General features: G+C 47.3%; 3 protein-coding genes across 9 annotated transcripts; 2 read left to right on the top strand and 1 right to left on the bottom strand.

Moving 5' to 3' along the window:
• The first annotated feature begins 25036 nt into the window (after positions 1-25036).
• LOC146756137 (man(5)GlcNAc(2)-PP-dolichol translocation protein RFT1-like) lies at positions 25037-41757 on the top strand. Of its 7 annotated transcripts, none has more exons than XR_014937573.1 (13): positions 25038-25158; positions 25277-25362; positions 25472-25588; positions 25976-26165; positions 26791-26892; positions 27337-27471; positions 28165-28564; positions 29302-29432; positions 30555-30699; positions 31312-31417; positions 32493-32742; positions 34441-35420; positions 41155-41757. XR_014937573.1 is itself a non-coding variant. In XM_085524858.1 (13 exons), exons 1-13 carry the CDS (start codon positions 25096-25098, stop codon positions 33356-33358), a joined length of 1620 nt encoding a protein of 539 aa, XP_085380984.1. In that variant the 5' UTR covers positions 25038-25095; the 3' UTR covers positions 33359-34439. The 7 variants fall into 7 exon arrangements, 6 of the variants coding, with proteins under 6 accessions (XP_085380983.1, XP_085380985.1, XP_085380986.1 ...); XM_085524858.1 differs by lacking the exons at positions 34441-35420; positions 41155-41757 and adding an exon at positions 33194-34439 and having other exon boundaries at positions 28165-28243; positions 28514-28564; XM_085524857.1 differs by lacking the exons at positions 34441-35420; positions 41155-41757 and adding an exon at positions 33194-34439 and having other exon boundaries at positions 25037-25158; positions 32622-32742.
• Positions 35427-41452, bottom strand: LOC146756138 (maestro heat-like repeat-containing protein family member 7). The gene is made up of 22 exons (XM_085524809.1): positions 41360-41452; positions 41234-41284; positions 41019-41131; positions 40698-40928; positions 40454-40571; positions 40252-40338; positions 39877-39981; positions 39556-39745; positions 39382-39488; positions 39012-39161; positions 38712-38866; positions 38462-38609; positions 38062-38240; positions 37841-37978; positions 37565-37679; positions 37284-37421; positions 36893-37069; positions 36432-36587; positions 36150-36251; positions 35953-36061; positions 35801-35860; positions 35427-35686 (listed from the first exon to the last, which is right to left on the bottom strand). The coding sequence occupies exons 1-22, from the start codon at positions 41450-41452 to the stop codon at positions 35517-35519; spliced, it is 2892 nt and encodes a 963-aa protein (XP_085380935.1). The 3' UTR covers positions 35427-35516.
• LOC146756139 (obscurin-like) lies at positions 41476-45122 on the top strand. Its single transcript, XM_085524810.1, has 3 exons — positions 41476-41521; positions 44027-44329; positions 44722-45122. The coding sequence occupies exons 1-3, from the start codon at positions 41476-41478 to the stop codon at positions 45120-45122; spliced, it is 750 nt and encodes a 249-aa protein (XP_085380936.1).
• The last annotated feature ends 24636 nt before the right edge of the window (positions 45123-69758 follow it).

Raw genomic sequence — 69758 nt, forward strand, 5'->3', positions numbered from 1 at the left:
CTATTTAGGAAAGCACCTTACAGAACAGCAGCTGGTCACGAGTGGAAGGCTAGGACGCATAAATCAGGCCTCAAGTGCAAGGACAGATGAACTGCTTTAACCTCTGCTGTGCACCATGGAAAAAAATCCCACAGACATTTAAACTATTATTGTGGACTCACTCATGGAAAATATTCCACCTGATACCTGAAAACCTTAAACAACAACAGCAGAGAAAGGAATCAGACAGTAACAGAAGCACATGAGCCCTAGAAAGAACAAAAGACAAGGAAACAAAATAATATGGATGCAGAAAAAACACCAAAAGACCCCACTGACATTTAAATGAGATGCAATATTCTGATCTATCAAGTATAATGTACTTCAAGATGTCTAATTACCTTGATGGCCCTTAACTGGGAAACGAGCACAGTTCCTCGTACTTCATTCCTGGCATCAAAGAAAGACTTGATCTACTTTCTCCTGCAGCTACACTTGCAAAATACAAAATACAAGACCGTTTTCCCTATGTGGAAATGAGGACTGTGAGCCTCAGCCTTCCTGTGAGACTGGGACGAACAGATTCTGCTTCAGGAGGGAAATCATCCTGATAGTGATGAAACTGACACCCTGAGCAATCAGATCTTGCCTGAAAAATAACAAACTTCAAGACCATTGGAAGTGAACTCTGCACTATGTTTCCATCTGATTTGATTGTGTTTACAAGTACTAAGAGCACTTTAATACATGCCTGTGCACCACTGCCTGGGTATAATTCTCCTCTGGGAGTGTCATTTTAGATGTTTCACTTACAATGCAAGCAAACAACAAGAAAAGGTCTCTGATGCGTGGCCTTCTGCCTACAGATGCTGTTTGCCTTCACCGAGACCTGCATTCCTTCATGTCCCCTGGGGATTATTAATGTGAGTGGTTTTGTATTTGAAGATCCTTACCTGTACTTTACATATGTCTGAGCTGACACCGCACAGTAACTTAGTGAATTCTTCCAGACTTCAACACTTTGGAATGAAGCCTGCAGCAGATGCAGCTCAGGGTTCTGTGCTCTAATTGCTCTTTATAGTGTTTTTCCCACAGCGAAAAACCCTTCTGTTTCTCATTATGAGGAACACTGACCCTTGAAGGTAAAGCCTGATCAAGTACCTCAGCCATTTCACTGCAGTGCTCTGCAGTGTTGTGCAGTGCTGCATTAAGGTCCTGACAGAACAGTAAGAGCCTTTCCACAAAGCTGTGCCTTTCAGATGCTGCTCCTTTGTCTTGCACCTCCTCCAATCAAAGCCTGGGAAGCCAAGAATTTGAGGACTTATGCAAACAAGAAGGAAAATATCAATTTACTTCATGTTCTACAAAAGTCCTTCAAACATAACAGGCTATTCTGAAACAAACTGAACAAGCAATTAGGCATCATATCCTGCAAGCCTGTGCTCTATGGGTGATGCCTCCTGAGCAGCAGCAGCTGGGAACCTCCACTAATTCAGCTCCTGCAGACCCAGGTGTGGTTTCTTTGTCTTTGCCGTTCTTTCTACTGCCCTGCAGATGAACTTAATCTATTAATATATAACAGTAAGGAAAGATTTCCCCTAGAGACAGCAGTGAACTTAAAAAAACAGGTAACTGGTTTTATTTTCATCTTACAGAGAAAGAAGTTGAAGTAGTACTTCTAAAATCAAGACCTGAATGTTTCTGAATAGCAACAGCGCTTTGATATCTTTTGTTCCTCCCATCTCCACATCACTGGAATCAGAACTCAAGCAAGCTTGATCTGTAAGATGTTACTATTGACAGTATGTCTGATCAGCTTCAGGACCTACACACAGGGACACACAGACATGTTTACCTTCAAAAGAGCAACTGCAGTGTCCTTCATCGTACACTTACATACATTATGCTGAAATATTTCAAACTTAATTGCACGTGGTCCAGAAAAGACACAGACAAAATGCAAACTGCAACTCTTGAACTCCAAATGTGACTGCAATCACAATTAATTAAATCGCTGCACATCAGGCCATTTCATGCATGTTGGAATTATCACAGCTCCAGCTGCCAAAAGGCAGACCTTGTGCTGTTGTGCTCTTATCCTGCATCTCTCTCAAGCACAGAAACCCTTCACTGAGCTTATGTAATCTGAAGAAAAGAGGAAGAAAATTCATTGTGTTTATAGCAGATCGGGGGAGGAGGCCTACAAAGATAATCAGGTCTAACTGCATGACAGCTTCAGGGCTGAGCACAAGTCAGTTCACGTTGAGGACACTGTCCTAACGCCTCCTGGACACTGCTGGAGAGAAATTTCTCCCCAAATCCAGTGTGAACCTGCTCTGGTGCAGCACTGTGCTGCTTGTGCAGCTCTTCCTTCCACTTCACAAAAGCACCCCATTAGTTAAGTTCTGCTCAGCTGTCCACATCAAGGATCCACGTCAGAAATCAGCACCTACACAAACACATGGTCTCACCTTCAGCTGTGGCAGTCCTGCATACAGAGTGCTTGTCTACATAGCAGTGGCCCTGCTCAGACTTTCTGGCTGCTCCCAGTCAGTCCAATGAAACTGACATTACAGACATTTGGTAACAAACAGCTCAGGTGTGGTCGGGGTGGCGCTGGTTGGTTTTTCTCCCTATGGCAGCCATGAGGTCTTCTCACCATTTGCTTTTGGGTCCCTCTACAAAGTGCAAAGAAACACAGTCCGCTACAGATGAGTCAAAAGAGAAGTCTTGGTCAAGTGCTCTAAATTGCTAGTAAAGAAGCCCTGCTTTCTAAAGAAGCCTATGAAATTACTCATCAAAAGGAACCTGAAACTGAATATATCCCTACATCCCACTTCCCAACATGAAAGGCATTTAAACACCGATACATGTACGTGACATCACTGTATTAAAAATAAAGGAGAGAGCGCTGAATGCTTTTTTTCAGAGCTGCTAGGGAACATCAACACAACTGTCAGCATCATCCCTCAGGGCACCTCCAACAGCACTGACAACTTTGTACTTTACAGGCAGACATGAAGTGAGAACTGGGAGTGCTGTTACAGTCCCAGTACAAAGCAATTGCTTTCTAATTGTGCAGCAGCACGCTTTAAGCTTCACAACCAGATGAAACTTTGTTTTGTGTATGACTCTACGATGACTAAGACGAGCAATTCCCTCCTGGTCTTCTAGAAAACAGACTGAAAACCTGTAATTTATTGATACTAAAAAAAATGCAAAACAAATTCACATCACAAAAAACAAGATGCAAAAATGCCCAAGCCTCTTACCTGTCAAGATAGCAGAACAAATGAAACCTTGCAAAGGGAGTATAGATTTTAGCCAGATTTCAGCTGTGACAATTCAAGAAAACATCTTCCATCTCTTTCTGCTTATCCTGAGGCTGTAATTTTTCTTGTCAGTGAAAACACCCCCCGGAGAGCACGCCATGCTCAGGGCTCCCACATGCCACCTTTACCAGATTATCCTCAGGATGTCAACTCAGGGGGGACCCTCAGCTCAACTGCCTACAAGCAACTTTGTTAAGGGACAACTCTGCTATGAGCACAAGCAGGAGTTTGGTCCACTTATTATTTGGCAAGATCAACGTAGAAGTGCTATTCCCACCAAACACTCTCTCAGCATGACACAGTTGGGAAGGAGAAGCATTTTGCCATCTCTCTGTGAAGCTGCATGGCTCAACAACTATGTTGTGACACTGTAAAGCCATCCAGGACATGGAACTTTCCCTCTGTGCTTCAGCGTAACCATGATGTGCCTGGGGAGGGCAACTCCAGTCTGCCACTCCACCCTCGTCCTGTGCAAACACACACAAGCTATAGTTTAATTATGGGTATTTACTTTCATTTTAAAGGTTTACTGGGAGTTATCTCACATGCTACCTTGTTTCAACGATACTGTGCTCAACTTTTGATACCAGCAGTTGCTGTACCAATAAAAATAAATCCAACTAAGCAATTATCACAACACAATTATGGTCTAACTAGTACTTGCCAGAGTAAAGGCAAATAGAAGGATGAAGGAGTACAGCCTAGAAGAACGTGAAAACCTACGAACAACATTGTTAAGTATCCATATAGCAGGGAAAAATACCCAAGCAGACAAGAACCGATACACGAGAATTAAATGTTAGAGGCACCAGCTGCCAAGAGTGAGCTGTCTGTTCACAGTGGTCAAACTACACTTCAAAATGACGCCAGCAGACAACGAAACCAGGAATCAGGTGCTCCCACGTCCTCACACCAGGCTGCAGTAGGGCACATTTCTTCTTTCTGCAAACAAAGCCTTGTTCCAGTCACACCGTGAGACTGATTCATGTTATTGTTTGCACAGTCTGACAGTGGTTAAAGCACATTTAATAGAACAAATAATACTAATACCCTCGTGGTTCGCACATTTTACCAATAGAAGAAATTCTAGTTAATAACTTATGTCTGCATTAATCTGAAAATGATTGCAAAGAAAACCTATCATAAAGGAAAGCAGAACCTCCTTAGGTTGTTCAGAATGAACACTGACAGCCAGAGTGTTGGACCTGGGTGTTAAGGGGATGTGTGCAAAGTCATTCTTAACATAAATACTTCTGAAAGAACAGGTTTATGTGACAGCCTCACATGTTCAAGAATCAGTTATGAGCCTGATATCTGCAGCACAAGGAGGCAGGAGGAATACTGATAAAAGTCTTCAGAGACTCCCTGGTTCCTTTCATTTGCAGCCCAATTTTGGGGGAAATGTAGGTCACATTTGCAAGTTTGCTATAAAAGCGTGTGAAATAGGTTTTTTTTTAAGAGGGAAAAAGCACCCAAGATTGTCACATAGTTTAAATCTACCTCAAGCACACAGGCCTTAAAAAACAAACATAAGCAAAGCTCTCTAGGCAGGAATCTCAGAGTGCCAGGAAGGCACTCTGAGATTAAGACTTCTGCTTCTTCCCTCTCATTCAAAGTAGTTTCAGGTTTGCTGTTGTAAACTCAGCATTCACGAGCTGCTTCTGCACATCAAGTTCCTCAAATTTCAGAAGCAAGGTGTGCAATTTAAAGTTTGGTTCCATTGCAGTTCATTCAGTGCTGTTCTGTTCCAACACATACAAACCTTACTCTTATTTTCGGGCAAAAACCAAAATTGGAATAAAAACCCAACCACTAAAATTGGTATTTCCATTTCTATGACATGCAGAACAGAAAACAATCATGGCACTCATTGCCAACTTCTTTTTCATAGAGCAGTGCTTATCAGAGGACTTCACTTGTCTCTCCTTCCTGAGCCTTGTTTCATCTGCAGACCAACCCAATAGGTTGTGTCTGCAACTTACAGCAGAGTGGTTTTGGTTATCAGATGTTAGTCTTAAAAACTGAGATTAAATCTGAGATATACGTTATGTCCCAACTGCTCTGCAGCTTTACTTATCTGAACAAACTTTTGTATTTGGCTTGATAACAAATGAGGCAAGAAAACGCCTTTCTGGCACTCTGAGATTCCTGCCTAGAGAGCTTTGCTTATGTTTGTTTTTTAAGGCCTGTGTGCTTGAGGTAGATTTAAACTATGTGACAATCTTGGGTGCTTTTTCCCTCTTAAAAAAAAAACCTATTTCACACGCTTTTATAGCAAACTTGCAAATGTGACCTACATTTCCCCCAAAATTGGGCTGCAAATGAAAGGAACCAGGGAGTCTCTGAAGACTTTTATCAGTATTCCTCCTGCCTCCTTGTGCTGCGGATAGCAGGCTCATAACTGATTCTTGAACATGTGAGGCTGTCACATAAACCTGTTCTTTCAGAAGTATTTATGTTAAGAATGACTTTGCACACATCCCCTTAACACCCAGGTCCAACACTCTGGCTGTCAGTGTTCATTCTGAACAACCTAAGGAGGTTCTGCTTTCCTTTATGATAGGTTTTCTTTGCAATCATTTTCAGATTAATGCAGACATAAGTTATTAACTAGAATTTCTTCTATTGGTAAAATGTGCGAACCACGAGGGTATTAGTATTATTTGTTCTATTAAATGTGCTTTAACCACTGTCAGACTGTGCAAACAATAACATGAATCAGTCTCACGGTGTGACTGGAACAAGGCTTTGTTTGCAGAAAGAAGAAATGTGCCCTACTGCAGCCTGGTGTGAGGACGTGGGAGCACCTGATTCCTGGTTTCGTTGTCTGCTGGCGTCATTTTGAAGTGTAGTTTGACCACTGTGAACAGACAGCTCACTCTTGGCAGCTGGTGCCTCTAACATTTAATTCTCGTGTATCGGTTCTTTTCTGCTTGGGTATTTTTCCCTGCTATATGGATACTTAACAATGTTGTTCGTAGGTTTTCACGTTCTTCTAGGCTGTACTCCTTCATCCTTCTATTTGCCTTTACTCTGGCAAGTACTAGTTAGACCATAATTGTGTTGTGATAATTGCTTAGTTGGATTTATTTTTATTGGTACAGCAACTGCTGGTATCAAAAGTTGAGCACAGTATCGTTGAAACAAGGTAGCATGTGAGATAACTCCCAGTAAACCTTTAAAATGAAAGTAAATACCCATAATTAAACTATAGCTTGTGTGTGTTTGCACAGGACGAGGGTGGAGTGGCAGACTGGAGTTGCCCTCCCCAGGCACGTCATGGTTACGCTGAAGCACAGAGGGAAAGTTCCATGTCCTGGATGGCTTTACAGTGTCACAACATAGTTGTTGAGCCATGCAGCTTCACAGAGAGATGGCAAAATGCTTCTCCTTCCCAACTGTGTCATGCTGAGAGAGCGTTTGGTGGGAATAGCACTTCTACGTTGATCTTGCCAAATAATAAGTGGACCAAACTCCTGCTTGTGCTCATAGCAGAGTTGTCCCTTAACAAAGTTGCTTGTAGGCAGTTGAGCTGAGGGTCCCCCCTGAGTTGACATCCTGAGGATAATCTGGTAAAGGTGGCATGTGGGAGCCCTGAGCATGGCGTGCTCTCCGGGGGGTGTTTTCACTGACAAGAAAAATTACAGCCTCAGGATAAGCAGAAAGAGATGGAAGATGTTTTCTTGAATTGTCACAGCTGAAATCTGGCTAAAATCTATACTCCCTTTGCAAGGTTTCATTTGTTCTGCTATCTTGACAGGTAAGAGGCTTGGGCATTTTTGCATCTTGTTTTTTGTGATGTGAATTTGTTTTGCATTTTTTTTAGTATCAATAAATTACAGGTTTTCAGTCTGTTTTCTAGAAGACCAGGAGGGAATTGCTCGTCTTAGTCATCGTAGAGTCATACACAAAACAAAGTTTCATCTGGTTGTGAAGCTTAAAGCGTGCCGCTGCACAATTAGAAAGCAATTGCTTTGTACTGGGACTGTAACAGCACTCCCAGTTCTCACTTCATGTCTGCCTGTAAAGTACAAAGTTGTCAGTGCTGTTGGAGGTGCCCTGAGAGATGATGCTGACAGTTGTGTTGATGTTCCCTAGCAGCTCTGAAAAAAAGCATTCAGCGCTCTCTCCTTTATTTTTAATACAGTGATGTCACGTACATGTATCGGTGTTTAAATGCCTTTCATGTTGGGAAGTGGGATGTAGGGATATATTCAGTTTCAGGTTCCTTTTGATGAGTAATTTCATAGGCTTCTTTAGAAAGCAGGGCTTCTTTACTAGCAATTTAGAGCACTTGACCAAGACTTCTCTTTTGACTCATCTGTAGCGGACTGTGTTTCTTTGCACTTTGTAGAGGGACCCAAAAGCAAATGGTGAGAAGACCTCATGGCTGCCATAGGGAGAAAAACCAACCAGCGCCACCCCGACCACACCTGAGCTGTTTGTTACCAAATGTCTGTAATGTCAGTTTCATTGGACTGACTGGGAGCAGCCAGAAAGTCTGAGCAGGGCCACTGCTATGTAGACAAGCACTCTGTATGCAGGACTGCCACAGCTGAAGGTGAGACCATGTGTTTGTGTAGGTGCTGATTTCTGACGTGGATCCTTGATGTGGACAGCTGAGCAGAACTTAACTAATGGGGTGCTTTTGTGAAGTGGAAGGAAGAGCTGCACAAGCAGCACAGTGCTGCACCAGAGCAGGTTCACACTGGATTTGGGGAGAAATTTCTCTCCAGCAGTGTCCAGGAGGCGTTAGGACAGTGTCCTCAACGTGAACTGACTTGTGCTCAGCCCTGAAGCTGTCATGCAGTTAGACCTGATTATCTTTGTAGGCCTCCTCCCCTGATCTGCTATAAACACAATGAATTTTCTTCCTCTTTTCTTCAGATTACATAAGCTCAGTGAAGGGTTTCTGTGCTTGAGAGAGATGCAGGATAAGAGCACAACAGCACAAGGTCTGCCTTTTGGCAGCTGGAGCTGTGATAATTCCAACATGCATGAAATGGCCTGATGTGCAGCGATTTAATTAATTGTGATTGCAGTCACATTTGGAGTTCAAGAGTTGCAGTTTGCATTTTGTCTGTGTCTTTTCTGGACCACGTGCAATTAAGTTTGAAATATTTCAGCATAATGTATGTAAGTGTACGATGAAGGACACTGCAGTTGCTCTTTTGAAGGTAAACATGTCTGTGTGTCCCTGTGTGTAGGTCCTGAAGCTGATCAGACATACTGTCAATAGTAACATCTTACAGATCAAGCTTGCTTGAGTTCTGATTCCAGTGATGTGGAGATGGGAGGAACAAAAGATATCAAAGCGCTGTTGCTATTCAGAAACATTCAGGTCTTGATTTTAGAAGTACTACTTCAACTTCTTTCTCTGTAAGATGAAAATAAAACCAGTTACCTGTTTTTTTAAGTTCACTGCTGTCTCTAGGGGAAATCTTTCCTTACTGTTATATATTAATAGATTAAGTTCATCTGCAGGGCAAGTAGAAAGAACGGCAAAGACAAAGAAACCACACCTGGGTCTGCAGGAGCTGAATTAGTGGAGGTTCCCAGCTGCTGCTGCTCAGGAGGCATCACCCATAGAGCACAGGCTTGCAGGATATGATGCCTAATTGCTTGTTCAGTTTGTTTCAGAATAGCCTGTTATGTTTGAAGGACTTTTGTAGAACATGAAGTAAATTGATATTTTCCTTCTTGTTTGCATAAGTCCTCAAATTCTTGGCTTCCCAGGCTTTGATTGGAGGAGGTGCAAGACAAAGGAGCAGCATCTGAAAGGCACAGCTTTGTGGAAAGGCTCTTACTGTTCTGTCAGGACCTTAATGCAGCACTGCACAACACTGCAGAGCACTGCAGTGAAATGGCTGAGGTACTTGATCAGGCTTTACCTTCAAGGGTCAGTGTTCCTCATAATGAGAAACAGAAGGGTTTTTCGCTGTGGGAAAAACACTATAAAGAGCAATTAGAGCACAGAACCCTGAGCTGCATCTGCTGCAGGCTTCATTCCAAAGTGTTGAAGTCTGGAAGAATTCACTAAGTTACTGTGCGGTGTCAGCTCAGACATATGTAAAGTACAGGTAAGGATCTTCAAATACAAAACCACTCACATTAATAATCCCCAGGGGACATGAAGGAATGCAGGTCTCGGTGAAGGCAAACAGCATCTGTAGGCAGAAGGCCACGCATCAGAGACCTTTTCTTGTTGTTTGCTTGCATTGTAAGTGAAACATCTAAAATGACACTCCCAGAGGAGAATTATACCCAGGCAGTGGTGCACAGGCATGTATTAAAGTGCTCTTAGTACTTGTAAACACAATCAAATCAGATGGAAACATAGTGCAGAGTTCACTTCCAAAGGTCTTGAAGTTTGTTATTTTTCAGGCAAGATCTGATTGCTCAGGGTGTCAGTTTCATCACTATCAGGATGATTTCCCTCCTGAAGCAGAATCTGTTCGTCCCAGTCTCACAGGAAGGCTGAGGCTCACAGTCCTCATTTCCACATAGGGAAAACGGTCTTGTATTTTGTATTTTGCAAGTGTAGCTGCAGGAGAAAGTAGATCAAGTCTGTCTTTGATGCCAGGAATGAAGTACGAGGAACTGTGCTCGTTTCCCAGTTAAGGGCCATCAAGGTAATTAGACATCTTGAAGTACATTATACTTGATAGATCAGAATATTGCATCTCATTTAAATGTCAGTGGGGTCTTTTGGTGTTTTTTCTGCATCCATATTATTTTGTTTCCTTGTCTTTTGTTCTTTCTAGGGCTCAAGTGCTTCTGTTACTGTCTGATTCCTTTCTCTGCTGTTGTTGTTTAAGGTTTTCAGGTATCAGGTGGAATATTTTCCATGAGTGAGTCCACAATAATAGTTTAAATGTCTGTGGGATTTTTTTCCATGGTGCACAGCAGAGGTTAAAGCAGTTCATCTGTCCTTGCACTTGAGGCCTGATTTATGCGTCCTAGCCTTCCACTCGTGACCAGCTGCTGTTCTGTAAGGTGCTTTCCTAAATAGCTCAAGTAAAATCTGAGCTTCATAAATAGGGAGCAAGACGATTGTTTAACAAGGAATGCTACTGTTTTCCGAATCCTATTATGTTCTTTATCAAGTACACTTGTCATGTGAGCCCTTTTACTTTCTCTTGGTGCTTTACTGTAAACAGAAGAAGTAGATTTGAGAGACCAGAGGAGGAAAAACATCAGGATGTTGTGTTCTCACTGGGTGAAACTTTGCAGAAGTGTGGAAGAACACATTGTTCATCATGTGATTCTTCCCTGTTGTGTTTGCTCTCATGCTCACATCGAATGACCGTCAAATTCCAGCTTCAAACCGGCACAGCATCACAGCTGATGGTTTTGCTGTTCAAGTTATTGGAAGTCTTATCTGAACTATGAAAAGTAGGGATTCTTTGCTTTCTGAACATATGGAGTGTGTTTGAGTCACAGCTCGATGCTTTTGTCCCTCAGCTGTGGCAGCTAGAAACTTCTCTTACGTGATAGCTGCCATTCTTATGCAGGCATCTGAATTTGACACCTCAGTTTTCAGGAGAAAAGTCTTCAGTTATTAATATTGCTTACTATGATTATAGCTGATAAGGAGCCCTTGTCACCAACCCTGCGTGGATTCAGAAAATGAATGATCTGAAAAAAAACAAACATGACAGCCATAAGGGGGAAAGAAGAAGTAGAATGTATGACTGAATAATGTAGGCAGTGGCACAGAGTAGGTGGCTTATTACTGTAATTTCTTAAATGTTGGTTGTGAGCTTATTTTGGGAGAGGCTTACGTAAATCAAAAGGGAAGGATGGTCTTTGATCAATCAACAGGTGAGCAACTGTGGGTGAGGGATGCTGGTGAGGAGTCAAGCTGATTGAAGAGATTGATGAGGGTGTAGGAGATATTTAGCATAAAGAAATCTTTGGACTAGGACAGAAAGTCCAGCCCAAGTTAGAATGATCGCAGTCTGTAAGTTCCTTCCTTAGTGGATTTTGCTGGCTAGAGATTTCAGATGTTTTCTTCCTGGCAATAAAATAGTTTCCTTCTAGGGGAAAAAAAAACCCAAAACATAACTGTAAACCCCACAGGATTATGATATCACAGATGTGAGAACTACTGACAGAGACTGCTGGATCTCCTTCATGGAATGGCTTTTAAACAGAACCAGGCGCAACCTTTTGTTTCTTTACGCTGCCCGTGGTTTGTCCTTTTACTCTGGGCTCCTTAGTACTGAATGTGCAGCTCCAGGGTTCTTCAGGAATGAATCAAGTGAAATGATGGATAATTCTCATGTTCTCTTTAAACGGCGAATAACAGAATTTTCATTTCTCCTAAATATTTCTGAGACAAAATAGTTAAGGACAGTGGAAGTGGTATTTCAAGTTACACTGCCAAAACATATCACAGTACAGTGCTACTGGCCTGGTTTTCCATTCTGGTCACCATTCCAATCACCAACATGCTGATCCTGTCTCCAGTGTCAGTCTTTGTGCAGTGCTGTTTTGCGCACTAAACAGGCAGTGTGCTGCCCTCCACACCACCCACGAAGGAGCTATGTGTGTGCATCAATGTGCTTCTGACACATTCTGTGATGGAAGTCACTATGCCTTAGGCCATTAAATAGATATGGTCTGAATTTGATTTTTTGTACTGATAAAGTTAGTGTTTCTGTCACTCTATGCCAGTAGTCCGGTGACTGGACTTAGAAAGCATGTCAGTTTGCTCCTGTAGTTGCACCTAACTTTGAAGAATAATTGATTTTCAATACCATTGTTCCATAGTGCTCCTCAAATATTTCACAAATTAAATTCCATTTGAAATGCTTCAGGCAATCTGAAAGAGGAAACTCCCCTTAAAAATACCTGTTATGCAGAGTTTTCTAACTTCCTTGTTTGTCTGGCAGTGATTCAGCCTGGTTGATGCTGACTCAGTTATAACTCTTGTATGTGACTCTTTATGTTCCTGTTTTCATGCTTTTGTTTTATTGAGGGACTGGTTCTTCTGGTCATGGGTTTACATACTGTGACTCAGGTGCAATGCAGACAACACAGCAGTTACAGGAGAAAGCCTGTTAATATCAGGTATGTTAGTACTTACGTTTTCCTTGTGCCTTTAGCTGAGAAATTCATACAGTCATAGAATGCTTTGGGTTGAAAGGGGCCTTAAATTTCCAACTCCCTCCAACAGCTGGTTGTCTCCCACAAGGACAGGCTGCCCTCATCCAGCCTGGCCTTGGCCATCTCTAGGGTTGGGCACCCACAGCTTCTCCAGACAACAGTGCCAGGGCCTCACTGCCCTCTGAATAAAAAGACACACGAGGGTTGAGCAGGTGATCCAAGACAGCTGGCACAGCTTCACCAAGGGTAGATTGTGCCTGACCAACCTGGTGACCTGGTGACCTATGATGGAGTGTTGGCATCACTGCACAAAGGGACAGCAACTAATGGCATCTACCTGGGATCCTGCACGGCCCCTTATGCTCTGCTCTTGTATGGCCCCAGCTGGGGTAGTGCGTCCAGGTTTGGGGTCTTTAACGCAGGAAAACTGTGAACTTCTAGCGATGGTCCAGAGGAAGCCATGAGGATGCTCGAGGGCTGGAGTGCTGCTGCTATGATGACAGGCTGAGGGAGCTGGGCTTTTCAGTCCGGCTTCAAGGAGACCTCGCTATGGCTTTACAATACTTAAACATAAGTAGGAGGGGAATAACATTTTTACACAAGTGATAGGACAAGGAGGAACTTCCTTTGTATGCCCAGCAGAGGCAACGCTTCGCCCGCCCGGTGCCAGCCCTTGGTGCTCCTTGTGCCCCACTCCGCTCGCTCAGAGCTGCGTGCCGCTGCCGACTTGGAGCGGTGTCAGACGCGCCGCGGATGCTTTGTAATTTTAATGCTAAAACGGAGCTGTGCCCGAGGGCTTGCACGCACGTGCCAGGAGGTGGAAAAACAGCAAGCAAACAAACGCGGCCTTTCCAGCGGTGTCGGGGCTCCCTCAACTCTGCCGCAGGCAGGAGCCGCCTTCTTTGTTTTACTCCGTGTTTGGCTTTTCAGATGTTGGAGCGCTCTGCCTTTCATTAGTCTTGGATACGGTGAGGACAGGCCGTATCTGTTGGCTCCCAAGGGCTAAGAACCAAATGTTTAGCTGCTCTGGATAAACCTGGCATTGAAAGTATGTTTGTACAGCTGTCACCTTTGTCCCTATGGCTATTTATTGTCTCCTGTGGTCAGTGGGTGTTTCTCGTGCATCTTTCGGAGGACAGCCCGGGAAGGGACACACCTTGTGGGAAAGGTTCTTGAAGTCTGTGCCCTTTTGACACTGTCCCGAGTGGAGCAATGTCCTGAAAACCTGCATTTTCCTCAGCCAGCATCTAAAGTTCAAAAGTACAGTTGAAAGTTAAGGACAGAGAAGTCGGGTTTTTTGAATTCCTTCTTATAAATGCATCAGTGTAGGTGTGTGCTGGAAGGGATTCAGAACGAATGCTGTCTTTCTCAGAGCTCTGTGCACAGCACAGATTCAGTGCAGCCGCCTCAGGTACCTTCCAGCATTCTGTCAGTCCTGCTTTCTTTCTGAACAGCAGCTGTTTAACACTGACCTGTTTGCCTTGGGGATTTCTGCAGAGGTGCTTTTCACATCCAGTGAGTTCACTTTTGCTTTGAAGACTGCAAAGCCATGTTTTGCTGTTGACGCTGGGTGAGTGTACAGTAAGAATGAAGTGACACAAAAGGCTCAGCTGACCTCACCTCTGCCTTATAAGAACGTGTTCTGCTCGTTGGGGGTGCCAGGAAAGCAGTTCTGTCAAGTGCATTTGTCAGCAAGAGTTACCAGCCCTCGTTTAGAATCAAGGGTTGCGCAGATTAATTGCGTAGTAGTTTAGCTGTGCTCAGTGCAAGGAGTGCAGGAGTTGAATATCACTGAGTAACCGCAGGGGAACCCCGAGTTAATCAGTGTTCCTGCTGATGGTGAGCAGTACTGCATCACTCAGCAGAGCTGCTGCAGGAGTCCTTTGCAGCCTCCTATTTTTAGACCTCGGAGGAGGGCTGTGTCCATCGTCACACACGGTGACTAACCCTCCTGGAGTGCTCTGTGGGCCTATAAATACTGGGTGTGCTATTTCAGTCTCAGTACCTGTGAGGCAGATCGGTGCGTGAGGGCAGCTCTGTGCTGCTGAGGGCAATGTTCCGTCCCACACCTGCCCTCAGGTTACAGCTGGGCTGTGCTGCTGGGCTGTGCTCACACACAGAACCAACCCAGGCGGCTCTCGTTTCTGAGCCCTTGTAAGACAAATCTTGGCCAGTGAGAGTTTCTAAGGGAGATCTGCCCAGTCTGGAGGCGGAATGCTTCCAGCTGTTCATTGCAAACAGCAGACCTGCACTGAAGGATGTTACTGTTCTTAGCACTGTATATTGTGTGCGGTCTCATTGCTGTAAAATAACATATATGTACATATGTTTTAAGATATTGGAGTATCCCTACTGTTGTGGAAGTGTGTACTTAGGCAAGCATTATAAGTGCGAATGCAGCTATTTAACATGCACATGTAGCACTTCATCACTATTGTGATCCTATAATACAGCTGGCTGGTCTTTTTAATTCAGCTGGAGTACTTATCAGGAAAAGAGCTGAACTGGACTTGTATCTCACTTGCTGCTGTCTTGTAATATTGGCCCTTCTGCTTAAATTTAGCCCATCTGTATTCATATTCTCAACCAGTGACCAGCCTCTTCCTTTTGCTGTGTATGCGGCAGTGCCCAGCTACAGGCAAGGTAAGTGAACTTATAGGGCTGCTCTGTCTTTCTGTTCTTATTAAAGTACAAGCTGGATGAAGATTTCAGGGCTGTTTTGTGAGCTCTGACAACTTAAATGTGCTTAATGTTGCCAGGGAGAGCAAAGGAAAACTGTTCTTTTTATGTAGGTGTTGAGATGAAGATTTGCTGTGATGCTCTCAGCTTTGCGGAGGAACTTCTAAAAGTTCCTAATGTAGATTGCACCAGGTGAGCAACCTGGAAATTAAAAAGCCTTTGTTCCCATCTGCAGCTTTGGACAGATCACGTGCACTGCAGCAACTTACAGATCCTGAAACAGGCAAAGAAATAGAAAAAAAAAAAAAGTTCAGTCTTTTGCTGTAGTCACTGAGCTGCATTGGATTCCTTCTGGCAATGCTGTATAGCAGCTGCTCTGTCAACTGCAAGACAGCAAAGTTGTGTCTTTTTAAAGATGGGGCTGTGTCTGTATGTCGGGTCTGCACGACGAGGGTTTGATGGCAGCTGCAGCAGTGACCTCTGGTGGTCTCCAGCAGCTGCCCCAGCTCAGCTCAGAGCCAGATCCACCCAGGACTAGAAGGGTGGTGCTGGTGGCCTGAGCTGAGCCTGAGCAGTGCTGTCTATGCTCTGGGGATGTGGGGAAGGTGTTTGCATTTGCTTTAGCTCTCACTGCTCTGATTTGTTACCAGCCGGTAATAAATTACAGCAATCAGTCTATGCTGAGTGTTTTGACGGTGACAGTAACTGGTGATTGACCTCCCTGTCCTTACCTCAACCTGTGAGATTCCTTTTCCTCCATCCTATTTCCCCCCTGTTCTGTTGAGGAGTGGAGCATGGTGCGGTGGAGCTGAGCTACCTGTTGCTGGATCACAACAGTGTGTGTGTGCTGCTGGGAACCTGTGTGAGGATTCCACCATCATTTTAAAAGAAATCTGAGCAGTGGGAGGACGTTTAAGGAGGGAGCTGAGGGGCTGCTGGGAGCGGCATTCTGACCAGCACAGCTGCAAAAACATGAAACTTTTTCCCTGAAGATTTGGAGGAAAATGTTGGTGTTTCCTGTTGCAGCAAGTCCTGGGAATGTGTAAATGGAGCAGAGAAAGAGAAGGGAGCCTTCATCCTGCCCAGCCGTATTTCTGAAGGTGGTTTGCAAAGCCTCTGAGTCATACAGTATTATCACAGAGTCCCCCCTCCTCCTTTTTTTTCCCTCCATTCTGACAGCTTAGATTTGGGTGGGAGAATTTTGCCCTCTTGCTCTCACCCTTCTTAATATTCTGCAGTAACTGGAATAAAAACATATAAAACTCATCATGCTCTTCTAATACAGAACAATGTGGCCTACAGCCTGCTGGAAGGAAAACTTGCATCGGCTTAGAGTATAAATGAAGAAGCTTGAGGCAGAAATTAAGAAGTAACACAAATCATCGGCATTTCTGATGGTACAGAAATGTGAATAGAAGGGCCGTGTTTCACTTGGAGATCATAAGCTCAGTCAGTGTGTCAGCGGGGTGACACGTTAGTGTGCAAGGTGTGCTCAGGACAAACGGGGGCTTCCATGTGCTTTCTTTTGTTGCATCTTTTGAGCGAGCTTTCTGCTTCAGGAGCTCCGTGAGGGGGCTTAATGGCTTTCTGCTGGTTCTCTGTTATATAGTCACGTAGCTCTTCCCTTTCTATCTTTTCCCTTGGCATTAGGGAGCAGCTTCTTGCTGTTTGCAGAGGTAATAACCAGCGGGTTACTTAGCACAGCACTTTCTATATAGTGAGAACATTCCACAGTGGGTAGGTGTTCTGCTTCACCAGGCAGAGTGCATCACAGAGCATCTGTTTAACGTGCGATTAAGAACCTATGAAGCTTGATAGATCAACTGCCCGGGGAAATAAAGTTCACTTTGTTTGGAAGCAAAGACAGAAGTGGAGCACTGTGTTCACAGTAAGGTTTGTACTTCTTTCCCCTTTTTAAGAAGAATAAGAAAAACAACTGAGCACCTGCCTGGCAGAATAGTTGTTCTCAGTCATATGAATGGTAGTAACTACTTTTGGGATGTTGTCTTAGATCTTCAGCACTTCAGTAGTGTTTAGCATCTGATTTAGGCCTTAAAAGGTATGCAAATCAGTATTGGTACTCCCCAGAACCTCTTCTCTAGGCTGAACAAGCCCAGCATCCTCAGCCTGTCTTTACCCGGGAGGTGCTCCAGCCCCCTGAGCATCCCAATGGCCCTGCTCTGGGCCGGCCCCATCAGCTCAGGGTGCAGAAAATGAAATCCTTCTGGGCAAACGTAAGCCGTGGTATTACTGCACTGATTTCATTTGCCCTACATGTTTGCTTTGGATTTTATGCGGGGTCTCATACGGGTTTTATGCTAATCATGCTAATGGTTTTGCAGAAGAAAACGTCTTAGAAGCACAATTTCCTTGTAGTATCTAAATCTCCGTCATGTAGAACAGTCCCAGGTTGTACATTACCTACAGACAAGGCCGCATTTAAATGCAGAATAACTGGGGGAAGAACCTGTCTTTACAGTGGGGTTGGGAGCACGTGATTAATGAGCTGGAAGACTTGCTGGAGCTGAGCCCTGACAGTGACCGTTCTTATTCCTGCTCCAGATAACATTATGCTTGCTCCATTTTATTGGCACACATGAAACACCTAAGCATGGTGCCGTTGCATCCCTCCTACTATACTAGGATAGTTGCCACCACAAATTACTGGGTCATGACTGACCGAGAAGGGCAGGGCTTGGTCTCTTGTACCTTTTTATGGTATTGCAAATAGCTATGCAGTCATCCTGGAGGAACAGTGCAAGAAAACAAATTACAGGCTAAGCCAGTCTGCCGGTGTCTCGGTGCAAGAGTTTGTTTATGTTAGTTTCACTCTGCCAGTTCTTCCAGAAAAAGGAAATACAGGGAATGCTGCCGTATCAACAAGATCTTCAGCAGGTGTAAGGTTACCAGTGAAATAAGCCACCTGGGAGTGCGCCCTGGGTGCTGCACTGGGGTAGAACAGTTAAAGACACTCGATGGTTCCTTCCTTGGATAGGAACGGGGAAGTGGACTAAATGAATGTGAAGTTCAGTTGGGACAAACACGCTTCTCCAGAAAATCATAGAATGACCCAGGTTGGAAAAGACCTTGAAGACCATCAAGTCCAACCGCAGCCTAACCAGTACCCTAACTCTAAAAACCCTCCGCTAAATCATATCCCTGAGCACCACATCCAGACGGCTCTTAAACACATCCAGGTGCAAACAAAGAATCCTCCATAGAAACGCAGTCCAGCAGAGAGAGATTTGAGAGATGCAGTGACTTATAGCCTTACTAAAACAGAACCATGTGAGCTGTGATCCTCAGGAACAGCACAAGTGCTGTCCTGGCCTGCAGCGTCACTGTCCTTTATGTCTCATGGTACCCGTTTTCTCTGTAAAATGTGTGTATTGTCAGCAGTTCTTAGTCTGTTCTTGTTACAGTTAATAAAAGATAGGATAGAATATTTTAGCTAACCATTGCCATGGGGTGTGGTTTATTTTAGCTCTCTGCTGAGTTATTTCTGAGAATGGCCATCCTTCTTTCAAACATGTTTTACGTTTTGTTCCTATTCTCAGATACCGGCTTCTGCTGAAGTCTTTGCAGGGCTATGCAAATGCTAGTTTTAGCTCTAAATAGCTTCTCTATTTATTCAGAACTAAAGATTTGTGGCAAGACAAGCTTTTTTAAGAGCAAGTCTGTATCTTAGAACCAGTGATTTGGCTGCTGTGCAAGAGTTGAACTGACCCTAACCGATGCAGGTGAGGATTGGCCTCTGCACGTCCCACATCTCTGCCTCATCTCTGGAGGCGAATGGTGCCTTCAAGGCCAGGTTGGATAGGCAGCCTGAACTAAGGGGTGGAGACCAACCCAGCCCATGGCAGGAGGTTTGGAGCGAGATGATCTTTAAGGTCCTTTCCAATCCAAGCCTTTCTATGTGTCTGGGACAAATAGGCACAAATAAGCAGTTAGATGAATGATTACAGTCAAAACCGTGGTCATTCCTGAACAGGCTGTTTGCTCTGGGGAAAAAAGGGGTGATGAAAAATATATGGTATGAAGTTCCATGACTGCTGACGTTCTCAACCCCCATAAATAGTCCGTGACTGCAAACACAAATTCAGATTTGTTAATCAGCCCAATCCCTGGAGAGAAATGGGAGAAAACTGTATCGCAGATACTGCATCCATCATTGGTGTCATTACTGTCGCTTCCTATTTGCTCTAATAAAGAGACAGAGACCTAGAAAAGGAGTCTAAGGCTGTGATTGGCAGCACAGGGAGGAACCTTTGCAAAATGGAGCCAGCTTGTTTCCAAGTCACTTCAAAACTAACAAGCTTTCTGCTACTTTTAGACTGCAAAATATGTAATGTCTCCTGTGCTCACCCTGATACACGGGGTGCTTTTATCGTCATTCTCATCACAGTCATGCTTTAAGAAACCTCAGAAATATTGTCTTATCTGTCATAAAATCTAACCTTTTATAATAGCTACCAAAACTCTTAATTCGTGGCTGCTCTGCTTCATAGCAGGATTATGGTTTCCATTTAAGAAGAAAGAAAAAAAAAGCAGTTTGCCCAAGATTAGTGACAAGAGGCAGCAGTTTCAGTAGCAGCTATAGCCATTAAGAGTGCTTTCTTGCTAAGCCCTGTCACCTTTCTTTTAAGACAAGTGTTTCTGCATCTTTTTGATCCTGTAGTCTATAAAACAGTACCATATTTATTTGGCACACTTGTGTTTTTCTTGTTAGTCAGATTTTTCTCCTTTCTAACTTGAAGGCTGTAAACTGTTTCCAGTCAGTCTGATGCTTAAGGGCCAGGAGCCTAATGAGAACAAACGAGAGGCTAAATTTTGCTTTTGCTTACAGTGGGTTTGTGCCAGAAAAACTCAGCTGAAGTTACTGGAGTAGAGTTACCCTTGTGCAAAGCCAGAGTAATAGAGTGACCTGGATTAATTCCACTCCATTAATTACAACTTTCCCTCTAGTCTGATTTTCTCATTTCAGCAGTAATAAAGGCTGGTAGTGAGAGGGACTATCAGAATGAAGACTATGGTTTTTCATTTCCACCTTACAAACGATGCTGACTTTCTGTGTGCTTTAGTGACCCGTTACCTTTCCTGTTCACAGCTGACTGTAACGTTCAGTCACCTTCAAATCACAAAACAGACACTGGACACTCAGCAGTGGAAAGGAATCAGAACAGATGGACATTTACATAGGTTAATAGCTGCTAAAAACAATTCACTGCAGCAGTTCTGGAATTAACTTTCCAGTAATTGTAGAGCTGCTTGAGAACCTGCATAATTTCAGAGTGCCACGTTTGGACCAGCAGCTGAGTGTCCATGTAGTAGAGCTATAGAACAGGGACTTCTCATTGTCAAGATTTAGTTGGACTGTGGATGGATTTGGAAGTCGAAAGCTGCTTGATTTCGGTCATCCTAGCACAGAAAACAGGCAGCTTTCCTAAAGACATCCAACCCAAGAACGTCAGTAAGGAAGAGTACAGAGCACTTTCTGCAGGCGGTGCTGCACAGACTTGGAGTAGTTGCTGGCACTCACTTGGCAGTTCTCTTCTGCAGGGATGAACCTGTCCACTGCCACGGACTGAGCCTGTTTATTAATACTGGGTGTGGGCACAGATTTTAACCATATTCAACCCAAACAACAAAAGCTAACTGTCGTTAACCTTCTTGGCCTGTATCCCTAAAACAGTTCTATCTAAAGCTGGAATACTCACGCCAGTAGGCAAGAGCAGCAAGGCAGGAGCAAGACTGTGGGTGGTGAGAACAGATGCAGCACGCAGAAATATTTTAATGCTGCAGTTTTACTTTAGCATGGAGGCGGGCTGTGTGTGTTTGGGCAATGCTGTGAGCCAGGAGAAGAGCCCCAGGCTGCCACCCACATTTGTCAGTATTCTCACAAGGGGAAAAAAGAGAATATTTTCTGTGGGGGGTGGGCTGAGGCCAAACACCCCATGGTGAGGCTGGGAGGAGTCTTTATAAAGTCTCAAATAGGTTGTGGATTTTTGGAGGGTTTCCTCCCCTGCCCCAAGTTTTTATGTGCATGTTTGTTTCACGGTTTGTGGTGGGTTGGCTTTTGTCAGATCTGCAGCATGGCTATTTCTGTACAAGTTATTAAACAGTAAAAAGGGAGAGAAAAGGAAGGCTGTTTGCAGTCTTGGAGGACTTTGTTACAAAAGCAAACATTAGAGTTTAATAGATTTTCACGGATGTGAAAACAGCTCCAGCAGGGGAGCTGAAGAGAGGATGGTGGATAAGATTCTGAAAGAGTTTTTGACTGCTCAGCCTCTGATCAAACCTGGCTGCTAACAGCATCAGTGGGGCCAAGCAATCACAGGTGTGTGTCTGTACACCACTTCCTTGTCTTCGAAGTACACAGTGCTTTGTGGGTATGTAAAAGGACCAGGAATCTCTGAATGCTGCGTGCATCCTGGATGACTTCAATGAACGTTGGGTACTTTCCACTGTGCAGGTGTACGTGTGAGCTCTGATGCTCATCGTTTTATAATGCAACAGGAAAGATCTCAAGAACCCCTCTGTGAGTGAAGATCAGTCAGTCAAGACTGCTGTGATCTTTGTGACCTGACTGTCCTGGCTGCTTTCAAAAAGCACCGTAAGGATACTGGCTGTTAAACCCCTGTGCTGTATGACATGTGTGTGCTCCCTGCTTCTATACACAAGTCACTAAGCAGCGCGTCCCTCATTCCAGTGAGTGGCCATGTGAATTACTAGCAAAACTGCTCGTAGTTGTGGACAGCTCATCCTTGCTGTTTAGCTGAGAAGTTAAAGCAGTAAACTGAAAACATCATTTGTCCTTTCAGCCTCAGCTTTTTCAGTCTGTTTCCCAGAGAGGTGAAAGTAGCTGCGTTGGCTGCCTCAGTACATGTCTTCCCATGCATCTCCTGGGAGCACTGTGCAGAGTTCTACTTGTGCTTACTCTTTGCTTGGAGGGGGGAGCAGCCTTAATGAGTCCTGTGAGAGTCATTCTTAGGTTTTTGCCTTGGAAAACGAGAGGATCAGAGGCATGCTATGAAGGAGCTGGCGTGCTCCTTCAGTGACAGAAAGGGAGACAGATTGTGAGCTTTGGTTCTTGAAACCTCCATCCATTTCTGCAAGGAGAGGACATTCATTCTTTTAGGCTTTCTGCATTATTTCAGTCTCTAAATGCAGTTAACAGTTTCACTTAGTGAAGTGTGCTTTAATTCCTGTCCTGTGCCTTCCAGCTGTAATGCTTGAGCAGTGGAAATGCTGTGTTTTCCCCAGGGGGGGAAGACGGTCTTGTGAAGGACAAAGTGTTTGGGAACCATTGGGATGAAAAGGAAGTTCAGGAACCGCATGGCATAAGTTTCAAAGAAAATCCCCAGGATGGTTTTTTAATCTTATAAAGGAATGATCTGCTCCACTTCTCCCTTATTTGTGACTTGTGTTTAGTTATGTCGGTGTGTGCTGTAAGGTGTGCTGCTTCAGTTGACGTTACCCAGGCTGAAAACACCAGAGGAGAGCAACAAGGATGAGACAGTATCGTGGAATACAGTGCAGTTTATAGCATGCATGTGCTGTACAAGCATTCTGACTATCAATATGCTTTCCTTGTTGTCCATAAAATTCCTCTCATTCACTTCCAGGAGAAGACTGGGAAGTCCTTCTTTTCCACGTGTTGTCTGTTCACCTTACAGACTGCATTGGAATAGTTAGACTGACATTTCCTATTTATGCACAGCTGGGTACAGGATGGGCAGTAACACACGAAGCTGTCTCGGATTTGCCCACCTGGCTCTGGTGATGTCAGCACATTTCGGTCCCTGTAGCAGTTCAGTGCTGCTGGTTTTTGCACTCTGCTGGTCAAACACTTCAGAAATAGTTGCAGAGGAGAGTTCTGTGTTTTTTTGTTTTGAATCCACCTCGGTGTGTGTGGGGGAGGCAGCTCTCGGCCCTACACTGACTGCTTTGGCAGACCCATCCAGTTTCCTCTGTAGTGTTCTCCACATGTGGTTGTGAAATCCAGTGGCTGACCTCTTTTCTAAATACTGAGTCACCATTCTTTTAAAATAAGTGATGCCAGAATTCTCCCTTGTTTTCAGGACCTTTCTTTCTACTTCTGCAAGTATTGAGCATTTCTCCCTTGTCCATTCTGCACAATCACTTTTCAAGTAACTTTATTATTCTTTTTGCTTTACTGTGTTCTGGTGTAAGTAACTGTTTGGTTTGTCTTCCAAGCAAAAGATCTGCTAACAAAGACTGCTTTCCTTCAGCAATGCAGGAGCAGCCACCGAGGAGTGTGCTGTGCCCCACAGTTAGCACAGAGCGTGTTCTTCACGTGGGCACACCTTCTGTGTGTAGAACACGGACAGTAACGATGGTGTTAGCAAAGATGAAGTGTTCTGTTTTCTCAGTTCAGTTCTGAGCAAATAGCTGATATGTCTTCACTGCACTACCCAGCTGGAACCACCTGATGTCCTGCATTATTAACGTGGTTAAATGGTATTGCGTGTAAGTAAATGTCTTAGCTTGGCCTCTTGCTAACGATGCTAGACTTTGGCTCAGAGGTAAAAAGGGACCAAATGTAAGCCTGGGCTGCAAAACAGCCAGCAGACTGAATGAGTTCACTTATTATTGGTGAGTCGTCATGTGCTTCAAGAAAATGACACGCAAAGCTCATAGCAGCCTCACATGGATTTGATTGAAAAACCCAGTGTTGCACAGTGAAAAGGGCTGCTCACCCTTTTATCTGTATGGTTTAACAAGGCAAGTCTGATTTTGGGCCTCCCCTGTTGCAAATTACACATTCCACTCTCTGTACCGCTGATCTGATCTCATTGTTAAGCACCACAGTTCTCTCTTTTGTTTTAATAATCACACAAAGGTCTGGAAAACTGCCATAATTCAATAAAAAAGCAAGGCTGACTTCATGGTTTCCTGGCTAGCTCTCTCCTAGGCTGCAGTGAACCTGCATATACCCTTCGGAAACGTTACTGACAACATTACGGGGTTTCGTTCTGTACAATGTAATGTTTGTGAGAGGATGAAGTGATTCAAGTCACAGGCTCGGGGTATGGTGTCACTGCAGTAGTCAGAAGTGGCATTTGTGCCTTGCTGCTCCCATAGGGATGCTGTGGGGCTCTGTTTCTGTTGGAAAGATTTCAGGTTCACCACAGACAGAGAACAGGTTTTTGCTTTCTGTATTGTGCTTTCAGCATAATTGATCGCATCAGGTTTTGTGTGCGGATGGACAGGAGTTTGCTCCACATCAGACATGGAATGTTAGGAGTATGGTGTGCACGGAGGATGTCAGTGCTGGTTTAGCCTCAGACGTGGGGTCAGAGCCTCTTCTTTGAACCTCTCCACATTCCTCAGGATGCGATGGGAGTGTTCTACCGCTTAGAACAGCCTGAGGTGACTCCTGAAGTGTCTCTTACGATGAACCTTCGGTACTATTGGATTCTCAGAAAAGAGTCGTACATTTTAGGTAGGATGATAAGGCACAGATAAAATGAGGTGGTGAAGTTGTATTGTACGGGCTGCTCCAAAAGTAATGCCTGCCGTTTATTTCCATGGGAACTGCACCGGGTGCAAAGAGCACAACAGCACAGTTGTGTGGAGCAGTGTCAGCTACAAAGCGCCGTGTCTCAGCACTGTCACTACCAGCAGCTCCGTGTTTTGGCCAGCAAAGAACAAGAGCCGAATGCGGCGCTGCTAAAAGCTGCATGGTCAGATCTGGGGCTTTTCTTTCCTGTCCGTGCCCCCAGTGCTGCAATCACTGCGCTCACACGCGCTGCTTGTGCTCCATCCACATTCACAAGTGGAGCTGGACGCCTCTGGCTGCCATTTCCCCGCACATTGAGGCCGTACATTGTATCGCTGCACACCCCGCTGTGTCACCCCGCCGCCACCTGCTGACAGGCACCACACGGGTCGGGTTCAGCTCTGCTGCCGTCCGCCCCCTCGTGACGTCATCGCGGCGCGACGCCGTCCTTCCGGCCGGTCGCTCGGTGTCATGGCGGCCGTCGGTGCTCTCCGTCAGACCGCCCGCCTGGCCTCGTCCAGCGCCCTGCTGCAGGTGCGGGCCGACCCGGGACCCCCGGCCCCGCCTCCTCCCGCTCCTCGCCCTCCTGGGCGGCGCCCGCGGGAGCCGGCCCGGCCCCCCGGCAGCGCTTTCCTCCCCCGTTCCCCCGCAGGTGCTGTTCCGGGCGGTCACCTTCGGGCTGAACGCGCTGACGCTGCGCTACCTGTCCAGGGAGCTCCTCGGCGTCGTCAGCGTGAGGTGACGCCGCGCTGCCCCGGCAATGGGAGCCGCCGGGAACCGCCTCTGGTGGCCGGGTTTCCTTGGCACGGAGCGGGGCCGACCCCGTGTCCCGTCGTGTCTCCCGCAGGCTGACGCTGCTCTATTCCACCGCGGTGTTCCTGGCCAGGGAGGCGTTCCGCAGGGCCTGCTTGAGCGGCGGCGCGGAGCGGAGCTGGGCCGCGACCATCAACCTGCTGTGGCTGACGTGAGAGCGGCTCCGCTTTGCTTTAGAGCTCACTCCTGGTTCCGGCTGGAGGAGGCGGCGGGTCCTGCAGCGGGACCTGCACGAGGCGGCCCGTGTCTGCAGCCCGTGTCTGCACTGCATGCTGTGCATGTTTTCTTCTGCTGACTCCACTGCCGTTGCCTGGAAGGCTCACTGTAACAGTTACATTGGGGCTATCAGACTCATAGCTGCAAGTAGTAGCTCGCACTGACAGGTTTTACACCAAAACTTGTAGCTACAATAGCAATGAGTTTGTCTGATCTCTTTCGACATACGTAAAGTACAGCAGCGTGGGAAATTTGAATCAGATTTTCTCTTGTTCTTTTTTCTGCTGAAGGAAACCTGACTGTTTTTACATTAACTTTTTAGAGTCCCTCTTGGTGTCTTCTGGTCTGTTTTCCTGGGCTTCGTCTGGCTGCACGTACTTGAAATTCCGGATCCATCCGTGGTTCCTCACTATCAGGCTGGCGTGGTGGCGTTTGGCCTCTCTGCAGTTGTTGAGCTTCTAGGGGAGCCATTCTGGGTTTTAGCCCAGGCTCACCTGTTTGTAAGGCTTAAGGTTAGTAGGGAAGCTGTGAGCATAGGGCTGTGTGGGACGGAGAAACTTCGTGCTGAAAAAGTGACGTAATGGAAATGAAGACCAGATTCCTGAACTGGATCTGTGCATGTTCAGGGGTGCTTAAAAAACAAATGAAGCTATGGGTTGCTTCGTGCTGTACGATGTAGTCATAATGTATTTGTAACGTTAATTTGCTCCTGTTTAAAAAAGGAAGTTAATTTGTTTAGAAGTTACCTCCCTAATGCTCATTAAATGTATAATCACAAGTGTTGCTCAGAGGGAGGCACAGACGCCTTCCACACTTCTGCTTTTCACTGTCGGTGTGAGGCTGTGAAATGCAGCAGCTGGGGTCACGATTGTGCCAAGCAGGATTTACTCCCATGTGGGTCCCACACAAGGGAGCGGGGCAGTGTGATGGGGGAAAAGTGCCCTATAAGACTTGAGAATGTGCAGAGATGCTGCAGCGTGAGGTGGTCAATGCAGCAGCAGAACTGTGGTAGCCACACTGACTGTGAATGCCTTACAGGTCCTTTGTGGGTTGTGTGTGTGAAACTGGAGTGCTTTGCCTTCCTGTAGGTGGTTAAGCTGGCAAAAATGAGCGTTGTCTATTTTCTCTTTCTTGAAGGTAATTGCTGAAAGCCTTTCGATAGTGTCAAAATGCACTTTGACAGTTATCTTAGTCATCCTTTATCCGCAATGGGGCCTTCACATTTTTTCCTTGGCTCAGGTAAGTTTCCTGTATTCTGTATATAAATTCTTGCTCTGAAATGTTCTTTGCTGCTGTCTGTGACATTTAACCTGCTAGATAACACTGAGGAGGTGAGAGAATGTTCCTCCGAGGTGAGGGTTTAAATGTGAAGGATTTTGGTGATAGACGTTACTTGGCGCGTTGAGCCCAGTCAGTTTAATGGGCACCTTTGTTGTGTGCCTAAAGGTACATTTTGTGAATAAGGTTGTTACGTTGTGTGTGCTTTAGCTGTTCTTGAGGGCAGAGGGCTGTGATGCTGATCTGCTGATTAAAATGAATTTAAATCAACAGTACTCTGTATGTGGGGAGGGGAGTTACAGTAACGCCTTCAGCTAGGTTCAGAGTTGACAGGAGGAAGAACTGCCTTCACTTCTCACTGAGTTCTCACTCATTCTTTGTTTTTTTCCTTCCTTGTCTTTCCAGCTTTTGTACACCAGTGTTCTGGTGCTGTGCTATGTGGTTTGTTTTGCAAAGTTCTTGGGGTCTCCTGAAGCAACAAAGAAGTCATTTCCGATTACAAGAATGAAAGGCCTGTTACCTAACTGGATGGCGGATAAGGTGGGTCACACAGTTCATTCTTAAGTCTTTGACGAGAGCGCTTTGAAAACTGGAGTTGATGGAGTGACTGAGAGATTATTTCTGCTCCTGGACACCATGGCTGGTTAGGAAGCATGGTTGCATAAAATTCCATTCACAGTTGTTGCATTCAAATCCTTGTCAGAAAACCACAGTGAACCTGGAGCTCTTTGTTTCTGGGCCTCGTTGGCTGCCTCATCTGTTGATTGGAGATGGAACATTTACAGTGTTAAAGGGAGTGAGCTGGTATCAGGTAGAAGAGAATCCAGGGTTGTCTTACAGAGCTGGTACTTCAACTTCTCCTCAGACAGAACGTGGTGGTGCACAGCGTCCTGCAGATACTCAGATCTCTGATGTCCTCCAAAAAGGAAATGGGGCAAAGAAAGAAATGAAAAGGCAAAGATGAGGAAGAGACTGAGAGATTGAGGACATGAAGGCAGTTCTGTCTTGTGAGGCTTGCAGGAGTGCTTTGAAGAGCACTGAAAGATGTACAGTACTGTGAGGGGCAGAGTTATATTGGTCTGCTAAACAACTTTTCCCCCTCTCTGGTTACTGTTGAGTGATTTACTCTGTAGAAAACTTATGCAGTTCCTTTGTGTATCTGCAAAGATGGTGATTTTCCACAAGGGAGAAAGTCAGCCAGACCAGGGTGACGCTGCTTCTTTGATTTTGCAGGCTTTCCTTAACTGGAAGGAAGCATGGCTGACTTGGAGCTTCTTCAAACAGTCCTTCCTGAAGCAGATTTTGACAGAGGGTGAGGCTCGATGTGTGGGAATGCTGGGGGAAGGAAAGTGGATACAGGTCACAAAATGGACAAGGAGCCTGGGAAGGCTGGGAGGGGGTGGTGGTCAGAGCGGCACCAGCAGGTGTTGGCAACCCAGGTGCAGTTACGGAAGGTTTGTGGAGGATCAGAACTGTACCGTCCTGCTGGACATGTCTCTGGAATGCGTCCTGTTAGCAGGGCCTGGACACACACGGGGAGAGATGTGGGGGTTTGTCCTTACTTCTGTGTTTTCAACTTCAGGTGAGCGATACGTGATGACTTTTCTGAATGTGATAAACTTTGGCGATCAGGGTGAGTGTGGCGATGCTGTGCAACAATGACATCATTTTCTAGTTGCTCCTTTTTGTCTGCTTCTGAAAATACTGAAAATATTAGAAACCATTTGAAAATAACATGAAAATGTTGGAGGATTTCAGTGGCGCTGGGACGTTGAGGTGCATTTCAGAGAATGATGGGTAAATGGTTATTAAATATAACACACACCAAAAAACAAGAAACAAAACCAGAGCAACTTGTTTGAGGGTCGTGGATTTAAGGAATGCTTCTCCCTTGGATCAAAACTTGGCAGTTGTGCCTCTTCTGCTGTGCGTCTTGTTTCTGTTTTAAAAACTTGGAAGGAGGCAGCATAGTATCTGATACATTGCAGTTCCTTCTCTTCATTTTCTTGGCCCTGTTGTCTTCCTTTGCAGTCTGTTAGCTGTTACAGCAGGAACACTGTTGTTTGTAGCATCACATCTCCAACTGAATGTGCTCCATAAAAGCAGTGTCCTTACAGAGTAATGAATGGCAGCAGCAGTTCAGGTGACAGCACTGGCTGCGCCACAGGCTGATTCTCTTGCATCTGGATCTTTTATCTTCCTCTGTAGTAAGAACTGAAGGGGCTGCCTGGGGGTGTCTGGGGCTATTGCTAGATTTGCTCTAATGCTGCATTAAGTTCCACTGGTTCTCTCTTTGTTTATCAGAAATGTGGAATAGGAATTTGTGCCAGAAAAAAAGTGACAGCTTGTTGGTGTGTTTTGTTTGTGAAGGTGTGTATGATATCGTGAATAATCTTGGGTCGCTGGTGGCCAGGTTCATCTTTTTGCCTATTGAAGAGAGTTTTTATGTCTTTTTCGCTCAAGTATTGGAAAGAGGGAAGAATGTAAAGGATCAGAAGCAGGTACGTTTGTTAGTATTGGTTCCACATGAAATGCTTACCTTCTGTTGGAGATCAATTGTATCAGGAGTGTGACTGACGTGTGTTTAAATTACTGAGTGTAAAGATATTTGGAAAGAAACTTGAAGTGGAGACCATGCCGAAGGAGTCTGGACAAAAAGCAAATGGATAAAAAGGTAGCGAAGTAGGAGTTACGAGGTGCAATGACATAATGCTGCATTGTCTGGTAATTGAAGTTAAAATCCTCTACTCCAACAGCATGGTGCTTGTGCACCATGTCTGTGCAGCTGTGCTGAGGCAATTACTGTAGGTTCAATCTCTTTCCAGCAAATAAGTGGCACTTGACAATATTTGACTGACTTGAAAATACAGCAGGCTGGTAAGCATTGAGCGCTTCAGAGGGTGCCCTTTCCAGAGGAAGACAGCTGTGTTTTGGCTGAGCTTTGGGATTGTTTGCGCAGTAACGATGGTTACATGAAGGAGAGGTTTCTCTATGCTCTAGAAGAAATTCTTGGTCAGATAGGAAGGTCCCAGTCAGCCAAGTGTCGTGTCTCACGTTAATGGTAGGCTGACAGAGGTGTACCTGTGTGTGTGTTTGACGTGGAGTGTTCATGGTGTGTTTGTGTGTGGGCTTATCCCGTGCACCTGGCAGGAGGTTTGACTCCTCATGAGGGGTGTGGGCAGCTGCATCTTACCATGTACAGAACTCACAAGTGGCTCCTTATGCTGTGGCGAAACTTGTAGTCCAGTGTAACAATGAAGACGTGGCCCTTTTGGTGATTCAGGCTGTGGCCCTGGGCAAATGCTGTGCTTTTCTTTGCTATTTACTGGCTGCTGTTTGCCCCTTTCCTTAAGCCCTGAAACAGAGCTGTCAATGGCTGATCTTTGTTGAGAGTTCTGCATATAATACGGAAGAGAATAAGAATACCTGAGCACAGCTGGAAGCCAGGACCAAGTGTGTAGGTGTGTCAATACCAAAAAATAGTCTTGGCTGTGCCTTGCATTGTGCCAGTGGACTTTTTCCCCCTGGAACAGTTTCTCTTGGTGACAGCAGCAGTTGTGCTGGTTCTAGTTCGTGTAATTGACTGCTGGGTTTTGTTGTTTTGTTTCTGTTTTTTTCTCCAGGATGATGTTGCTATGGCTTCGAATGTGTTAGAACTGCTGTTGAAGTTGGTGCTTCTGATTGGCCTTACCATTGCTGTTTTTGGATGTGCCTTTTCTCAGCTGGCTCTGGATATTTATGGAGGTTCAATGCTCAGTTCTGGAACAGGTAAAAAGCTTTAGCTGTGTTTTTTGTTTCTCAGCTCTGTTCTGAGCTCTTGGCTCGGTCAGCTTTCTGTCTGAAAAAAATCAGCTCAGGTTAAAAGGAGCTTCAAGTAGCCTCATTCTGGTAGAATTATTTGATTGCTTTGCCCTCCTGTAGATGCATGCATTTAGAATATTCCAACTGTAGCACCACAGCTCCCAAAGTTACCTGCAGGGATGCTTGCAGAGGCTGGAATGTAGCCCAGCAGTAGTTTTAACAATATTAGGAGGTTTACAAGGAAGGAAGGATAAAGCATTGGCTTTTCCTGACTTGTGTCACGTGTACCAGCTTATGGCCCAATAAATACAACCACCACTTTTGTGGAGGAGATCTTGTCTGTTACATTAATAGCTGCTGCCGCCTTGTACTTTGTGTTTGGGTTCCCCTTGCTTTGTTTATTCTGTTTGTCATCTTGTCAAGATGTCCAGACCAGAAGCTTCTCAAAGGGACACAGAAGTTGCTGTTATCATCGGTGATAATGTTACAGCTTCTGTTGTGGAGTATGAAACTGTGGCTTTATAAAAGAAATAATGATCTCTTTATCCTTGTAATGCTGCTGTCTTTATTTTGTTGTAGGTCCCGATCTTCTCCGGTGCTACTCGTTGTATGTCCTATTTCTTGCTGTCAATGGAGTAACAGAATGTTTCACGTTTGCTTCGATGTGCAAAGAAGAAGTGGACAGGTGAGGAGTACCCCCAGTGCATCTGTGTGTGATTTGCATGGAGTTAAGCATGCAAATGGGGAACAATTGTTCTGCTTGGATATTCGCTTGGAAATGCTTTTCTGTTACTGAGAAGGCAGTTTCTTTTTGCAGTCGTTTTAAGGACTGTGTGCAGACCTCGATGTAAAAGCTTTAGTTTAAACCTTTGGGTAAAAAGGATCCGAACTGACAAGGTTATTAGCTTTTAATACACAGCAAACTGGGAAAGTAATTTAATGTGAAGTCTTATTTTCTGTACATGTACGTGAATAGAAGCTTCAGTTTTTAAGGTGGGCTGTTATGTTAAACTCCTTAAAGTCTTGCAGCTGTTAAAACTTCTCAGTCACAGTTTCTATAGATCACATTTGGGATGACATGAGTTCAGTGGTTTATCGGCCTTGAGGAGAGCTCTGGACAAGATGACTTCCTGTGATGTTTTGCAGCCTGGATGTTTTCTTGGTTCTCTGTTGTGGTGTGTTGGCACTGCAACCTGATGGCTGCCATCGGACTTGTTTCACTTCTGTGGCTGTTGTCTATTACAGCTCTGTTCCAAATTAATTAGGCCTTTATTTTTTTTAGGTCATTAATTAAAAGAGATCCTCTTTTAGCAGTTTAGCAATTGAGCAATTCTTTTTAGATGTGCAAGGACTGCTTTTGTCCCCCTTTCCAAGTGTGATCTTCTCTTTAAAGCCACTGTTTGGAGCAGGACTAAGTGTCACCCTATTGAGCGTTATTGTTCTTCAGTACCGAATAGAGAAGGAAAAAGTCCTCAGTGTTTGACACTGCTAATTATTGTTAGTAGGTTTTCTGAAGTGAATGCACAGGTTAATAGTAGGATAGAATTTCCTTCACTTAAAGTAGTTGTTGGTTTAGTTTACTCAACGTATTTTTCATTCTTGTGCTGCATTTCTTTTCTCAGCCTTGCCGGCTGTTAGCAGATGACAGGAGTTGTTGCTCCCATGTTTTAGAAAGCGAATGGATTTTTATCTTCTGAAAATGAGTTTAGTAATTAAATAGTGCAACTGCATATGTTGTTTATATTGTTTCTTCTTCCTAGGTACAATTTTGTTATGCTGGCCTTGTCCTTCGTGTTCCTGTGCATCTCTTATTTCTTGACCCGCTGGCACGGAAGTGTTGGCTTCATCCTTGCCAACTGCTTTCATATGGGTATTCGCATTGCTCACAGCATCCAGTACATCTATGAGTACTTCAAGGAAAGCTCCTACAGACCTTTGACAGGCTTGCTTCCCTCACCGTTTTTAATACTCGCTTATGTCATAAGTGGAGGAATTACTGTTTATTCAGAGGTAAGTATCTGCCTCGGGATGTTCCTTTCACTGCGGAGGTTTGTCAGATGGCTTCATTACCAGAAGGAAAGAAATATTATCAACAGGAAAGGCTTACAACCATAGCCTTGGAGATTTCCATTACATCTTGCAAGGCTGCGTATAGATCTATTAAAAATGAAACAAAGACATGCAATTATATTGATCTTCAGATGTGTGCCTGCTTGCCTTCTCCAGGTGGCAGAGAACTGTGTACCTAATGAGTCAGACAGTTCTGCTGGCCATCTGTATATCCACATTCTTAGTTCTTGGTAATTGATGGTGATAGTGCAAAGAAATGGTCACTAAAGATTCGGTTAAAAAAATAAAAAAGCAGTGCAGGGGGAATAAAACAACAACATCTATCATGTATGTAGCTGGCCTACCTTGTGCCAACTGGTTTTCCTTCAGTTGCTGGTTTCCTTTGTTTTAGGCATTCTTCTGCTGCGATAAGGGTTGGATGTCAAGGCTGATTCACATCAGCATTTGGGCGCTGTGCTTTGCAGCTACCACCATTACCATGTTCTGCACAGAGACCAAGCTGGTCCACTTTGTCAGAAGCCAGTTCCTCTCCCAGTATATGAAGAAAGGAACATGAAATGCTCGTGGGCAGAATAATTCTTGTTCGTGGCTGCAATTATGGAGGGTTGTATTCTTTGCACGGGTCTGCCTGGATAAAGGTTTCCACATGAGTTTGTTGGAAGTATTGATAGTGACAGTATAAGTGGTTGCTGACTAAACTACTCTGTACAGTGAAAGAGAGCCGAGTAATTTTCTCTTCATGCATCATTCGTTCTTAGCTTTTCTTCCAACAGCCTCGTTGGTGATGAAGGTCTGTAGTGCACCTGCCTGACATGAACTGATGGCCAGAATTAATGTGGGGAGCTCCCATTCTTACTGGTAGGGAGACATATATGAAGGCATTGTATGGCTTACGTCTTAATTAACATGTAATTAAGAATACCCTTATTGAGGATGGTGGGCTGTTGAAAAAGTTAGCAAAGAAATGGTTTGATGTTGAAAAACAAAAACCAGAACCAAAACCTGAAGCAAACACTGGAGCGAGGACCAAGCACGAAACCAGTACCAAAGTGGAACGTAATGCAGCGCAGAAAAACCTGAGTTATCGGTGCCCTGAAGTGAGAAGCATTAAACAGACAGTTCTGGTACTTGCAGGGAAGCTACTGGAATATGCAGCGTGTCCAAGTCCAAGCTGGCTGTGTGAGTTTACTTCTGTCAGCATCATTCATGTAAGGAGAGAATCGATTAGCTTGTCAGAAATGCTCTGAAGCTTTTCTCTAGACAGAAGTGTGGTGGGTTTTTGAGCAGTGCCGAACAACAGCTGTGAATTACAGTCACGTCCAAGTTCCAGAAGGTAGAGTTAAATATCATTGACTTCACTGCTGTTCTGTTCCTACCTGAGGTGATCAGTGCAGTTATGAGCAGATTTGTCTCGCCTTTCTGCAAAGTGGAACGTTGTGTATGTTGAATGAGATTTCCTTCTGGGTTTGTGCGTGTTGGATCTCTTGCTTTTGGATTAAAAAAATGCTGCTTTTTCTTACAACGAGGTTTTTCATCTGGTTGCTCCTTTTTGTGTTTGTTATAAACCTTTGTGTTGATTTAATTTATTGAAAATGTCAATGCTCAGAAGCAATAAAGCATTGAATTTTGTTTCCTAAGGGCGCCATGTCGTATTGCTGGTCTAAGATGTGACTTCAGAGCATACGAGCAGCACGTTGTAACAACCAGCATTCCCTTCACATGGTTTGAGTGGAGCAGGAAATGCCGAGTGTGCTGAGACGTACAGCATGAAGACTTCACTGTCATCACATAGCAAACTCCACAGGTCCTGAGACAGCTCTAGAAGCATCTTCACTTCCACTGGCAGTGAGGAGTTGGTACCAATGGACAGAGCTGACGGGGTGAAATGCTTTCTGGTATCACTGTGGTACCGTTAGAAATGTTTGGTTCTGTTAGAAATGTTTTCTTAACTGTCGCCTCCAAATCCGGCGACAAGTCAAGGCTGCGTGTGAAAGTACCGTGCCTCCGCACATGGGGAACAGATGAGACTCACACACAGTGCGTAATGCCAAAAGAACGAATTTAATGCCTTGCAACAAATAGTATATACCGGTACATGTGACCGCCCCCATCAGGTACTTGTGACCTCCCTGACTCCAGCCCAGGTGCACCCAACAGCTTTGTCTCAAGTGATGCACGGTCATAGTTTACAAATCCTGATGAGCGGGCTGAAAGGAAGTGATCACACTATGATACAGGAACATCCCCTTCACCCGAGATTTCTGTCCAGGTTTTGTCTTCTCCAATTTAGAAAAGGCTCATTGGTAGGCTAACAGCATTGTAACCAGCATTACTAACACATCAAATGCCTATTCCCATAGATTCCAGCATTGGTAACATTAGATCCTATTTGATTCACATCCAATTTATTAATAAAATAGAAGCACACTGGATAATAACCTGGATAATGCCTAATAATTGCAGTTCCTGAGACTGCATTGGAAATGCTAGAAATTCTCCCATTATGTCGCTCCGCTGTTATCTGCAGTATAACAGGTTACAAAGCAGCACACGGGCCCAGTCACTATGAAAACTGGATACTAGGGCCAGTCCTAACGACTCCCATTTACTTTCCAAAAGCACAATTTGTGCGGACGATGGGGCAAAGGGAAGTGATGTGCCCGAGGAGTGGGGCTGAGCAGCAGGCAGGAGATGCTGGGAGCTTTGCAGGGCGCTCAGCTGTCTGCCCGGGAGGAGCGCCACCTCCTCCATGTGCCACGGAGCCTGGTGGAGAGCTGCCCAATGGCTCCTTGTGGATGTGGCCTCGTTTCCTTCAGGATCTTCAGCGTCTGAAGGGCCAAGGAAGCGACAGCTGGACTGGGGTCATGCTTCATTCCCTGAAGGCCTGCGATAAGAGGAACAGAGAGGCATGATGACCCAGCTCTCCCCTCTGGCAGGAGGGAGCGAGGGACAGGCATGTCACCTGCTGGCTGCCCCAACATCCCACTCCCTGGCTTACTTTGGTAGATGTGCTCTCTGTCAGCCCGCTGCTCATCCCTCATGTGCCGCCCTAAGAGCCCTGCGAACACAAAGCCCCGTCAGCGACCCCCGCTGTTCCGTGGGTGCAGCATGGAGGGCCGGGGATGGGGGAAGCTCAGCCTCGTGGCTCACCGATGAACCTCACGGCCTCCAGTCGCAGGGTTTCCTGCAGGCTCTGCAGGTAGAGCAGGCAGTCGCCCAGGTAGTCCTGCGCTGCACTCTGTCTCCTCCTCTTGGTCAGCTGAAGAGGGAAGAATGTGAGGTCAGTGCAGGCTGGTCCCGACCCTGTCCTGGGGTGTGGGAATGGGCATACTGTTGCGCATACACACCATGCAGTCGCTGATCTGCCAGAACTGCTCTGTCTGCACCAGGTGCTCCAGCTTCCTCCAGCGCAGGAACCGTGCAGCACCAAGGAGGGCTTTCTGGGAGGCCTGCCAAAGAGCTGAGATAGCACCGCAGCCCGAGCAGCCGCAGAGCCCGTGTCCCCAGAGCCCCTCTGCAGGGAGGATGCAGCAGCAGGGGCTGATGCTGCTGTGGGCTGCAGTACTCTTGATGTATGGGGGGCACCACGGGAGCAGCATCACCCTCCCCCAGATGAACCTGATTCCCACCTTGGACACGTTCTCTTCCTCATCGTGCAGGTGTAGATACAGCAGGACCAGGTTCCTGCACACCGTCTTCTGCATCTTCCTCTTTTCTTGGCCCTCCACAAAGCTCAGCGTTTTGAGGAAGAAGTCGATGGAGAGCTGACGCACCGTGCCGGACTCCTGTGGAGGAGGAAGGAAGGACATCTGTGTCAGCAGCTCCAAGTCCATGGCAAGCAGGGACAGCACCACCAGTGAAGTGGGGGCAAAATCTCCGAGCTGAGAGGATGCAGATCTTGAGGATGCCCTCAGAACTGCTCCAAAGTGTGCAAGCTCTGCCCAGCGGAAAGTCTGCCCAGGACCACGCAGTGCCTGAACCTGGTGAGCGGCCAGGAAAGTCCCCTGGTGCGCTGTCACAAGGCAGCAGGCATGGGCACGCTGGGCTGGCAGCCACATCCCTCGTGTGCTGGACTCCCTATCATCCTTACATCGTTAAGCAGAGCTGGGAGCTTGCCGGCCAGCTCCAGAGCCATGACGCTGAGCTTAACCTCCTTCAGGAGGTGCAGCAGGTTGCTGAATATTGGTAGGGCCGTGGCACGGATGTCACTATCTGCATCCTGCAGCTGCTCCATGATGCACGGCAGGAAGATGATCATTGTCCTTGCCTGTGGGGAAAAACACCCCATCCTTTAGGTACGGCAGCAAGCGTAATGAGGGCAAGGCTACTCCAGTACCAGCCCTGAATAGCAGGCAGTGATGGGGTGGGCAGAGCGCACCAGCTCCTCACTGCCTGAAGAGTTGCCGAGTTGTACATGGCCCCGCTACAGCCCCATGGCAGGCCCAGCCCAACCTGTGGCATTCCTGGCCACCCCTGCTCACCGTGTCCTGCCTCTTGCTGAGCTGCAGGATGCCCCTGAGCACCAGCTGCTGCATGCCCACCCTCTTGCTCTGCAGATAGTGGGCAAAGATTCCTATGATGCGGTGCAGCTCTTTGCTGAGGTCCATGCATTCCAGCATCTGCAACAACACACGTGGCTCTTAGTGCTGGATCTAACAGTCAGCTTGGGGAAAGACAGCAGGCCCCGAGGGAGGCAGCAGGGCTCGTGCTGCCAGTGGCCTTGCAGCCTCCAGTGTTCTCTGCTTCTGCAGCTGTTGCTCACCTCAACGAGGAAGACCATGGCCACCATATCCCAGGAGTAGAAGTTGGTGCTGAGCAGCTCAACCAGCTGCTGGAAGATGGGGTCACGCAGAGCAGCAGGCAGTTCCCTCATCACCCTGCAGGGATAAGAAGGCACCGTGAGCCCTGAACCAGGCAGACGCAGCTCTGGCTGTGCAGCCCTCTTGCCACTGCTGCAGGGGCCACAGGCTCTGGTGCTGTGGCTGCAGTTTGGCTGAGAACTGGGGACCCCCGTGACACCACAAGGAAGGGCTCCCACCTGGCCACCACCTGCACACCCTGGAGGTGGGTCACAGTGCTGAGAAGCGCGTCCCAGCCCCCCTGCTCCTGGATGGCCTCCATCTGCTTCTGGAGGCCCACGCTGCAGAGCAGCACCTTCAAGGACTGCACCGCAGACCTGCAGGTGGAGAAGGGTGCGAGTCACATCAGGAGCCCCAGGACCGGGTCCCTGGGTGCAGCAGGGGGACGGGGATGTGGCACCTGATGGGAGTGAGCTGGTGCTGCTGTTGCCCCTCCCAGAAGATTTCCACCTCCTGCAGCGTCAGGTCCGTGGTGAAGGACACTTGCAGGAGAAGGGCTGGGAAGAGCTGGGGGAAGATGGCTTCAGCCTCCTTGAGGACCAGAGGCAGCTGGAGTATCTCTGGTAGGATCCTTGCTGCCTGCAGAAAGCACCCGGATATGATTCTTGCCCTGTCCCCTGGGTTTCCATCCCGTCTTTAGAAGTGTAGGGATGGAGAACGGGAGGGGGGGGGGGAGGGAGACCCCCAGAGCCCCAGGCAGGTCTATGGATGCATCCCAGGGCAGGAAGAAGGCTCGGGGGTGGACAGGGAAGGGGAGTGGGGACTCAGCTGGGGTTCAGCTGGGTGAATGAGGAACTCACGGCCAGGGCAAGGACACGTGGCCTCTCCTTGATGAATGGGGAGGTGTGCTGCAGAGTGTGGTTTATGAGCACTTGGAACACCTCCTGCAGCACCGTCTTCACGGTTGAAGACTCCGAGAGCATTTCCCTCCACATGGTGACAGCAACTCTGCAGGTCCCCAGGGCTGTCAGCGTGGCTGCTCCTGCCTGGCTGATGGCCGTGGGGTGGGGAGGTGGGGGGAGAGGAGCCCTGAGGGCTGTGGCCCCATACCTGGAGCAGGTGAGAGAGCAGACCAGCAGGCTGCTGACCATCTCCTTTGGGAATTTGCTGGCCAGCACAAGCAAGGCCCTGCTCAGGCTTTCAAGAGCTGGCTTGGCTTTGATGGAAGGCAGGCTGCTGTGGATCGCCTTCACAATCTTTTGCACCTGGAGGGGGGGAGCATGGGTGAGAATGGGATGGCACCAGAGCAGGGCCCTGCTGCCATCCCCACTGCTGCCTGCCGGCCAAGCGCAGTGCCAGGGATGGAGCAGAGCCCCCAGGGCTGGAGCGGAGGCAGCAGCAGGTTCCCACCTGCTGTGGAGGGAAGCGAGCCTCTCCTGCGAGCACATCCACCATGTGGGCAGCCAGCTGGGTGCTGTGGAGGCTCGGTGCTTTCATGCTCTCAATGGCTGTGAGTAAAATGTTGACCTTTTCAGGGTACAGGAGGTATTTCAGAAGGACCTGTGGGAGGGAGGAGAGGAGGGATGACTTATCCTCTGCTTGGCTGCTCAGCTGTGCAGGTGTCCCAGGAGAACTGGGAGCAGAGGCTGTGCTGGGTGATGCCAGGGATATGAAGCGTGAGGGCCCCAAAGGCACCAGGGCTGCTCGGGGACAGTGCGTGCACTCTTCCTGACACTGCAGGCCTGGGTTCTCCTGTGGGCTCAGGGTTTGCTCTTTGTACCTCGAAGATATTTCTGGCTCTGTCCTCACGGGAAACCTCCTGGTGGAGCGAAGTTTGGCTGTCCCAGAGCTGTGGTACTGTGCGCTCCTCCGGTTGCCATGGCAGTCCTGGACAGGAGCACACACGGTGTCAGTGAGGGGTCTGGGCATCTGGAGGGACCTAGCCCAACACAACTCCTCTCACTTGGGGCAGCGATGAAGATGAAAAGCTGATGAACAGCATTAATCGCCTCATCTCTGGTCCTGTCATCCGTGGAAGTGCAGGACAGGATGAGGTGTCCGACCAGCTTTCCCAGCACGGGGAAGCGTTGGTTCTCCTGGCACTTGTGCTGGAACACCGCGGTTCCAACGAAGCAGGTGCACAGCTGGGGAGAGAGGCAGCACGGCTGAGTGGCAGCAGGGCCCAGCCCAGGCTCTGTGCAAGCCTGGACACAGGTGGGCTCTGGCTGGGGAGCCAGGATGTGGTCCCAGAGCTGAGCGCGCCGGGACTCCCTACCTCAGGCAAGATGCAGGTGTTGCTGAAGGCGAGCAGCCTGGCAATGCACACCACAGCCCTCTCCTCCACGGCCGCCAGCTGGCACGTGGTGAAGGGCAGCAGGAGCTGTGGAGAGAAAAGTTGCTGTTGTGCCCACAGCACGGGGCACTCGTCCTTCCCCTTGCTCCCCAGCTGCAGCGGGGTGGGTGGTTGCGTCCCTGTCCTGCTGCAGCCCTGCCATCTTCCCGCTGCTCCCCACCCATCCCTCTAACACCACACGGGCTAGTTTTGGGCCAGCACCCCCTGCCCGCAGCAGGCCCTGGGGGGACCTCGTGTGGATCCCTCCTTTGTGGCCTTGAACCATCCCCACAAACCCCAGCATTGCCACATCCAAACCTCCATGATGTTCTGCAGCTCCACGAGGACAAAGCGGCCAGCGCTGCTCACCAGCACCTGCAGCAGGTGGTGCAGGGCTTCCATGGTCTGCAAAGGAGGACAGGGGTCAGGGCGGCCTGCCCTGCTGCGTCCTGCTGGCAGCAGAGGGGCATCCTGGGTGCTGGTGCCCAGGAAGCGTCCCCAGGGCTCAGCTGATGCGCACCTCCACGTAGAGTGCCGCATCCAGGTCCGCGTCGTCCTCGTAGCGAGGGAGGTGGAGGACGCTGCCGAGGCAGGCACGCAGGAGACCGTTCTTCTCCTCTGGAAGCAGCCATGCTCCACTGCGAGGGGAGAGAGGGCAGAGGTGTGATGCTCCGCTCAGCACCCTGTGCCCTGCAGCCTGTCCCGCTCAGGGCCCCGGCTGGGACCAATGCCTCCACGCTGGCAAAGCCGTGCTGGGGCAGTACCTCATGGCGGCGATGGTGCTCATGGCCTGCTGCCGGAGCTCCGTGTCCAGGTGCTCGGCGGGCTCCTCCTGCAGCAGCGCCTGTGGGCACAGCGGGATGGGATGGGATGGGATGGGATGGGATGGGATGGGATGGGATGGGATGGGATGGGATGGGATGGGATGGGATGGGATGGTGCAGTGTGCCCTGCTTGGTGTGCAGAGCCCAAGCACCCCATCCAGGCCCCCAGTCCTGGCCCTCGTTCAGGGCTCCCCAGTGACCTTGCAGTGGAAGGGCTGAGCCCTCAGCCCAGCCCTGCAGTGCTCCATTACCTCAATGCACAGCACCACCTTCAGCACATAGTCACACAGCTGGCTGTGGACCACGCTGTCCGTGATGGCAGCTGTGCAGGCAGTGCGGACGCAGGCCAGAAAGCGCAGCTTCTGTTCCTGTGTCTGAGACAGGAGGGGAGTTACAGGGGTTGGCATCGGGGGACCCCGGCACCCTCTGGGCACAGCCGGGCAGGGGCAGCCATGGAAGCACAGAGTGCACACTACCTGCGGTCTGCATGCACAGCAGGCGTCAATGTAGCTCAGGGGATCCTCGTCCTGAGGTGACACGACGGAGGCAAAAGGATCCTCAGCTGAGCCCACGGGCCCCTGCTGGGGCTGCACCCCATGCACCTCGCCGGGCCCCTGCGGGGCCGTGGGGGTGCGGGATGCTCCGTGCCTCTCTGGCCAAGCCTCTCGAACTCGGAGTGGGGGTCTCTGCTCCATCTCGCAGCGAGGAACAGCGGCGAATGAGCCTCGTGTTCCAGCTCTGCCTCCTGGTGGTCAAAGCCCATTGTAACGGGGCTGTGATCTCACCCCGTTCCATCCGCCTCCACATAGAACCCCTCCTCTTTCCCTGGGCTCGCCCCAGAGCCCCACAGCCGTCCCTGTCCTTGGGCAGGTTCGGTCTGGAAGGAGCCCTTGTATTCACTGTGTGTGTTTGCCACAGCTGCAGTGTTGGGATCCGGGAGTCCTTCTTCAGTCCATCCCCGCATCCCCCCCTGTCAAATTAAACCATGTTCTGGTCTCCATTGGGACGGAGTTGATTTTCCCTTCTTGGCATCTGGTGCTCTGTTTCGGCTTTAGGAGAAAAACAGTGTTGGTAACGCAGCAGTGTTTCTAGCTGTTGCTGAGCTAGATGGGATGGGATGGGATGGGATGGGATGGGATGGGATGGGATGGGATGGGATGGGATGGGATGGGATGAGATGGGATGGGATGGGATGGGATGGGATGGGATGGGATGGGATGGGATGGGATGGGATGGGATGGGGTGGGATGGGATGGGATGGGATGGGATGGGATGGGATGGTGCAGTGTGCCCTGCTTTGTGTGCAGAGCCCAAGCACCCCATCCAGGCCCCCAGTCCTGGCCCTCGTTCAGGGCTCCCCAGTGACCCTGCAGTGGAAGGGCTGTGCCCTCAGCCCAGCCCTGCAGTGCTCCATCCCTGCAGGCATTCAAAGGCAGGCTGGATGTGGCTCTGGGCAGCCTGGTCTGGTGGTTGGCGACCCTGCACATAGCAGGGGGTTGGAACTGGATGATCTTTGAGATGCTTTTCAACCCAGGCCATTCTATGACTGTACAGTTCCATACTGGAACAAAGATAAAATGGTAACTATGTAAAACATGGAGTCAAACCTGTGTGATTTGTCCACACCAGGAGGTGATTAGAAAACAATTTGTAAGCTACAAAGCTGCTTGCATGAAAGGAAAAGAAAATAAAACTACAAGAATAAGGGAAAACCTTTCTTCCTGAAAATAGGAAGAATAATGGACCTGACATGAAATTTGGGTGAAGCTGCCTGATTTTATGAAGCTATTCCCATTATTTTCTTGGTGCTGTGTTTCCCAAATGAGTGGTTTCTGGCTGTGCTGCAGCACCAGTCTGCATGTGAACATCAACTCTATTCACCATCTGGGAAGATTAGGACTTCCCTTCTCCCACCAGCACCACTGAATTACAGTTACTCAGTGGTTAAACAAAGGAATCCTTAAAGAAGGGTTTACAGCTGTCGTGTTATCTGAAGTGCTTGGGGCATTCTGATGCTATTAAGCTCTATGTATTAACAAGTTCAAAAAGAAAAGGTAGGCATCTGATTGTTGTGACAGTTTCTAAGTTATTTGGAAAGCTGTACCACCCAACCACTCCTTCTGTTTGATGGAGGTGACAAAGCTCAGTTTAATTTCTGACTGCTGTTTAAATCCTGAAGCTGGAGCTGGTTCCTGGAGCAGAAAAAGCTCGGAAGCTGTCCCTCCTACAAGCAGGCACCTCTGAGCAAAATATGACATCTCAATTTCTGATGGTAAGGTCAGGAGACCTGATTCCAGCGTCTAGCTTTCAGATTCATGCTATGTTAGTGGGACCTTTGGCATCTAGCACTGACCAACAGCAACTGACAGGCTGGTAACAGTGCACCCCAAAACAGTTACGTTTCTATTTATGTTATGAGGGAAAATTGTATTGCATTGAGATTTCCAGTTTTTACTCTTTGCAGATCTAACTCGCTGCTGGAAGAATCCTGTACGCCATGTTCACACCATTTTCAATGAGCTGGATGAGTCTGTTGTTGGTATTTTAATACCACTGACCAGGCAGGCAATATGTATGGAGTATTTGGCTCTCTCTACAGTCATGAATGTTTGAGTATCTTCAACATGTGGCTCATTGCTTCCATTTCAGGCTGCCCAGAGAAGCTGTGGGTGCCTGTCCTTGGTGTTGAAGGCGAGGTTGGATGGGTGATGGGCAGCCTGAGCTGGTTAGTGGGCAGCCAGCCCATGGCAGGGTGTTTAGAACTGGATGATCTTGAAGGTTTCTTCCAACCCAAGCCCTCCCGTGATCCTATGATTCTGTGATTTCATTCAGGTTTATTAAGATGAGATGAGTTCTCCTAAATGCGCTGTTCTCCATATGATGATAATTGGAGTCTAGATGGATGACTTAAACCAGACACCAAACTTTCTGATGGCCAAAATGAAATGAACTCAATCCTTTACTGTGTCAGTAGTCTGTAACTAGAGCCCATCAGGTAATTCCCAGCCTCCTGCCTGTATCAGTGGCTGCACACGGTGAAAAAGTCTGATGGGATTTTAACCTCTAAAATGTTCAGAATCAGCCAGAGGGTGAATATATTCACTATGCAAATACCTGCAGGAATAAGCTTGTCATGTATGTCCTCAGGTACCACAGTAGTTAATGGTGGGACTCAGTAGGTCATGCTGAAAGTTGAGTCTGCTGATCTTGAAGGCCTTTTCCAGCCTAAATGACCTTATGCTAATATTTCTGTATTTATTTCTGTTCAGCTCCCAGAAAACCTCCCACCCAGCCCCCCGCTGACCCCGTGGTGAAAAATAAAACAGAAACCTCAGTGACGCTGGCATGGTCCCCTCCGAAGATGCAACGCCCCATTCCAATCGATGGCTACATTGTGGAAGGCAATAAACTAACTGGCTTCACGTGGGTGAGGTGCCACGAGTCTCATGTCCCCGTCCCAGAGTTCACGGTGAGCAATCTGTCTGAAGAGGCTGATGATCAGTTCCGAGTGTCTGCAGTCAATGCTCATGGACAGAGCCCGTCTCTGGAATTCCCAGGGAGCGTGCACCTTGGTAAGCACAAAAACCCCAATGGAAATGGGTCAGTGTGAGCTGAGCAGCTGTGTTGGTTCCCTAAAGATGTTTCCTTTGACTTTAAGGATAGTAGTGCATTAACACACCAAAGGCTTTCCCTTCTTCCTAGTTCTCCTATCAACCTCCAGCTACCACTAAAGTGATACAAGTTCTGTTTCTGTGACAGAGACATGAATATCCTTATCTTTTGATATCTCACATGTGCAAGAGGCAGAACTTTCTGTAACAGATTTGAAGCATAGAAGTTCTTCTTCCAGCACTCATGCAAAGGGAGAAGAAGAAATGTACCTATGATTTAAACTTCCATCTCTAAATGAGATACCAGACTTGCATCTAAAGAGCATTAAGACATCCATGTTGTTCTTCCTCAGAACCAGTCCTGGCTGTGAAATCCCCCCTAACAACTGGTGAAGCTGTACCTGGAGGGGATGCCATGTTTACTATTGACCTTATAACAACGTGTTGCAGCACTTGGTACCTCTATGGTAAAGTCTTACAAGAAAGTGAGACCTGCATCATCAAGAGAACCCAAACTACTCACAGCCTAATGATAAAGAACGTCACCAAGAACGATGATGGAGCAGAAGTGAAATTTGTTGCCGAAAATGTTGATGTCAGCAGCAAGATGAGAGTGAGAGGTATTTGCTTTGATCCTTCTCCTTTCATCTTACAGTCAAGGCATAGTTGCTGTGATCTGTTGATTAGAACTGGGGCTGCAGGCATTCACTGCCTGTACCAAATACCTGAAATTGCATCCCATGGACTGATGTGAGTCCTGGTAATGACCTAAACATGATAGCACTGAGTGTAGGGTAAGCCAGTCTACCCAGCTGCTTGGTATCTGAACCAGATTGCTTCATGCCAGCTGATGAATGTCTGCAGTTCACAGCTACTGGCCAGTGCATTCAGTCACCAGGTTTACCACTGCATCACCATAGAGCAGTACTTTCAGCTCCAGGTTCAGACAGCCTTTCTGATTGCACTGGAATAGTTTAGAAGTAGGGGAGCAATCATTCCAATAATATCTGTATCAATCAGCTTTGCATGAACAAATAGAACAAATAAACATTCATTATGGGAGGACCTGTTTGTCATTGGGTGGAAACCTCTGCAGAAGCATGTTTAGAGCATTCTTAATCAGTAGAAGGAGATGTTTGGTTGATTTTTACTTAGTAAATCCGGCAAGAAGACCAAATGAAATATCTTGAATTGCTCAGCAGTGACACAATGATGAGTGCAGGAACAGAAGGTGATACTTTTTCAGAGATGTTGCAGCAAACATTGACCACGTTAGCCTGATATCAATTGAAATAACGAGGCCTTTGCTCCTGACAGGTGCTGCAGTGAGATTTACCAATAAGAGCAAAGATGTAGAAAAGATCTCCGCTCGGCTGCATGAGGAAGCCAAACTGCAGGCTGAGCTTTCAGACACAGGCGCTACTGTGGAGTGGATGAAGGATGGGAAGGAGCTCAAGGCCAGTGAAAAATAGGAACTGCACATTGTGGGGAAGAAACACACCCTGAAAATTCACAGCGTCTCAATGGATGATGCTGGAAGTTGTCAGTGCATGTGTGAGGGGGATAAAATGCTCTATCAGCTTTCAGTGAAAGGTATGTGACAGTCTGGGCTGTCCTCTTCCTGCCCAGGGCCAGCAGACTGCATTCACCTGACTCCCCGACAGTCCAGCTGTTGTCAGACAGCATGTGGGGTGTTTTCAGTGGCTGTTTTGACTTGAACTGGCCAATCTGCTTTGTAGAGCCATTTGATTTCTGTGTTCTGTCCTGTGATTCGTCCCTAAGATATAGAGGAAATCAAGGGAAAGATAGGAAAAAGAGCATCCCAGCCTTCCTGCTCTTCTCTCATGTTGGCCACGAGAGATGATGTCAACAGCTCTTTTTGTAGCAGTGATCCCAAGTGTAGAAGAGACCTGTGAAGAGTCACAGGGATGTTTCCTTAGCTGTCATTCCATGGTGGGCTTTTTCTTACACAGATGTAGAGAGAAACTGAACTTTCCCACGCAGGTCTCTGTTTTGCTGCAGGGTGTAGGTCTGATCTCTGAGATCCACACGCTGGGCCTTGATTGCAATAAATGAGAGCCCTTTGTTTGCTCCAGTGGAAGACTTTCCATTTCTGCAGTACCCTCTGCAGATGACACAAATGCAAATGCACCTTCTTCCCAGCAACAATTGCCTTTTTTTTTTTTTTACACTGAGTATGCATGAGGCTCTTCATCATATTCTGCTGGCTTGTCACCCTTGTTGATCCATGGAGAGACGAGAAAGCCCTAGAGTAGTGTATGCACTTTGGCATTGGAGAGCTTACTTAATTGCTTCTTCTCAAAGAACAAACTCCAGAGAGGCATGGAGACAGCTCCAAAGAGAATTGAATAATGGGTATAAATTTAAGGAGAGCAGAACACCCTGCCAAGGCTTGTCAGCTAGTCTTAATTTTGCTTTTCTTCTCTTTCTTTGTCACGATAGCATAATATTTCATACTGGCAGTTCTGCCCACAGAATTAACTGGCACAGGCTGCCCGGGGAGGTGGTGGGATCCCTGGAGGTGTTCAGGACCAGTTCTTGGGACCAGTGCTTTTTTACATGGTTATCAGTGACACCAATGATGCAATGGAGTGCACCCTCTGCTGTTTGCTGAGTGGTGCGGCTGATGCAGTGGAAGGAAGGGATGCCATTCAGAGGGAGCTCAACTGAGAGGTTGGCCTAGGTGAATCTAATGAGGTGGAACACAGCAAAGTGCAAGTTTTGCACTTGGGCTGGAGGAATCCCAGGCATTTCTACAGCCTGGGAGGAGCAGTCCTTAAGAGAAGCCCCGCAGAGAAGGACCTGGGGGTCCTGGTGGATGAAAAACAGAATGTGAGCCATCAGCGTGCTCTTGCAGCTCAGAGAGCAAATGGTCCCCTGGGCTCCATCAGAAGAGGGGATGGCCAGCAGGGACAGGGAGGTGATTGATCTTCATGATCCTTGAGGTCCATTCCAACCCGGGCCATTCTATGATTCTGTGATTACACTTGCTGTCAGAAATAACGGCAGCTGTACAGAAGCTGGATATATTGTGGGACAGTTCTTGTAACCAGCTGATTTTAAGACCCTGCCAGAGATGAGAGTCTAAATTGCATGTCAGAAGAAAACTGGGAAAGTGGTTATTGCTCATTCTTTTTCATTTGCTGATTCTTTCTTTAGGGATCCTTTTCCAAAGGAGATTCTGGTGCTGGAAGCAGTTGAAGAAAGAACCTAAGCAGCTCTTGCCAAGAGTGCTTGAAGTCCCTGTGGAGAGAAGCAAAGAACTTGGGCTTCCTCTGGGATGCTCCCCACCATGTCTCAGGAAGGAGACAACTGCTGTTCCACTTTCTGCTCTGTGTGTGGAAAGGTACGTCTGGGTTTCTTCTGCTTGTTTTTTCTTTCTTTTTCTGGCTTTGAAGGAGAAGGGGTGGAGCAAAGGGAGACCCACTGGTCATTTGTTACCTCAAGAACAGGATGGATTCTGCATTGACTGTGAAAAACCTGGGCTAGTAGCATGGGCATGTTTCAGGCTGGACTCTTCTTTGGCTGCTTGGTTTCCTTTTGGCTACAGGGAGACAGCTGTCTAAAGGTGTGTTTTCAAACCCACTCTCCAAAACCATGTTTCATTGTTGCAGGTGGTTCAGTGTGCTCTTGCAGTGCAGATGCTGTAGTTTGCTGTAGAATCTGAATGGTTTCTGTTCCTAGGGAAGGAATGGGAGGAGGTAGTGAGAAGAGAATTCAATGCCTAAGGGGAGGGGAGATCGGGGATTGGTGGGAGAGGGAGCCAATAGGAGGGAGAGAGAAGTTGGGCGCAGGGTGATGGTAACATCCCTTTGTGACGTCATAATGCTCCTTTGTGACATCATAATGCTCCTTTGTGATGTCATAATGCCCCTTTGTGACATCATAATGCCCATTTGTGACATCATAACGCCCCTTTGTGGCGTCACAATGCCCCTTTGTGACATCACAATGCCCCTTTGTGACATCATAAGTCTTCTTTGTGACATCACAATGCTTCTTTGTGATGTCATAATGCTCCTTTGTGATATCACAATGCCCCTTTGTGATGACATAATGTCTCCCCTTTGTGACGTCACAATGCCCCTTTGTGACATCATAATGCTTCTTTGTGATGTCATAATGCCCTTTGTGATGTCATTATGCTCCTTTGTGATATCACAATGCCCCTTTATGACGTCACAATACCCCTTTGTGATGTCATAATGCCTCTTTGTGACATCATAATGCCCCTTTGTGACATCATAATGCCCCTTTGTGACATCATAACGCCCCTTTGTGGCGTCACAATGCCCCTTTGTGACATCACAATGCCCCTTTGTGACATCATAATGCTTCTTTGTGACATCACAATGCTTCTTTGTGATGTCATAATGCTCCTTTGTGATATCACAATGCCCCTTTGTGATGACATAATGTCTCCCCTTTGTGACGTCACAATGCCCCTTTGTGACAACATAATGCTTCTTTGTGATGTCATAATGCCCTTTGTGATGTCATTATGCTCCTTTGTGATATCACAATGCCCCTTTATGACGTCACAATACCCCTTTGTGATGTCATAATGCCTCTTTGTGACATCATAACGATCCTTTGTGACGTCATAATACCCCTTTGTGACGTCATAATGCTTATTTGTGATATCATAATGCCCCTTTTTGACATCATAATGCCCCTTTGTTACATCATAATGCCCCTTTGTGACATCATAATGCTTATTTGTGACATCATAATGCCCCTTTGTGACATCATATCACCCCTTTGTGATGTCATACTACCCCATATGAAGTCCAGGCAGAGTCAAAACTTATGGACCTGCACGAGGATCACTTTCAAGACAGTTGCTCTGTTGCTTCAAGCTTATTTGCTTCATCCTGCCGCCACTCTACTACCAAGTATCAACAACCTCTTGCATGATTCAACTTGCAAACGTTTGACACTAACCCTTGTGTTTCTGTGCCTTCCTAGATAATTCGAGCCCTTGTCAACCCCAATGATCCAAACCAAGTAGTGATGTGCAGTGTGTTTCCATCAATGGAGAGTTCTTATTAAGCACAAATCGCTGCAATTCGGATGACAGCCTTCCACATGGTAACAGTGATGGACACAAGGGGCTCATCCACGTTCATGCTCTCATATCTCCTGGCTCTGCTGAAGCTCCTGACCTGAGCCTGCCAGACACCACAGTCACCTGCCTGGATTGTGACCCAGCGCCTTTGCAGTGCTGCCCATCCCAAGCACAGCCCGAGTGCCCCAACAGCAGCACCACCATGCAGGAGCAGGGCAGCATCAGTGAGGTGAAGCTGAGCATCTTAGATGGGGACTTAGAGTCAGGCTGCCAGTCCCAGGCACCAGGAAGCAGCACCAGCTCTGAGCCACTCTCATCTTGACAAGAGGAGTCCCATCTTCACCCTTGACCTCTCAAGCCCTCCTGTCTTTTATTGAATAAAGTCACTCTCATGCTCAATCATCGCCTTGGCTGCATTCCGAGTCTTCATTCACAGGGATTGGGATGAATGCAACAAACAGCAAGGCAGCTCAGCTTGCAATGCTATGGCTGTGGGGTTCGTGCAGGCAGAGCTCTGGGTTCCCATTTTGCATGGCTTTGGGATGTCAGCAGCAAGATCTCTACCATTTTGTATGGCAGCAAATAATCTCTAGCATCCAGGTTGCTGCTCATGATAATCCCAGTCTTCCTTGCTGTCGCTTTGTGATACCTTTTAAAGCCTTTTGATACTCTTTGATGCCTTGGCTGCTCCCTAACACCTCTGTCCTCCTGCCATGTTGACTCATGTCTCCCACTTTTAAGCTGGCTTTGCAGATCATCTCCAGCCCTGTCATCATCACGCTGCAGCAGGAGGTGCTCACCTGGCCCAGTGTCTGGCAGTGCTGCTTGTTCTGCAGATGAGCAGCTGCCTCCTCATCTCTTCAGCTACAGTAGTTTTTCTCAGGGCAGTTAGATGCAGTCATGCTCCTCTGGATTTGGTGTGTTAAATCCATGCTGCATGGCAGCAGTCAGTGCAATACAAAGGTGTTCTGTGTGCCACAGCATTTCTCCAGGGGCTGCCAAAGGTAGAAGCACAACACAGCACCATCCTTCTGACAGTAATGTCTGTGAGTGTTAGACATGTGAGCACTGCATCATCCCCAGCGTGTCAGTGCTTTTCCACACCAACCTGACTCTCACACTCTGCACTGAATGTAACTCTGCTCTTGTGGAGACAAATGCTTTCTGTCACATCCTCCATCCCTGCAACCATTTGCCGGTAGGCAGCTCTTGCAGAAGAATCAAGCAGCAGAACCTTGTGCTCACCCTACAGCATGCAAATGCTATGAAAGCAGAAATAACCTGGCGTGCTCTGGGTCTGCAAGGCTGCACAGATGGGAGAGGTAGATTGTGTTTTTGCAGTGGAAGTTTCCAGTATTTTCAGTACATAGTGTAGGCCCTAACTGAATGTATAACCCTCTTGTAAAACAGCTGTATAAGTAGTTTTTCCACCAAGAAAGTTGCTGAACAGAATTAAGTTCAGACTGGGGGCATTCTGACATGGGGAGAATTGAGACAAGCACAAGATAAATACAGGGTGGGTAGAGCCCAGCACAGGACAGAATGAATGTACTGACTTTTGGAAACATTGCTTTTCTCTGTCCGCAGAAAAGTACAAGGCAGACCTAAAAACAAGAGGTTGGTAATTGACCTTCTATGGAAATGAATCCTAGCCACAGTCTCGAGGAGTCTGTGAGCCTGAGATGCTCAACCAATGAGAGCCATGAGAGCATCACCTGCATTGGGTTTAGGGCATAGAACAGAATTGATTTCACTGACTGGTGTGCAATTTCTCCCTTGCCAATAGGGGATGTGCGCGCAGTATTGCAATAATGAATAAGCACTGCTGCTATCGCTGCCAGCTTTGCCTAACTAGAAATCTTTGACTTTGAGAGTTTCTCACACAAGGGGAGAGGGTAAGAAAGTAAAGAGGCACAGAAAACTAAGGGAACCTGCTCTTCTTTATCTTATCTATAAAAATTGATACGATGCTGTTGTGCATTTTTTTTAATTTTATTTTTAATTTTTTGCTAATGTCAGTTAGATTGTTTTAAAATATCCACACACCAAAATCTGACTACCAAGCAAATGTAATGAAAATGAAATGAAGGTGAGTTAGCGGAATGCACAAGGCCATATTATATTATATTACATCAAAGTAATGCTAATAGTAATGTCAATCCTAAGGGTATCTCTAGCCTCAGTGTTAATGGGACGCTAACAACAATCCCAACAGCCTTAAACATTCTGGTGGTGTGAAAGAGGTGCTGCCTTGCACATGCTGGGCAGTCCCATTGCCTGTTAAATGCAGGCGGCAGCGTAGAAACATGATGCCCGTGGTCAGAATGCCCTGTGGCAGATCCTGGCACCGGTAAACTAATCAAAAGAACGGATCCCCAGGGTCTGTCCCGCAGACGTTCTTTCCGTGGTCTCTGCTGCCATCTGCTGGCCAATAAGCGGAACTGCCACTGTTGGGCGTTTGGTGCCGCAGGAAGCACAACGCAGATCTGAGTTCTGACCGGTCTACGCAGCAAATCCGCCAATCTTTATTGCGATAAGCCCTCCAGACAAGAGCATAAAGTCTTTGCCTGAGGGCAGGGTTAGTAGTAATGGATGTCAGTTTTGAAATTTCCAGTCCATTCACCATAGCACTTTCTGCCTCCATGTCCCATAACCAGAGCAGCTATGCTGGCATGCTCTCTTGGTTTCTGTCTAAACCACTGTACTATATCCATCAGTTCAGCTGCTGTATTATGGGCAGCAGGGTTTGGGGGGTGGACACTGGTCAGGGCACTCCCACCAGCCTATCCTGCATTTATTTTTTTTCATTTATGGGTTACAATCAGTCAGATCTCAAATAGATCTAGTCCAAATGGAACCTCAAAATCTGACCTTTTAGTGCCTTCATTTACAGAGTCCATTTTATACAGATTCCCTTGTACAGGGCCCCCATGGTCCTCCAGACAGTTGTTACTGATCTTCCATAGGAGAATGATTGAATTAGGTTTTTTTCCCATCAAAACTGCCACCTGTCTTTCCAGTTTTTCAACACTATCATTCAATAGCTGATTTGCATCAGCCTGAGCCTCTTCAGTTATGTTCAGACAGTTCAAGGCCATTAAAAGTGGCCATGCCACCATGAACACAGCTAACTGTCATTCTCAAGTTGTAAGTATGTCTTTGCTAAGACCATGGAAATACTCAGTCAGGTGGGCCAGGGACTCATGGACCCTCCCTCCGTCCCACACAGGGCCCCATTTTTCAGTGACAGAAGCAGTGCTGCATTTTGAGGATCCTAGGAATCCCAGGACATGCCCTGACAAAAGGTCATTCAAAGGGGTAGTCTTTCCCCATCCAAACAACTCCATGATATTCACAGAATCACAGAATTGTAGGGGTTGGAAGGGACCTCCAGAGACCACTGAGTCCAGCCCCCCTGCCAAAGCAGGTTCCCTACACCACGTTGCACAGCTCGGCATCCAGGCAGGTCTTGAATATCTCCAGAGAAGGAGATTCCACAACCACCCTGGGCAGCCTGTTCCAGTGATCTGTCACTCTCACCATAAAGAAGTTATTGCACACATTAGTGCAGAATTTCCTATGGTCCAGTTTCTGTCTGTTTCCCCTTGTCCCTCCTCCACACACTGCTGAAAAGAGTCTGGCCTCACCTCTTTGCCCCCCACACCTCAAATATTTATAGACCTGGATCAGGTCCCCTCTCAGCCTTCTTTTCTCAAGGCTAAACAGACCCAGTTCCCTAAGTCTCTCCTCATAGGGGAGATGCTCCAGGCCCTTCACCATCTTTGTGGTCCTCCACTGGACTCTTTCCAAGAGATCCCTGTCTTTTTTGTACTGGGGAGCCCAGAACTGGATACAATATTCCATATGAGGCCTCACCAGGGCAGAGTAGAGGGGGAGGATCACCTCCTTCGACCTGCTGGACATGCTCTTTTTAATGCACCCCAGGATGCCATTGGCTTTTTTGGCTACAAGGGCACACTGCTGGCTCATGGTCAATCTGTCGTCCACCAGGACGCCCAGGTCCCTCTCAGCAGAGCTCCTCTCCAGCAGCTCTTCCCCCAGCCTGTACTGGTGCATGCAATTATTTCTACCCAGGTGCAAGACTCTACACTTGCTTTTGTTAAACCTCATCCGGTGTCTTACTGCCCAGCTCTCCAGCCTGTCCAGGTCTCGCTGAATGGCAGCACAGCCTTCAGGCGTATCAGCCAATCCTCCCAACTTCGTGTCATCAGCAAACTTGCTGAGGGTGGTCACTATCCCCTCATCAAGGTCGTTGATGAAGATGTTGAACAAGACCGGACCCAGCACAGACCCCTGGGGGACGCCGCTAGTTACAGCCCTGCAGCCAGACACTGCACCGCCAACGACAACCCTCTGCACTCTGCCAGTCAGCCAGTTCTCGACCCACTTCACTGTCCAATCACCTATCCCATACTTCCTCAGCTTTGGTATAAGTATGTCATGGGAGACTGTATCAGTTATAGAGGTTATAGAGTTCAATTCCTGTAGTCAATTTGGCGGCCCAGGTGGGACCAGCTCTGTTCGCTGCAGGACCAGCTGAGAGGGAGACACTTTTGGCGCACCCTGAGATTTCTCTGAAGGACTCCCTTCCTCACCTGATCACTGCAGGGACAGACAAGGACCACCCATAGGTGGACCAGGTATGTGTATGGTAAGTGGAGCCCATATGTCTTGAGGAGACATCCTACACAGTTTACAGCCATACGTGCTGCTCCCAGGGAGGTGAGCTCATGGCTTTGGTTGCCAGCTGGGGTAGGAAGACTCCTTGGGTGAGTTCCTATGAAAGGGAACTGTATGTCATATGAATGGAAACAAGAACAAGTACTCTCTCCCAGGTGGGTGACAATAGGAGGGACCTAGGTTGGTCTCTCCTACAGGTATGGGATATAGTGGATAGACTGTCAAATGGTAGCCTGGGTTCTCCAAGTTGTAATCATGGGGCTTATAGTTTGTATGTTCAATATTATCATCTGCTTTAAGTGTTTGGTACCGTGTTTCAAGCCGACTCTGGGAAAAACATTAACGTTTGCAACTGGTCGACCAGAGTATGAATGTTATTAAGATTCCAGCTAGAAAACGTTGTCAGCATTGTGTAGTATGAATAAACCATGGTTTTTGATCTAAATGTCAGAGTGAGTGTGGTGTGAGTGAGACACAGAACAGCTGCAGGGTGAGTGCTGAGTCCCGATCCATGTTTCCTTCCTCCTGTGAGGGAAATGGCCAGACACGGACAAAGTGAAAGACTGTGTTGTCTGTCCACTCATAAGTACTTTCTGCTTGTGTGTAAGAAGACGGGAGTTTGTGCTCTGTAGATTAGTAAGATTGTCCTGAGGAGAGGTGTACATTCCACCCGACCAATGAGTGTCAACCCATTTATGTAATACTATGTACTGCTTGCGAGGAAGTGTGTGAGGGAGGTGGTTCAATCAGTGCTGGTTCTGTGGCACAGTGTTTATAACTGAAGAATACAGACTGTATTAAGGGAGTTTATGTGAACTGAAGAACTGTACGTTTTGACAAACTGTTTTGATGGTATAAGAAAGTGTAATTGTTAATGATATATGAAAGTGTAGTTGAGGGAATGTGGAAGTGTATCTGAGCATACAAACAGAGGAAGCATTTACAGAGGAAAAAGGATTAAAGTGAGTTTACCTGCATTGACATGAGAGCAACACCCTGCCAGACCGCTGCCCTGTGAGCTGAGCAGAGCAGAGCAGAGACACAGTCCCCATGTATCAGGTAGTGTTATTCTGCTTACCAAAAGAATGAGTTCACTACAGAAGAGGCAAATCTTCCCCTCTGCTCCATCTGTGGCATACTCTGGAGTTCAAGGCATTGCAAAGCTATGGCACATCTACTTTCTTTCAATGATGACACCTTTGTGTGCTCTGGGCTCTCATTTCAATTGCATCTAAAGAAGTCTAGGGTCATGCCAGCTGACAGGAAGCTGGCAAATGTTGACTCATTGTAAGGAAGAGCAAGAAAGATGACATGGGCAATTATGGACCTGTCAGTCCAGAGCCTGGTAAAATTATGGAGAAAATGATGGTGGGAGTTATGGAAAAACAGCTGAAGGACAATTCTGTCATTGGTCGCAGCCAACACAAGTTTGTGAGGCAAAGGTCCTGTTTAATTTAAGCTCATTTTGTGACACAGTTATCCATTTAGTTGACCAAGGGAAGCCAGTTGATGTAATCCTTGAGGATTTCAGTGGAGATTTTGATACTGTTTCTCACAACAACCTTCTGGACAGAATGTTCTGCATATGGCTAGACAGAAACACAATGTGGTGGGTGAGCAGTTGGCCAGTAGGTCAGTCCCAAAGGATTATAGTCAGTTTTTTCCATCAGGCTGGTAGATGGTCACTGTCAGGGTCCCCAGGGTTCCATTTTGGGGCCACTATCCTTTCATGTTTATGCAGATGACTTGAATGCAGGACTAGAAGACGTTCTGAGCAAGTTTGCTGATGAGACCAGATGAGGAGGTGCTGTTGCCTCCACTGAGGGTGGAGAGGACTTGCAGAGAGATGTGGACAAGTCAGAGAAGTGGGTACCAGTTGGTACTAAGCACCAAGTGCATAAAGTATAACAAGAACAAGTGCCTGATTGTGCACCTGGGTAGGGGCAATGCTGGACATACACACTGACTGGATATGGGACACTGGAGAGGATTCTGACTGGAAAGGGTTGGGGTGCTGGTCAGCATCACACTGAATGTGAGTCAGCAGTGTGCCAAGGCAGCCAGGAAAGACAACAGTCCCCTGGAGTGCATGAAGCAACTTATTGCCACCTGGGTGAGGGAAAGGATCATCCCTCTGCTCTGCATTGCTACTGCCTCACTATGTTCTGGGCACCACAGAACATAAAGGACTTCAAACTCTGGGAGAATGTGCAAAGGAGGGCACTGAAACCGAGAGATCTGAAGTTCAGAGTTTCACAGGGATTGGCTGCTTGTTCAGACTGGGCCCTTCTCACATCCCTGCTCACATCCTGCAATGAAACATAGGTCTCATATGGGACATGAACCTCACAGCGTCCTTGCACCACATGTAGAGCCTGGGATCTTCTGTCCCCATGTCTTTCATTTAACATCATACAGACCTCCAACCCATTGCCCCAGGAAATGCCCGGAGCCAACATGAGATACAGGACCTCTCTACCACTGGTCTTGCAATCAGGGCTTGACCTGTCTGCTTCGTAAGGCAAAGGAGAGGTTTCTTAGCATGCCAGTGCCTTTGCCTGCCTTTAGTCATGGCTTCCAGTTATCTTCTCTAACAAGTCCCTTGGGAAGCTTGCTTGGTAATGGCCCTCAGCGGGCCCATTAATACTCCAAGAAACTTCACTGTTACTTCTGACTTTGTCTTGTTGAGCACTTTGTGCAAACTTCTCTCTGCACTAGAGGCTGATGAACTCAGCATCAAATGCACCCTGGGACCATTATAACCTAAAGAATCTCCTGTGCCTTATGCCATCTTGTTATCTTCTTCAGGTTATCAGAACTTGTTCAGCAAAAAGGAGGGATATCTGGAGAGAGCTTAAAGAATCCAGTATAAATTTATTGTCTATTTATTTATAGTTGGGTTTAAAGAAGACATTAAAGCAGCACTGTGCAACTGATACCAATCCAGGATGTCCCAATGAGTTCTGTACTGTTACTGTGTTGACAAAGGTCCTTCTCAACCTCCCCACCCAATTTCTGCTCACAATGGACCTATGGGACTTGCATCACTTTTCTTCACATCACTCTTCTCCTCTGCATTCATCCGCTCAGTGTTAAAACTGCTTTGCACCAACTCCCACTGGCTTTCCTCAGAGAACCAGCTACACATGGAAAAGGAAAGATTTCTCTTTTTTATCTGGCCAGCAAATGGAAAGAAAGGTGATGCAATTGAATGAACAGTAAAACACAGTGATCAACTGCATGCCATGTTCAAGCGGCATCTATTGAAGTTTGTCTTTCATATGGAATACTTTTAAAAGAAATGATTTATTCTGAGGTAGGATAGGATAGATTGAATCACAGTGAAGTAGTTGACAACAGAGGCCATCAGACTCTGGTAGATAGAGCAAATTCCAGTAATCTCCCTGGGATAGATCAGCCAGGTAGTTGAGAGGTATCAACTTAAAATTGATCAGGACTTCTGAGTATTTCACACATTGAGACGGGTTAACACATTCTCACTGATTCTCAGACTTTGGGGAGATGGAACAAATTCCAGTAATCCCCCTGAAAGTCAGAAATCAGACAGATAATTGGGAGGTATCTGACTGAACAAAGAGCAAGGGATGGAGAAATCTGGAGGGCAGTGGGAGTAGTTTGTGCCCAAATGGCCTGCCCTTAACCATGGCCATTTATTTAGGAGAGCTGAAAAAACTTGGAGGATGAGACACATCAAATAGGCAGCAGGGAAGAGTAGTGCTGGGCACCGGGCTATAGTCACAGGGCATTGGCACTGGCACCGCTGTCTGTGTCTCTGAATCTGAAGACATTTGTGTCCAGCGAACACAGTTCTGGAAAACATTGTAGTTTCAGTAAAAGAAAAAAAAAGACATCAAATCACCTCAAAGATTCATATTTACAACTTAAAATGGAACAAGACTCATGAGAATTTTTCATGTTGAGAAGGGTTAACACAATTTCAATGATTTCCATCTTTGTCCTCAATTATTTGTTTCAGTTTTATTGACATTTATGATCAACTATTAAGCTTACAGCCTCAAAATAAATAAAAAGAGATACATTTGCATCTTGCACGTGGCCTGATGCCCCTTTCACCTTCGCAGTTCCCACAAGTCCTTCCATGCCGGAGAGTATGAGATCCAGCAGAGCACCTCTCCTCTTTGGTTCCTCCATGGCTTGGTCAAGAAGCTTCCATCTGTGCTCTCCAGGGATCTGCTGGATGCCACATGCCCTGTTGTGCTGTCCCTGCTGCAGATAATGGAGTGACAAAGGCCACCAAATGGGACAGGGGACAGACAACATCAGATTCCCATCTGTCTGCAGAGGGCACCTTCCATTTACTCTCCCTGATCAGGAAGACAGGAAAAGACACTGATGGTCTCCTCTGTTTGCCATTTCCATTAGCTCTGACCTGTCTGCTCTTCCATCCCCAGGCAGAGCTCAGTGCACTCTCACAGAGGGCAGTCACCCTTCTTTGTCTCCTCGCCCATCCATCCTAAAGACTCGGTATCCCCCTTGTGCTACAGTGCAGTTGTGGAAACCATTAAACTGTGTCCCCATGGTCCAAACAGGAGCTCAGGCCTGCAGCTCTATCAAGATTTCTAGCTTCTTGTGTGTTGGTGTTTGCATTAGTGCAAAACCACAGAAGTAAATATCCTAATTGAAAAGCATCACTGGACATTGCCTGACTGGATAGCTCATCTATAGAATCAGTGTGCAGAAGGTGGCACACAAACATTAGACCGATCGTGGGTCTTGGAGGTGACGTAGCAGCACGGACACACCATGGGCATGGCTTTGCTGAAGGCCCTGTGCTGCTCTTGTAGCTGTGAGTGAATTCACCGGACAGCCGGTGCTATCCCCTCTCTGGCCCTCAGCTGATGCCCAGGAAGGAGCTGTCTATCTCAGGGATTTCCCACACGGTTTACAAGCACTTGCAAACATCAGGAGCAGCCCAGGCACCTTGGGCATCACCCAGTGTCTGTGTGTGAGCAGCTGCCTCCCAGCTGAAGGACCGAGGACTCAGAGCAGGAGCTCACATGCAGGCAACTCCTTGCGCACTTCTGAACTGAACCAGAGGAATCCCAGCTCCTGTGGTTCTGTGGGGAGCCGAATCCCATTTCAGCTCCAGGATTTCTGTCAAGGGATGAGACTCCTGCGCTGCCTCAGCTGGATCACTGCCCTGCACAGGGAAAGTCCAAACCTCGCCTTCCTTGTCTGGTTGCCCTTATTGTTTCATCAAACGATCTCTGGGAGCACTCCCCATATGTCTCCAATCAGTCACTGACCACTGGACATGTGGTGGTTAATTGAGCGGATTTCAAAGCACAGTCATGATGCTGTTGTCTTTCAGGAGCTGTTGGCCATGAGGACCCAGGGACATGTCAGGGGAGACAAGTCGGAAAGATAAAAATGACATAATCTGCTGCTCGCCTGTCCAGGCTCCTGGGACACAGGGAGCTCATAAAAGTGTGCAGGGCTGCAGAGAGACAGCTGTGCCCAGGAGCAGCTCTTGTGCACAGCACAGCCTGCAGGTGACAGAAGGAGAGGAGAGAAACTGGAGAGAGCTTGCAGGATGTGTATGGTGTGAGCAGGCTGCATGCTCTCTGCAGGAGCATTGCTCACAGACCATGACAGGGTAAGTCTCACTGCAGACCATGAGCTGCTTTTCATAGAGGGTCAACTTAATTTGGGATATCCCATAGCAGATCTGGATGCAGGCACTGCATGTTTCTTTACTGTGGAAAAAGCCTTCTGCTCCAGCTGAGGGCTTCCATACTGCAGTATGAAATCACAGCCCTGAGGGCTGCATGTCCCAGCACGGCTGCAGGCTGTGCAGCCGGGGCTGCAGGCGGGTGCCCAGGGCTGTCCTGCAGAGCAGGGTCCCTGCTGTGCCCCAGGGGCTGTGTGCCGGGTATGGGACTCTGCCGCCTGCCAGGCTCAGCACTCAGCCTGCCCGGGGAGCTGCCCAGGGTGCTGCGGGGAGACGTGTGGGGGGAAGGAGCCCCCCGGCAGGGCTTGTGCTGCCACAGCTGCTGCCTGGGGCAGGGGATCACAACTCCACTGCACAACGGAATGTTTCTGAGGGCACTTTGCAAGAGGAGAGCCAAGGCAGGTGGTTTCCATTTCCTGTTCTGAGGCAAAGAGGTTTGGAGTCAGAAATCTAAAAGGGGCAATAAGAGTTCTGAGAATTTTTCGTCAATCAATTGCTTGTTTTGTGAACACTCACACATGATGTGCTTTCAGTCTCCCCTTTCTCGAAGGATGGAATTATCAACATTTTCTGTAGGCATGAATAATTCACTTATCCTACAAACAGGCAGCATTTTCTAACTGAAACTGAATGCCACAGAAGCTCGGGCAGGGGGCTCTAAGAGCACTTGGGGTAAAGATATGAGACATGAAACAGATGAAAATATCCAGGGAGAAGGCATAAGAAAATAAAAGGAAGGTTAGAGCTCCATATGCTGCTTCTGCTTAAGGAATGCTGAAATACATGAAATTAAATGCAAGTAATGGTGCTAAATGTACACTGTTGTAAAGAATAAAAACATTTCATATTATAGCAGGAGGAGTATGTCTGAGAATGGTCTGGACTTGTCATTATCTTCTGCACTCTGAGCAGGACTCCAAGCCCAACAACAGCAGATGCCCAACAGCAGCTCCATCAGCGAGTTCCTCCTGCTGCCGTTGGCAGACACGCGGCAGCTGCAGCTCCTGCACTTCTGGCTCTTCCTGGGCATCTACCTGGCTGCCCTCCTGGGCAACGGCCTCATCAGCACAGCCGTAGCCTGCGACCGCCGCCTGCACACCCCCATGTACTTCTTCCTCCTCAACCTGGCCCTCCTCGACCTGGGCTGCATCTCCACCACTCTCCCCAAAGCCATGGCCAACGCCCTCTGGGACACCAGGGCCATCTCCTACACAGGATGTGCTGCACAGCTCTTTTTCTTTACCTTCTTCATGTCAGCAGAGTTGTCCCTTCTCACCATCATGTCCTATGACCGCTATGTTGCCATCTGCAAGCCCCTGCACTACGGGACCTTGATGGACAGCAGAGCTTGTGCCACCATGGCAGCAGCTGCCTGGGGCACTGGGGTTCTCTATTCCCTGCTGCACACTGCCAGTACGTTTTCACTGCCTCTCTGCCAAGGCAATGTTGTCAACCAGTTTTTCTGTGAAATCCCACAGATCCTCAAGCTCTCCTGCTCTGGCTCCTACCTCATGGAATTTGTATTTCTCTTTTTTGGTGTCAGTTTAGGCTTTGGTTGCTTTGTTTTCATAGTTGTGTCCTATGTGCACATCTTCATGGCTGTGCTGAGGATGCCCTCTGAGCAGGGACGGCACAAAGCCTTCTCCACGTGCCTCCCTCACCTGGCCGTGGTCTCCCTGTTTCTCAGCACTGGTGCTTTTGCCTACCTGAAGCCCCCGTCCATTTCCTCCCCACTCCTGGATCTGACAGTGGCACTTCTGTACGCAGTGGTTCCTCCAACACTAAACCCTATTATCTACAGCATGAGGAACAGGGAGATCAAGCACGCTTTCAGGAAGGTGTTGCAATAAGCACTATTCCAGCTACAATAAAATGCACAACTTCCTCAATAGGATTCCCAGTGGTGGTTCTTTATGTTTTATGCATCTTTGTCTGTTTGATTATGTGAGATATAGGAATGTGCAAAAAAAAAATGTTATTGAACTTATAAATAAAAATGTATTTAAATTCTTTCCTACCTAATTTCCATTTTCTCACTCCAAGAACTCATGTAAACATGGAACCAGATTCCCTGAATATGTTATAAGATACCTAAAAAGCTTTCAAAATAGACTTACTTAGATTTTCTTTCTTCCTACTTTGCCTGGATTTTGGGAGGTACAGCCACAGACAGCAGCACAAAGTGCTCTTTTCATTCATGTGCTCTTACCAGTGCTGCAGTGCTCTTGAGTCCTCTCATTTGTGCAGTCCTGAAGGTCTTGTGTGTCTCACAACAGTCCTGTTGCCTCTACAGCAGCAATCCAGTGCTGCAGTCAGTAGCTGGCAATATGAACAGGTCTGTCAGAGCTGGTCTCCTTGCTGGCACTGCCATAACAAGAGGGCTCCTTTAGGGCAGAACCAGAGAACTGGAGGGAGGCCTCTTCCAAAGCTGGTGTAAGGAATATACCTCAGGAGCTGCTCCCTGAGAAAACCTTGAGATCTTCAGGTGCTCTTCACTGTGTGACCAGATCAGATTGAATAGTCCCAAGGAGATCCGTAAGCATCTCAAGGCAGTGCTGTGGTTTAAGGTTTATGGGTTGAGACAAAGAGAAAAAGAAAAGGATAATAATTATGACAAATGTATTTATACATATATAATATATTTAGTGTATTTTCACACATATACAACATATGCAGTTGCAAACATATATGAACTAATCCCTATGCGCATCTGTCTGCAAGTCCAGGATTAGTTGCAGGGGTTTTAACAGCCACAGGGTTCACTGTAGGAGCTGAAGTGGCTGTCGGGCTGTTGCAGGAGTTGAAGTGACCTCAGAGTTCATTGACAGAGCTGGAACCACCACAGGACCTGTGACTATGTTGGAGCAGCCACTGGGCTCATTGGAGGGGTTGGAGCCACCGCAGGGCTGTACTTCCTCCCTTGGGAGGAATTTGTACCATTTTCTTATTACCATACTTGGAACAGCTACAGGACCCGTAGCAGGAGTAACTGCAGAGCTCATTATGAGGGGTGGAGTGACAGAGGGATCTGCCCAGAGCTTGGAGCAACTGCAGGACGTGTAGCAAAACCTTGGAGCTGCTGCATGGTCTGTGCCAGGAGTTGCAGAGGCTGCAGCACTGTCAGCAGATCCAGCTCTCTGGATCTGGCACACTGCAGTCATTTGTGCCTCTTGGGGGTTACCAGTGCCACAGCAGACCTGCCCCCAATATTCTACCAGTTTATCAGGATCCTGCAGTTGCTCGGAGATGAAGTTCCAAAGCCCTGGGGGTGCCCACCACTCCAGGCAGCTGCCCAGACCGTCCCACACCCTCTGCCATGCAGAGCCTTCTCACCTTGGGGCAGATCTCTCACTGATATTCCTGAATAATTGTTTAACCTCAATCATAGATTCATAGAATCACCAAGGTTGGAAAAGGCCTAAAAGATCATCCAGTCCAACCGTTCACCTATTACCTATAGCTCCCACTAAACCATGTCCCTCAACACAATATCCAGTACACCCCCGGACTCACAGAGGCGACAATGTAAATTGTGTAATTCCTAATCATATGGACAATATTACTTCCAAAACCCAAAGATGACCGCAGAGCTGAATGTGCACAAAACTTCACTTTGTCAGCTGCCAATTTTATCGTGGTACAAACTGAGGTCAAACAGCATAGCAAAATAAATACCCTAATGCAGCATCCAAGCACCAAGTAAGGAGCTGTGCAGTGAAGCTTCATGAGAAGACTCAACAAGCTCCACACATAGGGAGCACATCCGCACATATCAGCACCATGGCCTGCACTTCTCCAGCTCCCACAAAGCCCTGTCCGCTCTGGACAGATGTGCTGCTATCTCAACCCTTGGAGCCTCACATCAGGCACCAAAATGACAGTGGTTGTTGAACCCAACATGTGGCTCAGCAGCACACAGTGCTTTGTGCACTGCCCAATTCCCAGTGGGATGGGGATGAGAACTGGGAAAAAGAGTACAACTTCTGGGATGTAACAAAGCAGTTTACTAAGAGAGATAAAAGAAGAGGAGTAATAGTTATCACTATATATCCGTTGATATGGAATTGTATGTAACAACTGATGCACAAGCACTTGCTCAGCACCACCAGACTGATGCTCAGCTGGACCCTGGGCAGTGAAGAGACTGAGATGAACTCCCAACACTTTCAATACAATTTCTGCTTGCTGTCAGCTGATAGAGAACGTCCCTTTGGCCACTATCAGTCAGCTGTCCTCACTCTGTTCCCTCCCAGCTCCATGTGCCCTCCACTGACCATGGCCTTGGCTCTGTACAACACTGCTTAGCAGCAGCTGTAAACATCAGAGTGTTATCAATGGTTTTCTCCTAGAACCAAAACACTGCACCACAGCAGACAGTCTGAAGAAAACAATTCCATCCCAGCTGTAACTCAGATTCCTGCCTGTCCCCTCTTCTTGTTCTTCCTGATCAGGAAGCAAGGAACAGAATCTGCCGCTCTCCTCTCTGAGCCCTTTCCATCAGTTCTCAGCTGGCTCCTCTGCCATCCCCAGGCAGAGCTCAGTGCCCTCTCATGGATGGCAGCAGCCTTTTCTCTTCTTCCTTGCCCATCCGTCATGCAGAATCTGTACCCCATTTGCTACAGTACAGAGCTGAGAATCAACCCACCATGTCTCTGTGAACCAAACAAGACCCTAGGCCTGCAAAGGCACAGAGATTTGGAGTTCGCTGAGTGAATGTTTGTGGTCCTCTCATTAGTGTAACGACTCTTCAGAAAGGATCCCCTTCCAGAAGCATGTTTTGATTTTGCCTGGCTGGGCCTTGCATCTACACCATGCTACTGGTGTTCAGAAGATGGCACACAGGTACGAGACCCATTGTGGGGCTCACAGTTGTCCAGTGAACATTGTCACTACCCAGGGCATGTCTTTCCTAAAGGTCCTCAGTGGCATTTGCCAGCTGGCTGGGGGTGTGCTGGAGACCCCAGGGAACTGCCATTCTGTTGTAATACAAGAAGAATTTTACAGAGCAGCAGCCATGGATCAAGATAAGCACTTTACAGAGCAGCAGCTGCAGAGCAGGATAAACAGCATGAGAACCAAGGACACCTCTAGCAAAAGAGTGAAATGCTCGTGGCTTTGAAGCGGGGTTTTAGGGTTCTTATTGCAGAAGCTTTCTTCCAATTAGTACGTGTGATTTTTGAACACCCTTGTTTGTTTGCTATAAAAGTACGGCTCTTCAGGCAATAGATGGACACAGCTATATTTAACTATATTGGTGTGTGGTTGTTTGTCCTAGAACGCTGACTTTTGCCTTCAGGTTCGCCAACACATGGGGGCCCGCAATGTCATGGGATTTAACTCTTGAACACCTGTGGGATCCCGAGAAACTAAGCCAGTATTTGAGTCAGGGATGGTGCAGCCTAGATAGATCTAAGGGGGTATGACTTATTTGGGGCTTGGCTTGTGCTTACCGTGCTCTATATAACACTGTTCCGAAAAGAGAGAATTTCCGAGCTGAGGTTCTAGCCAAAAAGGGAAATCCCCAAGTCAATTTTGATCAGTCACAGGAGGCACCAGTAACAATATCAGTTGCCCTTGTGGAAGGCAAGAAATGGAAATGGGTGTCCTCACGTCTAGAACGGAAAAAAGAAGTGGAGGAGGAGGCAACAGAAGATCCAGGTGACAGGTCTGGATAAGTACCGAGAAAGGAAAAAGGAAAAGTGTCATGAAGAAGAGAGTGATGAGGAGGAAATCTCTGTTACTGTTTGTCGATCCCTGAAGATGACTGAAATCGAAGGCGTAAGAAAGGAGTACACACGGCACCAGAATGAATCTCTTGTTATCTGGTTGCTTCGCTGTTGGGACAGCTGGGACGGTAGCTTGTTGTGATGTGACAGGCCCTTCCCCATATTCTGGAAGAATCTTAGTGTAATACAGTGGGTGTAGACAAAAAGGCGTAAGTTATATAAGGATGTGTCTGTTTCAATAAATCGCCATTTTGCCACTTTATCTCCTTGGTGTCACTTGGTAATTGGCCTAGCTGCTGCTTCAGTTGAAGGCGAGAGATCGTAAAGAAATTAACGACCATAAAGCCTTCATGTGTATCATTAAAATTCTCAGCTATTAGACACAAGCGCTTTCCAGATTGAGCAAGGAACAACAGTAAATTGCACTGTGTGTTTCCTTGTGGTGTTACCTACGTGACCACAGAGAAGACACGAGGAAGTGGCATGACCAGCCTACTCCTGTACTATGAGCACGGGTGAGGGAACTACAAAACAGTCCAACCACCAGTACGGCTGCTCCAGTTATCACAGGTAACCAATAGAGGGGCCCTGCCCTCATTCAAGGGAGTGGAAGGGATAATAGAGTTTATTGGACTGTGTGGATTTGATGGCCTAGCACATCAGAACCACAGAAATATAAGGCACTGGTGGATACTGGTGCACAGTGCACCCTAATGCCCTCCAGTCATGAAGGGACAGAATCAATCCATATTTCTGGATATCTCTCAAGAATTGACTGTGTTGGAGGCTGAAATAAGCCTCACTGGTAAAGACTGGAAAAACCATCCTATGTGAGTGGTCCAGGGTTTCCGTTCATACTTGGTATTGATTACCTCAGAAGAGGGCATTTCAAGGATACTAAGGGGTATCACTGGGCCTTTGGAATCGCTGCTGTAGATATGGACAACATTAAGCAGCTGTCTGTTTTGCCTGGCCTGTCAGAGGACCCGTCTGTTGTGAGGCTGCTACGAGTAAAAATAAAAGAGCAGCAGGTACTGATTGCTACAAAGACAGTGCACAGACGGCAGTATCGCACCAACAGGGATTCCTTGCTCCCCATTCATGATTTGATTCGCCAGTTGGAGAATCAGGGAGTGATCAGTAAAACTCACTCACCTTTTAACAGCTCCATATGGCCAGTGCGTAAAGCCAGTGGAGAATGGAGGCTGACAGTAGACTACCGTGGCCTGAATGAGGTCACACCCCCACTGAGTGCTGCTGTGCTGGAGAGCAAATAATTCAAATTCTTCTATGAGCCAGTTTTGCTATTAAGTGAAGCAAAGTAAAAGGGCCTGCCCAGGAAATTCAGTTCTTAGGTATAAAGTGGCAGGATGGATGTCATCACATCCCAACAGTGACTGACAAAATCACTGCCATGTCTCCACCAACTAGCAAGAAAGAGACACAATCTTTCCTGGGTGCAGTGGGCTTTTGGAGGATGCACATTCCAAACTACAGCCTCATTGTAAGCCCCCTTTATCAGGTGATGCAGAAGAAGAATGATTTTGCATAGGGCCCAGAGCAGCAGCAGGCTTTTGAACAGATTAAACAGGAGATAGCCTGTGCCATGGACCTGGGGCCAGTACGGACTGGACAGGATGTAAAGAACATCCTCTATACTGCTGCAGGAGAGAAAGGTCCCACTTGGAGTTTGTGGCAAAGAGCCTCAGGAGGGACCCAAGGCCGACCCCTGGGATTCTGGAGCTGAGCGTACAAGGGGTCTGAAGAGTGCTACATTCCAACTGAGAAGGAGATCTTAGCCGCGTATGAGGGGGCTCGGGCTGCTTCCGAAGTAGCTGGTACTGAAATGCAGCTCTTTCTGGCACCTCGACTGTCAATGATGAACCGGATGTTGAAAGGGGAGGTTCTCTCCACCCATCATGCTACCGATGCCACCTGGAGCAAGTGGATTGCACTGATTAGACAATAAGCGTGGATGGGGAACCTCAATCGTCCAGGAATTTTAGAAGTGATCATGAACTGGCCTGAAGATAAAAAGTTTGGAACATCACCAGGAGAAGAGGTGTCATGTGCTAAAGCGGCCCCACCATACATCGAACTATCAGAAAATGAAAAGAAATATGCTCTTTTCACTGATGGATCATTTCATATTGTAGGGAAGCACCGGAGATGGAAAGCTGCTGTTTGGAGCCCCACACGACAGGTCGCAGAGGCCACTGAAGGTAAAGGAGAATCAAGTCAGTTTGCAGAGGTAAAAGCTGTCCAGCTGACCTTAGATGTGGCTGAACGGGAGAGGTGGCCAATGCTTTATCTTTATACTGACTCATGGATGGTGGCAAATGCCTTATGGGGGTTGTTACAGCAGTGGGAACAAAATAACTGGCAACGGAGGTGTAAACCTATTTGGGCTGCTGAACTGTAGAAAAACATAACTGCTCAAAAAAAAGATATGATTGTAAAGGTGTGTCACGTGGATGCACACTTGCCCAAGAGTCGGGCTATTGCAGAACAACAAAACAACCATCAGGTAGGTCGAGCTGCCAGAATTGAGGTGGCTCAAATAGACTTGGACTGGCAGAACAAGAGTGAATTATTTCAAGCTTGATGGTTCCATGAGACCTCAGGCCATCAAGGAATGGACATAACATATAATTGGGCTAGAGACTGAGGGGTGGACTTAACTATGGATGCTATTGCACTGGTTATTCATGACTGTGAATCATGTGCCATAATTAAACAAGCCAAGAATATGAAGCCTCTCTGGGGGGAAGGCCAAGGCAAAAGTATAAATATGGGGAGGAGTGACAGGTGAATGATGTCACCTTGCCAGGATCTCATAATGATAAGCGTTTTGTGCTTACCATGGTGGAAGCAACCACTGGGTGGCTTGAAACATACGCAGTACCCCATGCTACTGCCAGAAACACAATATTGGGTTGTTAGAAACAAGTCCTATAGAGACATGACACCTCAGAAAGAACTGAGTCTCATAATGGGACACATTTCAAAAATTCCCTTAATAAATACTTGGGCCAAAGTTCATGGCATTGAGTGGATTTATCATAACCCCTACCATGCACCAGCTTCTGGTAAAATTAAAAGATACAATGGGGTGTTGAAAACTATGTTGAAAGCAATGGGTGGTGGAACACTGAAGCACTGGGAAAAGCATTTGCATGTGGTGCAAGGATGCTGTTAAAGTTCATATCCCACATGTGCCCTGTGTCTCATCACAGGATGTGGGGTGTGAGAAGGGCCCGGTCTGAACAAGCAGTCACTCCCAGTGAAACTCTGAACTTCAGATCTCTCAGTTCCAGTGCCCTCCTGTGCACACTCTCCCATAGTTTGATGTTCTTTATGTTCTGCATTGCCCAGAAGTGCACCCAGTGCTCCAGGTGAGGCAGTAGCAATGCAGAGCAAAGAGGGACAAACCTTTCTCCCACCCAGCTGGCAATAAATTGCTTGATGCACTTTAGGGGACTGTTGGCCTTCTTGGCTGGCTGGGCACACTGCTGACTCACTTAAAATTTTATGTTGAGCAGGACCCCCAATCCTTTTCAGTCAGACGAATCTCATGTGTCCAATATACAGACAGTGTTTATGTCCAGGGTTGCCCATACCCAGGTACCAGGAGATGTCAGAAGGGTGACTAGCAAAACTACTATCCTGAACTTCTAGAGGGCGGACTTTGACCTGTTCAGGACACTTGTAGCACAGGTCCCTTGGGAGTCGCTCCTTATGGGTAAAGGGGTCCAGGAAGCCTGGACACTCCTCAAGATGGAAATCTTAAAGGCACGAGATCAGGCTGTCCCTGAATGCCATAAGGTGAGCCATAGGGGAAGAAGACCAGTGCAGATGAACTGGGAAAAACTATTGAGACTCAGGAAGAAAAAGAGAATCTCCGTCCTCTGGAAGAAGGGGCTGGGTACTTGGGGAGATTACAAGGAAGTTGCTAAGGCATGCAGGGAGGAAGTTAGGAAGGCACATTAATTCCCTGTCCCTTAATCCATGCCCAGAGCTTCTCAGCCATGTCACTGCCAACTGTAAGCTCCATGCAGAGTTCAAGTGGGACACAGAGGGCACAGCCTTCTGCTGGGTGGATGCAAGTGTTGGTGGAACCAGATGGGACAAAGCCCTCCCACCATGCCCTCCTGGGTAAAT

The sequence above is a fragment of the Coturnix japonica genome, chromosome 28 (genome assembly GCF_054131305.1).
Source record: "Coturnix japonica strain WE chromosome 28, WE-NBRP24, whole genome shotgun sequence".
Classification (NCBI taxonomy): domain Eukaryota; kingdom Metazoa; phylum Chordata; class Aves; order Galliformes; family Phasianidae; genus Coturnix; species Coturnix japonica.

What these genes read in the sequence shown, in the direction of transcription:
- LOC146756137 (XM_085524856.1), top strand. Translation starts at nt 25,096, where the DNA reads ATGGCGGCCGTCGGTGCTCTCCGTCAGACCGCCCGCCTGGCCTCGTCC. An exon ending in CGTCCAGCGCCCTGCTGCAG is followed by an intron (nt 25,159 to 25,276) that starts GTGCGGGCCGAC and finishes GTTCCCCCGCAG; the next exon opens with GTGCTGTTCCGGGCGGTCAC. An exon ending in GAATTACTGTTTATTCAGAG is followed by an intron (nt 32,743 to 33,193) that starts GTAAGTATCTGC and finishes CCTTTGTTTTAG; the next exon opens with GCATTCTTCTGCTGCGATAA.
- LOC146756138 (XM_085524809.1), bottom strand. Translation starts at nt 41,452, where the DNA reads ATGGAGCAGAGACCCCCACTCCGAGTTCGAGAGGCTTGGCCAGAGAGG. An exon ending in CACCAGCTCACTCCCATCAG is followed by an intron (nt 37,979 to 38,061) that starts GTGCCACATCCC and finishes CTCCACCTGCAG; the next exon opens with GTCTGCGGTGCAGTCCTTGA. An exon ending in AGGAAGAGAACGTGTCCAAG is followed by an intron (nt 36,252 to 36,431) that starts GTGGGAATCAGG and finishes GCTCTTTGGCAG; the next exon opens with GCCTCCCAGAAAGCCCTCCT.
- LOC146756139 (XM_085524810.1), top strand. Translation starts at nt 41,476, where the DNA reads ATGAGCCTCGTGTTCCAGCTCTGCCTCCTGGTGGTCAAAGCCCATT. An exon ending in CCTGGTGGTCAAAGCCCATT is followed by an intron (nt 41,522 to 44,026) that starts GTAACGGGGCTG and finishes ATTTCTGTTCAG; the next exon opens with CTCCCAGAAAACCTCCCACC. An exon ending in CCCAGGGAGCGTGCACCTTG is followed by an intron (nt 44,330 to 44,721) that starts GTAAGCACAAAA and finishes GTTCTTCCTCAG; the next exon opens with AACCAGTCCTGGCTGTGAAA.